Genomic DNA, 72089 nt, shown 5'->3' with positions numbered 1-72089 from the left:
CACGGGGAGAGAATGGGGGGAAGAAGGGGAAAAATTGGAACAAAAGGTTTGGCAATTGTCAATGCTGTAAAATTACCATGCATATAACTTGTAAATAAAAAGGTATAATTAAAAAAAAGTTTTATTTAAAGCAATAATATCACAAGACTGTGTATCAAAGAGAGAGAGAGGAATTTTTTGGAGCCATAATCCTACTATATTTGAGCCTGGTCTCTCCATATTATGTTCAACAGAAAGCAACCAAGAAACACTTATTAAGCATATATAATATGTCAGGATACTATACTAAGTGCTCAACAACAAAGTTGAATTTGAAATATTTCCTGTTCTCTAAGACCTCATAATATAGTTCACAAGTATCAGCAAAGAAGCAGGCAGAAGAATGAAGGGCCTTGGATTTATGTCATGTGAAAATATATTGAAATTGAAATTTGGAATGTTTTGCCTGAAGAAGAGAAAACTGGTAGTTCCAAATGATGTGTCTTCAAATATTTGGAGAGCTGTCATATGAAAGAGAAATTTGAATTGTTTCTCTTAGTTCAAGTATGGTACTGGAAGTAATAGGTGCAAGTTATAAAGGCAGATTTTGGCTCAAAAAATAAATATTTTAGTGCTATCCACTTATTTGCTGCAGCAAAGAGCTGAAAGAAAAGTGGATGTCTATTGATTAAGGAATGATGAAAACAAAAAGATAGTATATAATAAGATATTACCCTACTCACTACCCAAGTGTTATTTTCCACATCTCAAAGTCCTTCAGCTCTTCCTGCCATATCAATATGTGGCAGCAGCTCTCAAATATGCCCTCTATTCTTCTCTAACACTTCTACCACTCTGGTGCATGCTCTTATTACCTCACGCTTAGACTGCTACAATAGTTTACTTATGGGTCATTCTGCCTCAAATACCTCCACACTAAAATCTATTCTCCATTTAATCACAGATGATTTTCCTAAAGAATAGGTCTCTAATCCTGTTACTCCCCCTATTTAATTAACTCCATTGGCTGTGTGTATGTGTGTGTGTTTGTGTGTTTATCCCCAAAACATGAATATAGTTCATGGCATAGACAGTTAGTAAAGAGGGACTAAGTGATAGGAAATGATGACCATGAAAAATACAGAGAAGCATGAGAAGACATGTCAACCAATGCAGATTGAATTAAGTAGACTCAGAAAATAACATACAGTAATGACTACAAAATGTAAATGGGAATAATGACAATGACAACACAATAGTGCAAAATGAATATGTTGGCCCCAGGGGATTGGTATGTGAATCACCTTTTTTTTTTTTTTTTTTTTCTTGTAGAGGTGGAAGGACTGTGGATATGGAATATAATGTTATATAGGATTATAATTCAATCTCTCAGGTAAGTTCAACAAATTTAAAATAACACCAAAGAAGTTCCTATTTATTGCCTAATTCATATCAGTAATTGAGAAATTTTGAGTCATTGAATTATCGACTCTTATGGCAGAGAGACAGGTGTGATCAATATAAAACTGTTATTAGAGCTAGGAATATCTGGTTTCAAGAAACATCCCTGAGATGTATTGACTATTTGACCATTTAAGCTGCCAACTATCTAAATATGAAGTTAAAGATGAGTTGCTGAGGTTGTATAACATGAATTCCATTATAGCAATGCAATTATAGTCTAAACAAATTTAAAAAAAAAACAACAACCCCTCTAATCCAAAACATAAACAATGGAAAATTAAATAGATATGCCATATCTATTTAATCTATTTAGACCATCTATTTAGACCTGGATGTGAATTCATGTCATATAGTCCACTTCCTTCATTTTGTAAATGAAGGAATAGAAGATAGATAGATAGATGACATTTATTTAGTGCTGTTTAAGTCATCTTATACTTTCTTCCCATTGTTTCATCATATTCTCATAAAAACCTGGAAAATAGGTCATTTATTTTAGAAATGAAAAAACTAAACCATGGAAAATTTGAGTAATAATGCTCAAGGTCATACACCTACTAAATAGTAAATAAATTGCTCCAATACTTCTGATTCTGATTCTGAGATCAGGGATCTTGACACTATTCCATGGTGACCTCCGCAAAATATCACACGTTGATTAACAAGTAACAATATAGTGAATATCTTAAGAGACCAAGAATAAAGAATCACAGTACTTCAAATTCTAGAGACAAATTGTTACACATTTCAGGACAGATGTTAAAAGATATAAGGAACACTAGTAGGTAAGGAATCTCAAGTAAGTCTCATCTGTCTTTTGTGTAATTTTTTTCTGAGAACATGACAACATGCTTGCAATTATCCAGTGGAATACCAGAAAAGCACAAAGAAGTTATAAGGCCATCCTTTCTTGGGTCTTAACTAATGATTATCTTTTATGTCAGGTCTTTGTTTACCTCAGGAACCTGGGCAGTTCCTTGAGTAAACACAATCCTACTAAAGGAATGAATAAATATTCTTCTTGGTGGGCCTTTCATGAAGGAGTATTTTATATATAGGAGGCTGCTATATCTTGAGTCATGTTTCAAATGAGAATTTGCGTGGTACCTTCTTTGTTCTTAGCCTATAAAAACCCCTTAGTAGAAAGAAACTTTGAAGATTTGGGCTAGGAAGTCCTTGATAGCTTGCCTAGCAATGGATCCCATTCAAAACTCTGAATAGCTGTGACCATGTGTTCTCCCACTGAAGGAATACAGATGTTGGTGCTTCTTCAGGGTGGTGATGATATATGTTTTATTTTGTTTGTTTGTTTGTTAATGTGGCCACTGTGTTTGTTAATTGTGTTTTAGTTTTGTGCTTTAAGTTTCCTCTTCCCTTATATCTTATTTAAATCAAAGGTCTGAACAGTAATAAACTTGTATCAGTCCTGTTTAAAATGATGCCTTTTGAAATGCACATTCTTCACCTTGATTAATTTTATACAAGCTGACAAGGGGAAAGAAGAATAAGCCAAAGCAATGGAAGATTTTGTTGAGAGTAGATTACAGCAGCAGAATTTGGTAGGCAAGAGGAAATATGACTTAGGGAATGAACAATTGAAATACATTGAAAGCAGAAAATGTAGTCTGTTGGAAAGAGATGAAGAAAATTATGGGATATTTTATTTTAGTCTAATATTTGTGGCTTTTAAAGGTTTTTGAAATATTTTTATATATTATATAGTTTGATTCCCATAATGACCTTAGATGATAAATACTACAGTTATTTTTCCATTTTACAAATGAAGAAACTAAGAGTTAAGGAAATTAAATGGTGAAATAGTATTGTATATTATAAATACAGTGTCAGAGGATTTAGATTTCAATACCAGCTTTGCTGCTTACTATTCATTTGATTTTGGAAAATTAATATCTGTTTCTTTATTTTTTAAATGAAGGAGTTGAAGACAATCTCCAAACTCTTCTAGCTCTCACATTATGACTTGCTGTGGTCTTTTATATACTGGATTTAAGATTTTCCTCTAATTACAAAATCAAATAAAAACAAAATCACTCTTCTATCTACACTATTTTGATTACAGACAGTAGGGGTGTTTTTTGATTTTTATTATTATATTTTTGTGTATCTCTTCCAATGACTGCTATGTATCAAAATCATGCTATCCATCCTACCCTATATATCAGTCTATCTATTGGTCCTCATAGCAAGAAGACATTTAGATCTACTATCCTAATTCATGATATGTTACATTGATCCAGGAAAACCTGGAGTGGTAACTTAAAAAACAACAACAACAACAACAACAACATATCTACTCATCAGGCATATTTGGATCTGGGCTAATCTCATCCTTTAGAAGTAATAATGCATTGTCCAAGTAATAACAAGTAATAACTAACTGTGATAGTTGAAAAAAAAAGTTTTTCATATAGAATAAAAGGATTTGATTATGAATGTAATTTAGGTTATTTTGTGTTGATATTTATTACCTTTTTAGCTAAGCCTTAGTTTTCTTATCTGTAAAAGTTGGAGATTGGACAAGATGACTTCTAAGATTTCTTTTTTGTTTGTTTTTAGCTCCTACATGCTAAATATTATATGCTTTCACTTTGTTTTTCAGTTTACAAAATGATGCCTGAGGATTCAGAGAAGAGGAATGTTAGAAAAATAAAAATAATGCCAAGTGTTTTTGCCTTTAAATTGCTCTCAGACTCCTCATCTCCACTGGATGGCTGCTTTTTAAGCCCTGAGCTCTGCTGTTCTTTTTGATATGCAGAGTAACCCAGCCTGGAGAGACAGTGTAGACCTGCTATGCTCTGCTAGTTTCCTGGATGCTTATTAAAGTCACAGCTAGAAAAGGGAGTACTCAAGCTGGTACCTGTTTGCAGGAAATTGTATGATGAAAAAGACCAGAGAAACCAACTCCAGTGATCCCCTATGCAATAAGCTATTGATCACAGTCATCAGTAGGAGGCATTCTGAGTCTGTTGCCCAGCTTATAATATTGATTAAAAATTAATCTTGTCAGATGCTATAAAGCACTCACTTCTAATCAGTGTTCTCATTTTGATAAAGGCAAAATTTGCAATCTAATTTGCATGAATAGATTTATGAATCAAGTGAGTGAGAGGATATAGTGTGCATCTTCACATGATAAATCTTGAAAGAAAAAAAAAACTGTGCTTTCTTGTTTAAAAGGAAGGAATTACTGCAAAGACAGTAGTGGTAAAATGGACAATATAAATATAAACTTTTTGTTTTCTTATCTAGTATTACAGATATATGAAAATAGGAAAGATTCATTTGCTTATAAGTAAAAAAGAAAAGAAAAGATGTGTGATCACATACAGATATTTTGAGATGCTGTCCTCGTTTTTTATGAGGTCTTCCTCCTGCATAAAATTACATAGAATATTTGACTTAAAAATATTACCGTATCTAATAGATAATTTGGAATCCATTTTAGATTCTCCAAACATGGGCTTCTAATGGTGTAAAATTACTGATTGAACAGCGAATATGATTATTCTTTAATTCCATTTGATTTAATTTAACAAGAATTTATTAAGTAAATAGAGTTCATAATTATTTTGAACAAATAATGTACAAAATACACTTCTAGGGCCAGAGAATCAATCATATCTACAATAGGGGCAGCTAGGTGGTGCAGTGAACAGAACACCAGCCCTGAACTCAGGAATATCTGAATTCAAATCTTGTATCAGGCATTTAACACTTCCTAGCTGTGTAACTCTGGGCAAGTCACTTAACCCCAATTGCCTCAGCACACACGAAAAAATCATATCTATATTGATATTGTTCTCTAAGAAATAATAGGGGTTGTTGGGAGATATATTCCACACAAGTATGATCCACAGAGAATTTGATAAGACTAAAAGTTCTAGATATGAGAAATTTGGAAAATGAGAATTAAGAAGGGAAGGAACAATGACATCTTGATTTATGACAGTTGCAGTGAGAATGGAATAGAGGATATGCCTTTTTATTTGAGGGAAATTACATAGGCATAATTGATCTGATTTGGAAATCCAGGTTGATTTTTTTCCCCTTTTTTTCCCTCAATCATTTTTTAGTCATGCCCGAACTCTTTCTAATTGCATTTGGAGTTAGCAAAGGTACTGAAGGGGTTTGTCATTTCCTTCTTCATCTCACTTTATAGATGAAAAAACTGAGACAAACAGAGTTAAATGATTTACCTGAAATCTCATAGATGGAAAATGTATGAGAACAGCTTTGAACTCAGGAAGAAGAGTCTGTCTGATTGCAGGGCTAGCATACTATTCACTACGCCACCTAGTTGCCTCTTATCCAAATTGTACATCTATATCATTATAAAGACAATTATAAAAAGAAATAGCAAAATTATTGAGTAAAGAGAATAACTGAGCAAATGAGATGAATTCATTTTTGGACATGTTAAATTTGAAGAGTCTGACAAAGAGTTCCTGACAAAGGAACATTAAAGTAATGATATGCTTTTGATAGTTGTAAATGTTCTCTGTGCAGAGGTTGAGGATAAAGAAATATATGTGAGAATTCACTTCATTGGCATAATAATTAAAGTCATGAAACTATGAGATTTTGAAGGATAGGGATGAAAAAAACAAAAGGACAAAGACAAAGTTCCTTTCTATAATGATGATGTGAAGTGGGTAAAGATTTAGCAAATGATATATCCAAGAAATTATTAAAGAACTAAGAGATGAAATTGAGTGCAGTGTTTACAATCCAAAATTCTAGTATTAAATTGAATTTCCTTTATAATTCCTAACATAATTAGTATCTTAGCAGTTATTCATTATATAATAATAATTAGAGATATAAATCTGTTCCATTCTACCTGGCTCAGCTTACAAATGAGAAAATTAGAATAGAGAGAGACAGACACATACAGAGAGAGACAGAGACAGAGTAATTTTTAAATGATCCTGTAAGTAACAAATAATAAGACTTGAGAATGTCAGCCCAGATCTTATGATTAGAGTCTAATATGACATTCTACCATATTGGACAGCTCCATTATTCTACAGAGGAAGAATCTGGGGTCTGAGAAATTATAATTGTCCCAGGTCACACAATTAATAGCAGACTCTGAAATGTAGTCAATTCTTTTTGCATAAAAATTGATTTAAAGATAAAGAGCTAAAATACCACACTTGTTGAAAGAATTCTCCTTAAAATAGTTTGTCAGAATCAGTCAGTCCAGACACAATGTCACATAATGAAGGGCTGCAATAAAATATACTGAACTAAGGGGGGCAGCTAAGTGGTACAGTGGATAGAGCACCAACCCTGAATTCAGGAGAACTTGAGTTTAATTCTGGTCTTAGGCACTTAAAAAACTTCCTAGCTGTGTGACTCTGGGCAAGTCACTTAACCCCAATTGCCTCAGATATATATATATATATATATATATATATATATATATATATATATATATATATATATGTATATATATGTATATATGTGTATATATGTATATATGTATGTATATATATATATATATATCCACTGAATTAAAAACTATCACTTTAGTAAGGGTACGTTCCCATCCACAGTCGTTCAAAAGTGTTTTGCTTCTGATCAGCCCCTTCCTTAATGTGCCCTCTCTTCTATCAGCTTTCTCCCTTCCCATATCCCTTTTTCTTTTTACTTTTCTGCATGTTAAGGTAGATTTCTATGCTTATATTAAGTATGCATATTATTTTCTCTTTGAGACAATTCTGATAAAAATAAGATTCACTCACTCTCCCTTCACTCCCTCTATTCTCTCCAGCATAAAAGCTTTTTTCTTGCCCCCTTTATGACAGATAATTTATGCCATTACACCTCTCCCTTTTTCTTTCTTCCAGTACAATTCTTTCTCACCCTTAATTTCTTTAAAACATTGTCCCTTCATATTCAACTCACACCTATGCCCTCTGTCTATATATATTCCTAACTGCTATTAGAGTGAAAAAGTTCTTATGAGTTACAAGTATCATCTATCCATATAAGAATGTAAACAGATAAACCTTTAAAAAAAATTCTATGATTTCCCTTTCCTGATTACCATCTTCTTCTTCTCTCTAGTTCTGTATTTGAAGATAAAATTTTCTGTTCAGCTCCCATGTTTTCATCATGAATGCTTGAAAAACAATCTATTTCACTCAATATTATTTAATCTTTTCCCCTGGAGGATTATACTTACTTTTCTGGGTAGGTGATTCTTGGTTGTAATCCTACCTCCCTTGCTCTTCAGAATATCATATTCTAAACTGTCCAATACTTTAATATAAAATCTGCTAAACCTTCAGTTATCCTGACCATGGCTCCACTATATTGACTTGTTTGTTTCTGGATGTTTGCAATTTATTCTCCTTGACTTTGCAGTTCCAGAATTTAGCTATAATATTCCTGGGAGTTTTCATCTTTAGATATCTTTCAGAAGTGATCAGTGGATTCTTTTTTTTTTTTTTTTACCCTCTGGTTCTTGAATATCAGGACAGTTTTCCTTGATAATTTCTTGAAAGATGATATCTAAGGTCTTTTTTTGCTCATGGTTTCAGGTAGATCAATACTTTTAAAATTATCTCTCTTGACTATTCACAAAGGTATATGAAACTTCATATCCTTTGATCTAGCAGTGACTCTACTGAGCATATATTCCAAAGAGAAAAGATTCATATATGCAAAATGTGTATAGCATGCCTTTTTGTAGTGGCAAGAAACTGGAAATTGAATGGAGGCATATCAGTTGGAGAATGGCTGAATAAATTATGATATATGAATGTTATGGAATATTATTGTTTTACAAGAAATGATCAGCAGGATGATATGTGTTAAGCATGTGCAATTCTTCTTAAATATTTCCACAGTTAAGATGCTGCACAAGAAAAATCAGAACAAAAAGGGAAAAAAATGAGAAAGGAAACAAAAAAAGCAAACAATAATACTAAATTGAAAATATTATATTCTGCTTCACGTTCAGTTCCCACAGTTCTTTTTCTGGATGCAAATGACTCCTTCCACCACAAGTCTATTGAAATTGTCCTATTTAACATATATTTTAACATATAGAACATATATTGGATTGCTTGTCCTCTAGGGGAGGGGGTGGGAGGAAGGAGGAATAAATTTGGAATACAAGGCTATGCAAGGGTCAATGTTGAAAAATTTTCCATGCATAAGTTTTGAAAATAAAAAGCTTTAATAAAAAAGAAACTGTCCTGAATCGCCTTATTGTTGAAGAGCCACATGTATCAGAATTGATCATCACATAATCTTGTTGTTGCAATGATCAGTGTTCTCTTGGTTCTTCATTTCACTTAGCATCAATTCATGTAAATCTCTCCAAGCCTCTCTGTATTCATCCTGCTGGTCATTTGTTACCAAACAATAATATTCCATAATAGTCATATACCACAATTTATTTAGCCATTCTCCAATTGACGGGCATCTATTCAGTTTCCAGTTTCTGGCCACTACAAAGAGGGCTGCCACAACATTCTTGCACATACAGGTCCCTTTCTCTTCTTTAAAATCTCTTTGGGATATAAGCCCAGTAGTAACACTGCTGGATCAAAGGATATGCACAGTTAGATAACTTTTTGAGCATAGTTCCAAATTGCTCTCCAGAATGGCTGTATGTATTCACAATTCCACCAACAATGTATTAATGTCCCTGTTTTCCCACATCCCCTCAAACATTCTGCATTATCTTTCCCTGTCATTCTAGCCAATCTGATAGATATGTAGTAGTATCTCAGAGTTGGCTTAATTTGCATTTCTCTGTTCAATAATGACTTGGAACATCTTTTCATATGGCTAGAAATAGTTTCAATTTCTTCATCTGAGAATTGTCTGTTCATATCATTTGACCATTTATCAATTGGAGAATAGCTCGATTTCTTTTAAATTAGAGTCAATTCTCTATATATTTTGGAAATGAGGCCTTTATCAGAACCTTTGACTGTAAAAATATTTTCCCAGTTTATTGCTTCCCTTCTAATCTTGTCTGCATTAATTTTGTTTGTACAAAAACTTTTCAATTTGATATAATCAAAATTTTCTATTTTGTGATCAGTAATAATCTCTAGTTCTTCTTTGGTCATAAATTTAAGGCATGCTTTTCATTAGCTTTTTGTATTTCCTTTTGAATAACTCTCTTATCTGATATTCAAAATATATTTTGAGGTCTTCCGTGGCCTGAGCCCAATTCTTATTTTTCTTGGAGGATTTGGATGTAGAACCTTTGACTTTGCTAACATCATCTGAGAGTATATTTTGATTCTTTGTGGTCCTAGTGGCCCTAGTGGCTTTCTATAGTCAAAACTTTTTTCTCTTCTTTGCTCATTTTGTAGTCTTTTACTTAGTTTTTAAATCTTGGTTAAAGTAGGACTCTGTTTCCAAGGTGGAGGGTGTAATATTCTAAGGCTTCAGGGTTTTTGTATAGCTCTTTTTCAGAGATTCTTCTGGGGACCTGAAATATGAGCCAACATTGCTACCCATATTTGAGTATAGACAGAGCAACAGAATCCCATGTTAGTGCCAACAAAGAGGCCTTCTGCAATCTCCCTTGATCAGATGTTCTATGTTCCTTCCTGTGTGCTGAAATCTCTGGAAGCCCCCATTGTTGCTGCTATGGTTGCAGTTGCTATTATGATCACTGCTGCTACTGCAACACTGCCTCCATCACTCTTGATTCAGTGTTTCTCAAAGTCTGATTATAGCATGTCAAAACCTTTTCTGCTCAGTTGTCCTTGGTCTCAAGACCAGGATCATCAGGATTCATACTCTAAATTTTGTTTAGTGTCATTATTTAAAGGTCTTTGGGGGAATTCTGGAGGGAACTCAGTGGAGGCTCTACCTTTACTCTGCCGTCTTGGCTCAATTTCTTCACAATGAAATCTTTAAAAATGTACAGGTGAAAGAACAAGTCATAGAAACAACAGTTAAGTATGTAAAAAAAAAAAAACTTATATCAGTGAAACAATCTTCCAAAATTTTTATGAGGCAGCTAAAGCATTTCTCAGAGGGGAAACAATATCTTTAAAAATATAGTTACCACATAGAAAAAAAAAAAAGAGGATTAATGAGATAAATATGAATGAAATGGAAAGCAAACCTAAAATAAATATAAAAGAGGAGATATTAAATTAAAAGGGATATATAAATTATAGGCAAAAACAAAGAAATTATAGAAATAAAAGCTGTATTTTGAAAAGTAATAAAATTAATAAATTGTTATTTAATCTAATTAAATGATGAGAACAGAATATCAAATCAATAAAATAGCCAATGGACAAGGTGAATCACAGCAAAATCACAAGAAATGATGACTTAAAATATATTATTTACAATTAATGTTAATAAAACTGAAAACACAAAATAAATAGAAGAATAATTTCAAAAATGCAAAATAGTGAAAGTATCAGAAAACCATAATGTGATCTAAAATATACCAATCTAAGAAAAGGATACTTCCTTTTCCTAGCTATAAACTACAAAAATATATATACAATATGCGGAGTGAAATGAGCAGGACCAAAAGATCATTATATATTTCAACAACAATACTATATGATGATCAATTCTGATGGATGTGGCCATCTTCAGTAATGAGATGAATCAAATCAGTTCCAATAGAACAGTAATGAACTAAACCAGCTATACCCAATGAAAGAACTCTGGGAGATGATTATGAACCATTACTTAGAATTCTCAATCCCTCTATTTTTGTCTGCTTGCATTTTTAATTTCCTTCACAGGCTAATAGTACCTTATTTCAAACTCTGGTTCTTTGTGTACAGCAAATAACTGTTAGGACATATATGCTTTAACATACTTAACATGTATTGGTCAACCTGCCATCGGGGGGGGGGGGGGAAGGAGGGGAAAAATTGGAAAAAAAAGGTTTGGTAATTGTCAGTGCTGTAAAATTACCTATGCATATTACATGTAAATAAAAAGCTATAATAAAAATTATATATATATATATATGTATATATATATGTGTGTGTGTATACACACACACACACACACACACACACACAAAATAATCTCCTGGTTCTGAAATATTGACAAGAGGATTCTATAAAACTTTTAAAGAACACTTAGTTAATATAATAAAAATGACAATTGTGCCTAGAATGTTCTACTCATTCAGTACCATACCAATCAAACTGATAAAAAAAAAACATTATTTTATAGAACTAGAAAAAATAATAACAATATTCGTCTGGAAGAATAACGGGTCAAGCAAATGAAGGGAATTAATGAAAAAAAATCCAAAGGATTTTTAGCAGTATGAAAAAGTAGTATGAAATCTAAAACTGTATTATAAAGTAGCAATAATCAAAACCATTTGGTACTGGCTAAGAAATAGAGTGGTGGATCAGTGGAATAGATTAGATACATACAACACAATAATCAAGACCTATAGCAATCTAGTATTTGATAAACAAGCAAACTTGAGTATTTGACAAAATTTGCTGGGAAAGTTGGAAAATAATATATCAGAAACTTGGCATAGGCCTACATCAGGTTTCACCCCTTATCAAAATAAAGTCAAAATGGATGCATGATTTGGGCATAAAGGATGATATCGAAATCAAAATAGGATAATTTACCTATCAGATCTTTGGAGAAGGGAGAAATTAATGACCAAAGAAGAACTAGAAAATAGTATGCATGGCAAAATGCACAACTTTGATTACATCAAATCAAAAAAAGGTTTGCACAAAGCCAACAAAAATAAGATTAAAAGGAAAGTACAAAGCTGGGAAAAAATCTTTACATCCAGTATTTCTGACAAAGGTCTCATTTCTAAAATATATAAAGAATTGTGTCAAATTTAACAGAATACAAGTTATTCCCTAATTAATGGTAAAAGATATGAATAGACAATTTTCAGAAGATGAAATTAAAGCCATTTTAGTTATATGAAAAAGTATTCTAAATAACTTTTGATTAAAAATGCAAATTAAAACAAGTCTGAGGTACCACTTCATACCGCTCAGATTGGCTAAAATGACAGGAAATTATTTTTTTATTATAACTTTTTATTGACAGAACATATGCCTGGGTAATTTTTTTATAACATTATCCCTTGCACTCATTTCTGTTCTGACTTTCCCCTTCCCTCCTTCCACCCCCTTCCCTAGATGGCAAACAGTCTTATACATGTTAAATATGTTATAGTATGGGAAGAAAAACAAAAATGCAAACAGTTTACACTCATTTCCCAGTGTTTCTTTTCTGGGTGTAATTGCTTCTGTCCATCATTGATCAACTGGAACTGAGTTAGATCTTCTCTTTGTTGAAGATATCCACTTCCATCAGAATACATCCTCATACAGTATTGTTGTTGAAGCGTATAATGATCTCCTGGTTCTGCTCATTTCACTCAGCATCAGTTCATGTAAGCCTCTCCAAGCCTTTCTGTATTTTCCTGCTGGTCATTTCTTACAGAACAATAATATTCCACAATATTCATTTGCCACAATTTACCTGACCATTCTCCAATTGATGGGCATCCCTTCATTTTTCAGTTTCTAGCTACCACAAAAAAGGGTGCCATAAACATTTTGGCACATAAAAGTCCCTTTCCCTTCTTTAATATTTCTTTGGGATATAAGCCCAATAGTAGCACTGCTGAATCAAAGGCTATGCAAAGTTTGATAACTTTTTGGGCATAGTTCCAGATTGCTTGACAGGAAAAAGTATTGATAAATGTTGGAGGGAATGTGGGAAAACTAGGTCACTAATGCATTGTTGGTGGAGTTGTGAAATGATCCAATAATTCTGGGGAGCAATCTGGAACTATGCTTAAAGGTCCACAAAATTGTGCCTACACTTTATGTAGCAGTGTCATTACTGGATCTGCATCCCAAGGAAATCATAAAGGAGGGAAAAAACACTCACATGTGCAAAAATGTTGGTAGTAACTCTTTGTGGTAGCAAAGAATTGGAAAATGCATAGATGCTTATCATTGGGGAATGGCTGAATAAGTTTTTGGTACATGAAAGTAATGGAATATTATTGTTCTATAAAAATGATGAACAAGCTGATTAAAGCCTGGGAAGATTTACCTGACCTGATATTGAGTGAAACCATCAGAACTAGGAATACATTGTACACATTAACATTAAGAATGTGTGATGATCAATTATGAAAGTCTTGGTTCTCAGTAGTTCAGCGACACAAAGCAATTGCAATAGACTTTGGACGGAAAAATGCCATATTCATCCAGAAAAAGAACTAAGGAGACTAAATATAAACCAGTACATATTATTCAAAAAATCATGATTTTCTGCATATTAACAAAACATAAGAAGTAGCAATGAAAAGAGTAATCACAGTATTAAATAATAAACAAATCCCTAAAACTTCTAATGGTCAATATTCCAATGGGGGAAAAAAAAAGACTTGTATAGATTCAGTTCCAAAGGAGTCCTTCAATTACTTTACCACATGTCTTTTCACCAAGTACTTAACCATTTATCTAGACTTACTTTTTCACCTTTTAATCTTTAATTCCCTAACTCTTGAAGCTTAAATTCCAATCCTGATTCCTGCCCATAATCACTCTTTTCATTCTTCTTTGTATGCTACTGAAGCTACAAAACTGTGACAACTGGTCCTTGAAAAAATTGGAGTATCTTACCTCATTGGGCCTTCACTACTTTATGGATGACTTTATATTTTTTCCTAACTGAGGCTTTACTATACTTCACATAATGATTGTTCCAAAACATCTATTGTCCTTATAAGCTTCCTGTATCCCTCTCTTCTTGCACAAGTGCAGCAGAGGACCTTAAACTTTGTTTTATATACACAATAACTTGACCCTTTGCTAATTGTCTTTTTTTTTTTTTAGCTCCGACCTCTGGCAAAGAAATAGCTTAACAAACTCCAAGTTTAACTTTTTTACTTGTATCTTTTTTTTTCCATTTAATAGTACTTTATTTTTCCAATTACATCTAAAGATAGTTTTCAACATTAATTAATTGGTTGATTGATTGATTATTTTAAAAAAATGCATGGGCAATTTTTCAACAATGACCCTTGCAAAACCTTCTGTTCCAACTTTCCCCTCCTTCCCCCATCCCTTTCCCTAGATGGCAGATAGTCCAATACATGTTAAATTTGTTAAAATATATGTTAAATCCAATACATGTATACATATTGATATAGTTATCTTGCTGAACAAGAAAAATATGATCAAAAAGAAAAAAACTGAGAAAATAAAATGAAAGCAAACAGTAACAGAAAGAATGGAAATGCTATGTTGTGGTCCACACTCATTTCCATAATTCTCTTTCTGGGTGTAGGTGATTCTCATCATTACTGAAAAATTGGAACTGGTTTGAATCATTTCATTGTTGAAGAGAGCCACATTCATCAAAATGGATCATTATATAATCTTGCTGTTGCCATATATAATAATCTCCTGGTTCTGCTCATTTCACTTAGCATCAATTCATATAAGTCTCTCCAAGCCTCTCTGAAATCATCCTGCTGGTCATTTCTTAGAGAACAATAATATTCCATAACATTCATATACCACAATTTATTCAGCCATTCTCCAATTGTTAGACATTCATTCAATTTCCAGTTTCTAGCTGCTATAAAACTTTTGCACATGTGGATTCATTTCCCTTCTTTAAGATCTCTTTGGAATATAGGCCCAGTGGAAACACTGTTGGATCAAAGATAGGTACAGTTTAATAACTTTTTGAGGAGAGTTCCAAATTCGTCTCCAGAATGGTTAGATGCATTCACAAGATGTACCAACAATGTACCAGTGTCCCAGTTTGCCCACATCCCCTCCAACATTCATCATTATCTTTTCCTGTAATTTTAGCCATTCTGAGAGGTGTGTAGTTGTATCTCAGGGTTGTCTTAATTTGCATTTCTCTGATCAATAATGATTTGGAGCACCTTTTCATGTGACTAGAAATAGTTTCAATTTCTTCACCTGAAAATTGTCTGTTCGTATCCTTTGAACATTTATCAATCAGAGAATGGCTTGATATTTTTAATATAAATTTTAGTCAGTTCTCCATATATTTTGGAAATGAGGCCTTTATCAGAACCTCTGAATGTAAAACGTTTTCCCAATTTATTGCTTTCCTTCTAATATTGTCCACATTAGTTTTGTTTGTACAAAACTTTTTAACTTAATATAATCAAAATTTTCTATTTTGTGATCAATAATGATCACTAGTTCTTCTTTGGTCACAAATTCCTTCCTCCTCCACAGGTCTGAGAGGTAATATATCCTATTTTCTTCTACTTTTTTTTTTTGTAATCTCATTTTTTATGTCTATATCATGAACACATTTTGATCTTATCTTGGTATACAGCATCAAGTGTGGGTCAATGCCTAGTTTCTGCCATACTAGTTTCCAATTTTCCCAGCAGTTAATGTCAAATAGTGAATTCTCATCCCAAAATTTGGGGTCTTTGGGTTTGTCAAACACTAAATTGCTACAGTTATTGACTATTTTGCCCTGTGAACCTAACCAATTCCACTTATCAACTAGTCTATTTCTTAGCCAGTATCAAATGGTTTTGATGACCACTGCTTTATAATATAGTTTGAAATCTGTTACAGCTAGGCCACCTTCATTTGATTTTTTTTCCCATTAGTTTCCTTGAATTTCTTGACCTTTTGTTCTTCCTGATTAATTTTGTTATTTTTTCTAGGTCAGTAAAATAGTTTCTTGGGAGTTTGATTGGTATAGCACTAAATAAATAGATTAGTTTAGGTAATATTGTCATTTTTATTATATACACTCAACCTGAGAGCACTTAATATTTTTCCAGTTGTTTAGATATGATTTTATTTGTGTGAAAAGTGTTTTGTACTTTTGCTCATACAGTTCCTGGCTTTCTCCTTGGCTGATAGATTCCCAAGTATTTTATACTATTGACAGTTATTTTAAATGGAATTTCTATTTGTATCTCTTGCTGTTGGATTTTGTTAGTGATGCATAAAAATGTTGATGATTTATGTAGATTTATTTTATATCCTGCAACTTTGCTAAAGTTGTGGATTATTTCTAACAGCTTTTTAGTAGATGCTCTGGGGTTCTCTAAGTATACTATCATATCATCAGCAAAGAGTGATAATTTGGTTTCCTCATTACCTACTGTAATTCCTTTAGTCTCTTTTTCTTCTCATTGCAAAGCTAGTGTTTCTAATACAACATTGAACAATAATGCTGATAGTGGGCAACCTTTTTTCACTACTGATCTTATTAGGAATGTTTCCAGGTTATCCCCATTACATATGATGCTTATTGATGGTTTTAAATAGATGCTACTGACTATTTTAAGGAAAAGTCCATTTCTTGTTATACTTTACTGTTTTTAATAGGAATGGGTGTTAGATTTTATCAAATGCTTTTTCTGCACCTATTAAGATGATCATATGTTTTTTGTTAATTTGCTTATTGATATAGTCAATTATGATAATAGTTTTTCTAATATTGAACCAGTCTTGCATTCCTGGTATAAGTGCTACTTGATCATGGTGTGTTGGAATCCTTACTAACTGCTAAGTAATTAGAGTTGATCTAATCTTACAAGAAGTTGTTTTGGCCAGAACCTGAAACAAGGTACTAAGTAGAACTAATTAAGACAAGTCTTGTGTTCACACCTTTACTCACTGGAGTCCACAAGTATGCTAGCTTCACAAAGTACACTTTCTACACCTCCCTTAAAGCTCATTGGGCCAGAGAGCACTATGGGAGAAAACCCATAATCCCATTCTCTCAGAAGAGGCATATAAAAGGCCAGCGATGAGGGATCTATGGCAGAATACATTTTTTCCTCTTGGCTGGCTGATCGCGCTGGACTCGAGAGGAACGACTCTGGTGCAGAGAACACTTTTGACGGATTTCAGTGGAGCTACGCCAGAAGCCCTCTCTCCGCGGCAAGTTGGTGGCTGGGCTCCCCAGAAGGAGATAAGAGAGACCTTCCATCTCTGTCTTGGTTGGAGGCAGAAGAAAGCAGAGTCAGAGGCTGAAGGACAGAACCTTTGGATTTGGAGACATCCGAAGGGCTCCAAGCCTCTAAACCGGCTGTGCTTTGAGAAGAACAAACTCCAACATTTGAACTCTAACATTTGGCGCCCAACGTGGGGCACGAACCCACGACCCTGAGATTAAGAGTCTCATGCTCTACCGACTGAGCTATCCCCACAGGGCAGGGAGACTTAAGTAAGGCTCAAGGGTGGGGTGAATCTGAGGCAGCCTCAGCCCCACCTGAGGAGCAGGTAATTGACTCTTCTTCATCAACTCCACCCTCCGGGATGGAGGGAGGAGGGGTAGTGGGGGGGCAGTGACAGCACCAGCACCTCCCCCCCAGCATCTAGCACCTCCTCCTATGAGTAGATTGCAAAAGGGACTAATTAAGGCCAGAGAAGAAAAGAAAAATGTATCAGAATTTCAACACCACATTTTTCCTGTAATTCAACAGTTTAATTCTTCAGGTCAAGAAAGTAGAAGATACTCCCCTTTTGATATAGAAATCCTCAAAGACCTGAAAATAGCTTGCACTCTTTATGGGGCTACATCAGCTTATGTTAAGATGCTATTACAAAATTTGTCTTTTGAAATCTTGACCCCTAATGACTGGAAATCGATAGCAAAAATATGCCTAGAACCTGGACAGAACTACTTGTGGCTTTCTGAATATAGTGAACTCTGTAGGATACAAGCCCAACAAAATATTCAAAATGGAGTTCATACTGCAATCACCTGTGACCTACTAACAGGTACAGGTCCTTATGCAGATGTCACAGCACAAATTAGTTATTCTGTAGCATATCAGCAAATTGCTGATAATGCTATCAAAGCGTGGGCTTCTCTTCACAATAAAGATGACAAGGGGGGGGCCTTCACAAAAATAACACAAGGGCCAAATGAACCCTTCGCTGACTTTGTGGGACGTTTGCAGACAGCTATCATAAGAACAAATGGAGAAAATGCAATAACAGACATTTTGATAAGGCAACTTGCTAAGGAAAATGCTAATGAGGTTTGCAGAAGAATTATACTAGGACTGCGCAAGGATGCTCCTTTAGAGGAACTCATAAGACGCTGTGCCACAGTGGGCACAGGTGCCTTTTATAGCCAGGCTATGATGCAGACTTCCCAAAATCCAAACATGAGAAGACAGAATCCCTCTTGGCAAGGGACTTCCAGAGAGACTCGTAGATGCTTTCAGTGTGGAAAAGTAGGACATCTGAAAGCTCAATGTTGGTATAGAGATAGAATGGGAAGACAAGGTGGGAGAACAAGACCCCAAACCCCATGTCCAAAATGCAACAGAAGCTTCCATTGGGCCTCAGAATGCAGACAGATTCAGGGAAACGGGATGAGGGGCCCAGCCCCAGGGCCCAAGGCAAAAAACACTTGGGGCATGATGGCAGCCAATGGTGCACCCAGAGAGTGCCTAGAAGTCCAGTACCCAGACATGACCAATCAGCCAGAAATCCATATGATGGGAGAAGGGGATTACACAGTCAACCAGCCAGGAAGCAACCTGATGGCAGAAGGGAATTACAATTGGGGAGAATAGAGCTGTATGCAGCTGGGACAACTGAGATACCCCCTGGAGAGGTGAAATCTGTTCCTCTCCAGCCTATGAATCCCCTACCTCCAGGCACAGTAGGCTTGACCATTTCACCTTCTTGTATGTACAAAACAGTGTCCATCCACACACTGATGTGGGAAACTGGGGAATGTGTAGATAATATCCCAGTCACTAATACAGGTAGTCAATGTGTGACTTATCACGCAGGAGACGTAGTAGCATCAGGTTTACTCATACAGAATCCTAATAAGCAGCCTCGTGATAGTCACCCAGGTTCTGACTCCAGACCACAAAAACCAGAAATATACTGGACAGCAGCAGTAACGGCTGACCGACCTATGCTCACTATCTATATAAATGGCCTACCATTGGAAGGATTGGTAGACACAGGTGCGGATCATACAGTTATTAGAGGTGCCAGTTGGCCCAGTCACTGGCCAAAGATTAAAGCAGATACCTATATGTCTGGAGTAGGAGGATCAATAGCAGCTGAAGTTAGTGCTGCCCCTATGAGATGGACTTTTGAAGGCAAAACAGGAGTTTTTACTCCTTTTATAGTTGAAAAAATCCCCATCAATCTGTGGGGAAGAGACGTTTTACAACAATTGGGGTTATGAGTACTTCGGTTTTTTAAGCAGGGCTGCTGTTGAAGGCCTGCCAACACTTTCACCTATTCCTATCCAATGGAAAACTGATACACCAGTGTGGATAGAACAGTGGCCCTTATGTAGCGATAAAATTCAGGCCTTATTAGATATAGTACAGGAGCAGCTTGAACAAGGGCATTTACAACCTTCTCTAAGTCCTTGGAATTCACCAGTGTTCGTTGTAAAAAAGAAATCGGGAAAATGGAGGATGCTCACTGATTTAAGAAAAGTGAACGAACAGATGGAAACTATGGGAACTCTTCAGCCTGGACTTCCATCTCCTACTCAGCTTCCTAGAGAATGGCCTCTTTGGGTTATAGACATCAAGGATTGTTTCTATTCCATTCCTCTGGATAAGGAGGATATGAAGAGATTTGCCTTTTCGGTGCCTAGTGTCAATTTAGCTGAGCCTTATAAAAGATATGAATGGACGGTTTTGCCACAGGGTATGAAGAACAGCCCCACTATGTGTCAAATGTATGTTGCTGCTGCTCTTGCTCCAATAAGAAAATCATTTCCAAAAGTTATGCTATTACATTATATGGATGATATATTGGGTTGTGCACCTGAGGAACAAATTCTAGAAGCATGTCTACAAAAAACCATAGAAACACTAAGATACTACAAACTTCATATCGCTACAGAAAAAATTCAAAGACATGGTCCTTTTCAATATTTAGGATATGAAATATATCCTAAGGCACTTACACTACAAAAACTGTCTTTAAGAACAGAGAGGTTGAACACCTTAAATGATTTCCAAAAATTAATAGGAGATATCCAATGGATGCGTCCAGTATTAGGTTTAACTACCAATCAATTGCAACCCCTATATAACATTTTAAGGGGAGACACTGCTTTAAATTCACCACGCCGGCTTACAAAAGAAGCTCAAGAGACCTTGAGAGAAGTTGAACTGGCTTTATCCAATGTAGTTGAGAGAGTAACTCAAAAACCCTTGGAAATATCAGTTTTTGCTATGAAAGGAGCACCCACAGCAGTCCTTCATCAAGGAGACAGTGTGATAGAGTGGGTGAACCTCCCAGCACAACCAGAACAAAGCCTTACGCCTTACTCAGTACTTGTGGCTAGAATTCTATTAAAGGCCATTAAGCGAGCAGTACAATTATCTGGAACAAGACCTGACAAGATATATACCTTCTATACAAATGCACAAATTAATGTATGCTGTGAAACCATCCCAGAGTGGCAGATTTTATTGGTCATGGCTCCAAATTTTGCACATGGATCTCCATTAAAGATAACCAGACTACTGCATAATTGGCAATGGATTTTTGAAGAGAAGGTTTCTAAGGTTCCTCTTGAAGGACCAACCATCTTTACAGACACAGCCAAACAAAATATTTGTGCTGTATACTCTCATGATCTAACCGTAAAAAGAGTAGTCAGAACTCCTTTTCAGTCCACTCAGCAGAACGAATTATATGCGATCATGCTAGCTCTCACTTATTACCCAGGCGACATAAATATAATATCTGATTCAGCCTATTCAGTAGGTGTGGTACAAAGAATTGCCACAGCCCAAATAAAATTTGCAGCTTCTAATATATATCAGCTCTTTAAGGAACTTCAAGAGCAAGTGAGAAAGCATCCAGGAAAGATTTATATCCTGCATGTCTATTCACATAGTGGACTTCCAGGTCCTATTTTTGATGGAAATTCAAAGGCAGATAGCCTTTTAACTATGTTGGCCAGTACGCCTTTATTTCAGGAGGCCCAGGAATCCCATTCTAAATACCATCAGGCTGCTCGAGCTTTGCATTTACAGTTTGGGATTACAAAAGAAGAAGCTAGGAGCATAGTGAAAAGCTGTACAGCTTGCCTTCCCTTCCACGCTCCTACACTGCCTCCAGGGAAGAACCCTCGTGGTTTGAGACCCAATGAAATCTGGCAAATGGATGTGACTCATTATAAATCTTTTGGTCGTCTGTCTTTTATCCACATTGTGGTAGACACCTTTTCAGGATTCACTTTTGCCATACCAGCAGCAAAAGAGACAGCCCGAGTGGTCACTGAATTCCTCATTCAAGCATTCGCAATTATGGGTGTGCCACAAGAAATAAAAACAGATAATGGACCGGCATATACCTCCAAACATTTTGAACACTTTTGTGCACAATATAAGATTCTACACACTACTGGCATACCCTTCAATCCTCAAGGTCAAGCAATAGTAGAAAGAAGAAACAGAGACATTAAGACACTCCTCCAAAAACAAAAGAAAGGAGGAGCCACGGGTAACCCTAGAGAACTTCTAAATTTAGTTCTCTATACCATTAATTTTTTAATCTTTGATAAAGATGCACTGGCTCCAGCAGACAGGTTTTATAACCCACCAGAAGAGCAGTGTCCAGTGCGAGCAGCTCCACTATCTTTAGATAATCGCCAGGTGATGTGGAGAGACCCAGAAAGTGGTGAATGGAAGGGACCAGATAGGCTAACTGCTTGGGGGAGAGGATTTGCTTGCATCTCTACAGGTGGAGAAGGAATCAGATGGGTGCCTACGAGCCGCATTCGCCTTGTCCATCGCAGAAAGATGGAGCAGACCCTTGAAACAAAGGAGAAGACCCAAGAAATATCGGGTGGTTCTGTTGCTGATTGTGCTCATAAGAATTATTAGATTCCTGGCACATGAACTAATGGACAATGGAATCCTATTGGACTGTTTCTAGGACTTATGGACATGTGTAAATTTTCAGATTGATTCTTGTTATTTGTTACATTACTACTAGCCTGTGTTATATTGCTATGTGCTCATGTAAATTATGTATAATGCCTCCCATATTGATGGATTTATGTATACCATGTATATCTGTTACAAAGTTCTGGCCCATATTGATGGATTTATGTGTACCCCCTCAGAAACTCCCTATGTTTTAAAACAAAAGAAAGGGGGAGATGTTGGAATCCTTACTAACTGCTAAGTAATTAGAGTTGATCTAATCTTACAAGAAGTTGTTTTGGCCAGAACCTGAAACAAGGTACTAAGTAGAACTAATCAAGACAAGGCTTGTGTTCCCACCTTTACTCAAAGTCCACACCTTAAAGCTCTTTGGGCCAGAGAGCACTATGGGAGAAAACCCATAATCCCATTCTCTCAGAAGGTTCAGATATAAGGCGAGACAGCCATTCCAGAATACATTTTTTCCTCTTGGCTGGCTGATCGCGCTAGACTCGAGAGAAACGACTCTGCTGCAGAGAACACTTTTGACGGACTTCAGTGGAGCTACGCCAGAAGCCCTCTCTCCGCGGCAAATTGGTGGCTGGGCCCCCCAGAAGGAGATAAGAGAGATCTTCCATCTCTGTTGGAGTCAGAAGAAGGCAGAGGCAGAGGCTGAAGGACAGAACCTTTGGATTTGGAGACATCCGAAGGGCTCTAAGCCTCTAAACCGGCTGTCCTCTGAGAACAAACTCCAACATTTGAACTCTAACAAGATATGCCACTCATTTTCTTCTATTTTTTTCATCCTGTTTTTTTTTTTCCAATTTCAAGATGTTTCCTTGGTAATTAATTTCCATTTACCCAGTTCTGATTTTTTAAAATTATTTTCTTTAGTGATTTTTGTGCCCTTTTCCCATTTGACCAAGTTTGCTTTTTAGGGAGTTTACCCCACCCCCTTCTTTGAATTTTTGTGCCTCTTTAATCATTACACCAATTCTGGTTTTTTAAGGTTATTTTCTTCAGTATTTTTTGGTATTTCTTATCAAGTTGTTATTATCTTTTCATACTTTTTTAGGTTATTCATTTATTTTTTTCTAATATTTCCTCTATGGTTCTTATTTCCCCCCTGTTCTAGGAATTCTTGTTTGCCTTGGATTACTTTTCTGCTCTCCCCACACTATGTGAGATAACTTATATTTTCTTTAAAAGTTATTGAGAACTTCATATCTGGGTGACTCAATGGACTAAAATCTCATAATGTTGAAGTCTTTGCTCATGATGTCAGTACAAAAGCAATGATGATGTGTTATAGAAAGATATCAAAATGAGTAGGTGAAGCAAGAAATCTTCATTCAGATGAACCAGTCAACTTGAAGTGTTTCCTTGTTAAACATCTTTCTTCTACTCTAAACTGTATTATGCAAATTGTTGAAAAATCTACAGATATTCTTTTTTCCAGTATGATAAAAAATAATCTATCATGGGTCTGACTTTAATTAACTTCAGCCCACAATAAAAAGTATTTTAGGCATAAAGGACAGACTTAGCAAAAACATGGAAATAAGACAATGAGGAGATTGGAAGCAATGCATTTTGGTGGGAGAATACATTACTATAGATTCTATAAGATAAGGCTAGAAAGTTTTTAGATGTTATCAGATCCTAGAATCCCTCAAAATCAAGTGAGTTTAAACATAGGAAAAAATGATGATTTTCATTCTATGGCATAAGAGTGACATAATCAGTTCCATACATATAAAAAGATAAATGTAATAGCTGTTCAATGATGGATAGAATGGAAGGAGAAAGACCTCTTAGAAGACCATTAAAATATCTGGAAAGGTGATAATAATTTATATTTAGGTATTAGCAGAGGAATAAAGATGAAACGATTATGCAAGATATATCACGGAGGTCAATTTGACAGGAATTGATTATATTTTACTTTAGATAAAAGATAAAAAAATAGAAGCAACAACAATAGCATTTATATTAATCTTGGAGGCACAAAGAGAAAAAGCAGAAGCTGAGATAATATAACCTAGAGGGAGAAATTTAAGAAGATTGTTTTTTTTAACAAATTAAGAAATTGAGGTTGAAGTGCCATTGGAGTATTTAAATAAGGAATTCCTTTAGGCATTTGAAGATATTTGAACTATGATAGTATATAGATGGGAACGAGAAGACTGGCAAGGAAGAGAATGGATACAGGGGAAGAAAGCTATGGACCAAACTTTTTCACCATTTAAAGAATTTAGGAAGAAGAAATAAATGAAATAAATTGGTTAGTGAGGACCAAGTGAGTGTGATTTCTTAGAAGTCTAAGATGAAGAGATAATATTAAAGAAATTTTGACAATCTCATTTCTGCAGAGATTTCAAGAAGTATAAGAGATAGTTACAGCAGAATGAAAGACATGCAAGTTTTATATGTATATATGGATTACAAAAGATCAGGCAATATATTAGGACATAAAGATCTCAAAATTAAATGGAGGAAGGCAGAAATAGTAAATGCTTTCTTTTCAGATAATCATGCAATAAAAACTACAATCAACAAAAAGTTAGGTGTAAATAGATCAAAAAGTAATTGGAAACTAAATAATCTCATCTTAAAGAATGATTGGGTGAAACAGCAAATTATAGACACAATTAATAATTTTATTCAAGATAATGACAATGGTGAAACATCATACGAAAAATTTATGGGATGCAGCCAAAGCGGTAATAACGGGAAATTTTATATCCTTAGAAGCTTACTTGAATAAAATAGAGAAAGAGAAGATTAATGAATTGGGCCTGCAACTGAAAAAGCTAGAAAAAACTAAACTTGAAATTCTAAAATTAAAAGGAGACATTAATAATATAGAAAGTAAAAAAAAAAAAAAACTATTGAACTAATAAATAAAACTAAGAGTTGGTTTTGTGAAAAAAAAACAATAAAATTGATAAACCTTTGGTAAATCTGATCAGAAAAAGGAGAGAGGGAAATCAAATTAGTAGTCTTAAAAACAAAAAGGGAGAACTTTCCACAGATGAAGAGGAAATTAAAGAAATAATAAGGGCTTACTTTGTCCAACTTTATGCCAATAAATTTGATAACCTAAGCGAAATGGATGACTACCTCCAAAAATACAGGCTTCCCAGATTATCAGAGTACGAAATAAATTGCTTAAATAGTTCCATTTCAGAAAAAGAAATAGAACAAGCTATTAATCAACTCCTTAAAAAAAATCCCCGGGACCAGATGGATTCACATGAGAATTCTACCAAACATTCAAAGAACAATTAGCCCCAATGCTTTATAAACTATTTGAAAAAATAGGGAATGAAGGAGTCCTACCAAATTCCTTTTATGACACAGACATGGTACTGATACCTAAATCAGGTAGGTTGAAAACAGAGAAAGAAAATTATAGACCTATCTCCCTAATGAATATTGATGCCAAAATCTTAAATAAGATATTAGCAAAAAGACTACAGAAAATCATCCCCAGGATAATACACCATGATCAAGTAGGATTTATACCAAGAATGCAGGGCTGGTTCAATATTAGGAAAACTATCAATATAATTGGCCATATTAATAGTCAAATTAACAAAAAACATATGATCATCTCAATAGATGCAGAAAAAGCATTTGATAAAATCCAATATCCATTCCTATTAAAAACTCTTGAGAGTATAGGAATAAATGGACTTCTCCTTAAAATAATCAGTAGCATCTATTTAAAACCAACAGTAAGCATCATATGTAACGGGGACAAACTACAACCATTCCCAATAATATCAGGAGTGAAACAAGGTTGCCCACTATCACCGTTACTATTTAATATTGTATTAGAAATGCTAGCTTCGGCAATAAGAGTTGAGAAAGAGATTAAAGGAATAAGAATAGGCAATGAGGAAACCAAATTATCACTCTTTGCTGATGATATGATGGTATACTTAGAGAACCCCAGAGACTCTACTAAAAAGTTATTAGAAACAATCCACACCTTCAGCAAAGTTGCAGGGTATAAAATAAACCCACATAAGTCATCAGCATTCTTATATATCACTAACAAAACCCAACAGTTAGAGTTACAAAAAGAAATTCCATTTAAAGTAACTACTGATTGTATAAAATATTTAGGAATCTATGTGCCAAGGGAAAATCAGAAACTTTATGAGCAAAACTACAAAACACTTCCCACACAAATTAAGTCTGATCTAACCAACTGGAAAAATATTAAATGGTCTTGGATTGGGCAAGCAAATATAATAAAGATGACAATACTACCTAAATTAATCTATTTATTTAGCGCTATACCAATCAGACTCCCAAAAAACTACTTTGATGAACTAGAAAAAATAACAACAAAGTTCATATGGAAAAACAAAAGGTCAAGAATTTCAAGGGAATTAATGAAAAAAAAATCAAATGAAGGTGGCCTAGCTGTACCAGATCTAAAATTATATTATAAAGCAGCAGTTACTAAAACCATCTGGTATTGGCTAAGAAATAGACTAGTTGATCAATGGAATAAGTTAGATTCAAAGGACAAAACAGCCAATAACTTTAACAATCTAGTGTTTGACAAACCCAAAGACCCCAGTTTCTGGGATAAGAATGCACTATTTGACAAAAATTGTTGAGAAAATTGGAAATTAGTATGGCAGAAACTAGGCGTTGACCCACACTTAACACCGTACACCAAGATAAGGTCAAAATGGGTTCATGACCTAGGCATAAAGAATGAGATTATAAATAAATTGGAAGAGCATAGGATAGTTTACCTTGCAGACCTGTGGAAGAGGGAGGAATTTATGACCAAAGAAGAACTAGAGATCACTATTGACCACAAAATAGAAAATTTTGACTATATCAAATTGAAAAGTTTTTGTACAAACAAAACAAATGCAGACAAGATTAGAAGGGAAACAATAAACTGGGAAAACATTTTTACAATCAAAGGTTCTGATAAAGGCCTCATTTCCAAAATATATGTAGAATCGACTCTAATTTATAAGAAATCAAGCCATTCTCCAATTGATAAATGGACAAAGGATATGAACAGACAATTCTCAGATGAAGAAATTGAAACTATTTATAGACATATGAAAATATGCTCCAAATCATTATTAATCAGAGAAATGCAAATTAAGACAACTCTGAGATACCACTACACACCTGTCATATTGGCTAAAGTGACAGGGAAAGATAATGGGGAATGTTGGAGGGGATGTGGGAAAACAGGGACACTGATACATTGTTGGTGGAATTATGAACACATCCAGTCATTCTGGAGAGCAATTTGGAACTATGCTCAAAAAGTTATCAAACTGTGCATAGCCTTTGATCCAGCAGTGTTTCTACTAGGCTTATACCCCAAAGACATACTAAAGAAGGGAAAGGGACCTATTTGTTTGTGGCAGCCCTGTTTGTAGTGGCTAGAAGCTGGAAAATGAATGGATGCCCATCAATTGGAGAATGGTTGAGTAAATTGTGGTATATGAACATAATGAAATATTATAGTTCTGTAAGGAATGAGCAGCAGGATGAATACAGAGAGGACTGACGAGACTTACATGAACTGATGCTAAGAAATGAGCAGAACCAGGAGATCATTATACACCTCAACAATGATACTGTTTGAGGATGTATTCTGATGGAAGTGGATCTCTTTGATAAAGAGAGCTGATTCAGTTTCAAATGATCAAAGATGGGCAGAAGCAGCTACACCCAAAGAAAAAACACTGGGAGATGAATATAAACTGCTTGCATTTTTGTTTTTCTTCCCAGACTATTTATACCTTCTGAATTCAATTCTCCCTGTGCAACAAGAAAACTGTTTGGTTCTGCACATGTATATTGTATCCATGATATACTGTAACCTATTCAACATGTAAAGGATTGCTTGCCATCTGGGGGAGGGGATGGAGGGAGGGAGGGGAAAAATTGGAACAGAAGTGAATGCAAGGGATAATGTTGTAAAAAAATTACCCTGGCATGAGTTCTATCAATAAAAAGTTATTTAAAAAAAAAAAAACTTTCCCACTCCATAGACAAAAAATAAACATATCTTGGACATAAAAAAAAAAAAGAATGAGATTATAAATAAATTGGAAGAGCATAAGATAGTTTACCTCTCAGACCTATGGAAGTGGGAGGAATTTATGACCAAAGAAGAACTAGAGATCACTATTGACCACAAAATAGAAAAGTTTGATTATATCAAATTGAAAAGTTTTTGTAGAAACAAAACAAATGAAGACAAGATTAGAAGGGAAACAATAAACTGGGAAAACATTTTTAAAGTCAAAGGTTCTGATAAAGGCCTCATTTCCAAAATATAGAGAGAATTGACTCTAATTTATAAGAAATCAAACCATTCTCCAAAATGAACTGATGCTAAGTAAAATGAGCAGAACCAGGAGATCATTATACACCTCAACAATGATACTGTTTGAGGATGTATTCTGATAGAAGTGGATCTCTTTGATAAAGAGAGCTAATTCAGTTTCAATTGATCAAGGATGGACAGAAGCAGCTGCACCCAAAGAAAGAAGACTGGGAAATGAATATAAACTGCTTGCATTTTTGTTTTTCTTCCCGGGTTATTTATACCTTCTGAATCCAATTCTCCCTGTGCAACAAGAAAACTGTTCGGTTCTGCACACATATATTGTATCTAGGTTATACTGTAACCTATTCAACATGTAAAGGACTGCTTGACATCTGAGGGAGGGGGTGTAGGGAGGGAGAGGGAAAATTGGAACAGAAATGAGTGCAAGGGATAATTACCCTGGCATGGGTTCTGTCAATAAAAAAAGTATTTTAAAGAATAAAAAATTAAATTAAATTAAATAAAAAAAAAAGATTAGGTAAGGAAAAGATTAGGTAAGCATTTGGTGTAGATTATGTTTCTGAGTTCAGTCATGAAGGAGAGAGATACAGGGAGTAATAGATGAATGGGATAGAATACATAGTGTTATTGATATTTTTGGGAATGGAGGTGCATGTTTGTGCCAACTGAAACTGTGTGTGTGAGTGTATGTTTGTGTGTCAATTAGAGTTTAACAAAAAGTAAATAGATTTGATCTAAGATAAGTGAGAAGGAAATGTCAAAGAGAATCTGATGAATTCATCCAGGATAAAATGAGTAATGGTGGTTCACTGAAAGAAAAAACACAAAGGTCAAAAAAGGAGCAATTTTTAGTAGAAACAACTTTTTTGTTTTGTTTTATTTTGTTTTTAATGGAAGTGTCCAGAGTTTGTTTGAAGTGACAATAAGATAATTCTTCAAAAATGTTTTAAATAGTATCTGTAAGAAATAAGGCTAAATCAAAAGTAATTGAAAAAAGAGTATTGACATACAGTGATGTTGCAGAAAGGTGATAACTTATAATATTTTTAGCCTTTCTTTTACACAAATGTTGTAGAATAGAAATCAATATGAAATGAATACATCTGTAAAATCTATCATATGGTTTAACTTTTTAAAACTTCAGTATAATGTGCTCTAATTGAAAAGGCAGCCTCAATGCATGGTTATAGTTGGAAGAGGAGGTAAGCTGGGTGATAGCTGACAATGTCAATGTGTTGAATCAACTTGACCTTTTCATGCTGGTCACATGGAGAGTCTGCTTGCTGAATAACAACAACCAGGTCCTGAAATGTTTTGAAACTTTACTTATTTACTATTATACCCAATATATGATAATTTATTTTGATAGCATCAAAAGTTGTAAGGTTGGCATTTATATCTCCTCATCTGTAAAAGTTCCCAGGAAAATTGGAATTAAGATGGAAATTTTAAATTCTTTTTCATTCCACTAAATGCTTATAGAGCCAACTTTGAAATATAATATTTACAAGTTGTATATTCATGTAATTCTTTAATATATATTATATCTGTGAGAGGATTGCATATCAATGAAAAAATGAGAAAATATTCTTGATTTCTCCAAATCACACTTAAGTAGATCACCTCTTAAGTAGGTGATCAGATTAGATTGCATGATTGGAGAAAAACTGAGATCTGAGAATTTCTTTTCGTGAGAAAATATTTACTCAAATTATATTTTTACCTAACTGGGAACCATGAGTGTAATGAAATAACAGTTTCAATTCAAACAGATAGTTACAATTAATGACAGACATGTAAATAATACTCTACTATATTTTCAAATAGCACCTTTCTGAATTAATCTAACTATTGCTAAACATCTCTTCTCTGGGTCAAATTTAGTTAATTCAGATTTTGAACTTAGTCTTGGTTTTGACATTTTATAAAATTGTACAAAATAAAAGAGTTCCTATTACTTATGTCGCTATTTCTTATACCTTGCTTTTTATTCCCTACATTTTGCTCAAAAATCTAGTAATTAATGGAAAATTTAATGCTACTTTAAAAAAAATTCAGAAATGACTCTACAGTAATCAAGAATTATGAAGGTTTAATCTTTTTTTTTTCTTTTTTTTTTTTAATTTTTTATTTAATAATTACATTATATTGACACTCGTTTCTGTTCCGATTTTTTCCCCCTCCCTCCCTCCACCCCCTCCCCTAGATGGCAAGCAGTCCTTTATATGTTGGATATGTTGCAGTATATCCTAGATACAATATATGTTTGCAGAACCGAACAGTTCTCTTGTTGCGTAGGGAGAATTGGATTCAGAAGGTATAAATAATCCGGGAAGAAAAACAAAAATGCAGATAGTTTACATTCGTTTCCCAGTGTTCTTTCTTTGGGTGTAGCTGCTTTTGTCCGTCATTTATCAATTGAAACTCAGGTCTCTTTGTCAAAGAAATCCACTTCCATCAAAATATGTCCTCATACAATATCGTTGTCGAAGTGTATAATGATCTCCTGGTTCTGCTCATTTCACTTAGCATCAGTTCATGTAAGTCTCGCCAGTCCTCTCTGTATTCATCCTGCTGGTCATTTCTTACAGAACAATAATATTCCATAACATTCATATACCACAATTTACCCAGCCATTCTCCAATTGATGGGCATCCATTCATTTTCCAGTTTCTAGCCACTACAAACAGGGCTGCTACAAACATTTTGGCACATACAGGTCCCTTTCCCTTCTTTAGTATTTCTTTGGGATATAAGCCCAATAGAAACACTGCTGGATCAAAGGGTATGCACAATTTGATAATTTTTTGGGCATAATTCCAGATTGCTCTCCAGAATGGTTGGATTCGTTCACAACTCCACCAACAATGCATTAGTGTCCCAGTTTTCCCGCATCCCCTCCAACATTCATCATTATTTTTTCCTGTCATCTTAGCCAATCTGACAGGTGTGTAGTGGTATCTCAGAGTTGTCTTAATTTGCATTTCTCTGATCAATAATGATTTGGAACACTCTTTCATATGAGTGGTAATAGTTTCAATCTCATCCTCTGAAAATTGTCTGTTCATATCCTTTGACCATTTATCAATTGGAGAATGGCTTGATTTCTTATAAATTTGAGTCAGTTCTCTATATATTTTGGAAATGAGGCCTTTATCAGAACCTTTAACTGTGAAAATGCTTTCCCAGTTTGTTGCTTCCCTTCTAATCTTGTTTGCATTAGTTTTATTTGTACACAGGCTTTTTAATTTGATGTAATCGAAATTTTCTATTCTGTGATCAGTAATGGTCTCTAGTTCATCTTTGGTCACAAATTTCTTTCTCCTCCACAAGTCTGAGAGATAAACTATTCTATGTTCCTCTAATTTATTTATAGTCTCGTTCTTTATCCCTAGGTCATAGACCCATTTTGATCTTATCTTGGTATATGGTGTTAAGTGTGGGTCCATGCCTAATTTCTGCCATACTAATTTCCAATTATCCCAGCAGTTTTTATCAAATAATGAATTCTTTTCCCAGAAGTTAGGGGCTTTGGGTTTGTCAAACACTAGATTGCTATAATTGACTATTCTGTCTTGTGAGCCTAGCCTTTTCCACTGATCCACTAATCTATTTCTTAGCCAATACCAAATGGTTTTGGTGACTGCTGCTTTATAATATAATTTTAGATCAGGTACAGCTAGGCCACCTTCATTTGATTTTTTTTTCATTAATTCCCTTGAGATTCTCGACTTTTTATTGTTCCATATGAATTTTGTTGTTATTTTTTCTAGATCAATAAAATATTTTCTTGGAAGTCTGATTGGTATAGCACTAAATAAATAGATTAGTTTAGGGAGTATTGTCATCTTTATTATGTTCGCTCGGCCGATCCAAGAGCACTTAATATTTTTCCAATTATTTAAGTCTGACTTTATTTGTGTGGAGACTTTTTTATAATTTTGCTCATATAATTCCTGACTTTCCTTTGGTAGATAGATTCCCAAATATTTTATGGTATCAACAGTTATTCTGAATGGAATTTCTCTTTGTATCTCTTGCTGTTGGGTTTTGTTGGTGATGTATAAAAATGCTGAGGATTTATGGGGATTTATTTTGTAGCCAGCTACTTTGCTAAAATTATGAATTATTTCCAATAGCTTTTTGGTAGAATCTCTGGGGTTCTCTAGGTATACCATCATATCATCTGCAAAGAGTGATAGTTTGGTTTCCTCATTGCCTACTCTAATTCCTTTTATATCTTTCTCGACTCTTATTGCCGAGGCTAGTGTTTCTAATACGATATTAAATAATAATGGTGATAGTGGGCAACCTTGCTTCACTCCAGATCTTACTGGGAAAGGTTCCAGTTTTTCCCCATTGAATATGATGCTTACTGATGGTTTTAAATATATGCTCCTGACTATTTTAAGGAAAAGTCCATTTATTCCTATGCTCTCAAGTGTTTTTATTAGGAATGGATGTTGGATTTTATCAAATGCTTTTTCTGCATCTATTGAGATGATCATGTGGTTTTTGTTTGTTTGGTTATTGATATAGTCAATTATGCTAATAGTTTTCCTAATATTGAACCAGCCCTGCATTCCTGGTATAAATCCTACTTGGTCATAGTGTATTATCCTGGTGACAATTTTCTGTAATCTTTTTGCTAATATTTTATTTAAGATTTTAGCATCAATATTCATTAGGGAGATTGGTCTATAATTTTCTTTCTCTGTTTTCAGCCTACCTGGTTTAGGTATCAGTACCATATCTGTGTCATAAAAGGAGTTTGGTAGGACTCCTTCAATCCCTATTTTTTCAAATAGTTTATATAACATTGGAGTTAATTGTTCTTTAAATGTTTGGTAGAATTCACATGTAAATCCATCTGGTCCTGGGGATTTTTTCTTAGGGAGTTGATTGATAGTTTGTTCTATTTCTTTTTCTGAGATGGGACTGTTTAGGATATTTACTTCTTCCTCTGTTAGTTTGGACAAGCTGTATTTTTGGAGGTATTTTTTTATTTCATTTAAGTTGTCGAATTTATTGGCATAAAGTTGGGCAAAGTAACTCCTAATTATTGCTCTAATTTCCTCTTCGTTAGTGGTGAGTTCTCCCTTTTCATTTTTAAGACTATCAATTTGATTTTCCTCTTTCCTTTTTTTAATCAGATTTACTAAGGGTTTGTCTATTTTGTTGGTTTTTTCATAGAACCAACTCTTAGTTTTATTAATCAATTCAATAGTTTTTTTACTTTCAATTTTATTGATCTCACCTTTTACTTTTAGAATTTCAAGTTTAGTGTTTGACTGGGGGTTTTTAATTTGTTCCTTTTCTAGCATTTTTAATTGCAAACCCAATTCATTGACCTTCTCTTTCTCTATTTTATACAAATAGGCCTCTAGAGATATGAAATTTCCCCTTATTACCGCTTTGGCTGCATCCCATACATTTTGGTATGATGTCTCATTATTTTCGTTTTCTTGGGTGAAGTTATTAATTATGTCTATGATTTGCTGTTTCACCCAATCATTCTTTAGTATGAGATTATTTAGTTTCCACTTATTTTTTGGTCTACTTCCCCCTGCTTTTTTGTTGAATGTAATTTTCATTGCATCGTGGTCTGAAAAGGATGCATTTACTATTTCTGCCTTACTGCATTTGAGTTTGAGGTTTTTATGTCCTAATATATGGTCAATTTTTGTATAGGTGCCATGAACTGCTGAAAAGAAAGTGTATTCCTTTCTGTCTCCATTACATTTTCTCCAGCGATCTATCATATCTAACTTTTCTAGTATTTTATTTACCTCTTTGACTTCTTTCTTATTTATTTTGTGGTTTGATTTATCTAATTCTGAGAGTGCAAGGTTAAGATCTCCCACTATTATAGTTTTACTGTCTATTTCTTCTTGCAGCTCTCTTAGTTTCTCTTTTAAGAATTTAGATGCTACCCCACTTGGTGCATATATGTTTAATATAGATAGTGCTTCATTATCCATGCTACCCTTTAGCAAGATATAGTGTCCTTCCTTATCTCTTTTAATTAGGTCAATTTTTGCTTTAGCTTGATCTGAGATCAGGATGGCTACCCCTGCTTTTTTGACTTCACCTGAAGCATAGTAGATTTTGCTCCAACCTTTTACCTTTAACCTGCATGTATCTCCCCACTTCAGGTGTGTTTCCTGTAAACAACATATTGTAGGATTCTGGCTTTTAATCCATTCTGCTAACCGCTTCCTCTTTATGGGGGAGTTTACCCCGTTCACGTTTATGGTTAGAATGACCAATTCTGTATTACTTGCCATCTTGTTAACCCCGGTTTATGCTTTCCTCCCTTCTTTCCCCTTTCCCCCCCTTCCAAGTATTAAGCTTGTGAGCACCCCTTGCTTCTCACAGCCCTCCCTTTTTAGTGTCCCTCCCCCCGCCTTTGAGTTCCTCCCCCTATCTTACCCCTTTCCCTCCCAGTTCCCGTATTCCCTTCCGCTTAGCTTATTCCTTCCCTTTCCACTTTTCCCTTCTCACTTTTCAATGAGATGGGAGAAGTTTCACCATAGATTGAATATGTCTTAAGATTTTTCACTTAAAGCCAATTCTGAAGGCAGTAAGATACCCACTATATTCATCCCCCTCCATTCTTTCTCTCAGATATAATAGGTTTCCTATGCCTCTTCATGAGATGTACTACCCCCACTTTACCCTTTTTCTGGTACAATGTCCTTTCCACATCAATTTCTAGAACAAGGTATACATGTATTCTTTATACATCTATATAGTCAAAATATAGTTCCCAAGATTAATCTCTACCTTTTTAGATTTCTCTTGAGTTCTATATTTGTAGATCAAACTTTTTGTTAAGTTCTGGTTTTTTCATCAGAAATAGATGAAATTCGCTTACTTCGTTGAATGTCCATCTTCTTCCCTGGAAAAAGATGCTCATTCTCGCTGGGTAAGTTATTTTTGGTTGCATACCAAGTTCCTTAGCCTTTCGGAATATCATATTCCAGGCCCTTCGATCTTTTAATGTGGATGCTGCCAGATCCTGGGTGATCCTTATTGTGGCTCCTTGATACTTGAATTGGGTTTTTCTAGCCGCTTGCAATATTTTTTCTTTCATCTGAGGGTTCTGGCATTTGGCCACTATATTCCTTGGTGTTTTGATTTTAGGATCCCTTTCAGTGGGTGATCGATGAATCCTTTCAATGTTTATTTTTTCCTCTGTTCCTATGACTTCTGGGCAGTTCTCTTTGGTAATTTCCTGGAAGATAGTGTCCAGGCTCTTTTTTTCATCATGTTTTTCTGGGAGTCCAATGATTCTCAGATTGTCTCTCCTGGATCTGTTTTCCAGGTCTGTTGTCTTCCCCAGAAGGTATTTCACATTTTTCTCCATTGTTTGATTTTTTTGGATTTGCTTGACTGATTCTTCTTGTCTCCTCGAGTCATTCAATTCCACTTGTTCAATTCTGATTTTCAGTGAAGTATTCTCTTCACTCACTTTTTAAAAATCTTTCTCTAATTGTCCAATTGAGTTCTTTTGTTCTGTGGAATTTTTTTCCATTTCGCCAATTTTGTTTTTTAGAGAGCTGTTTTCTGTTTCCAGTTCACTAATCCTATTTTTCAAGGATTTTACTTCTTTATCCACTCTCTCTTTAACTGACTTCTTCAGGCTCTTTTGCCAAGCCTCCCTCTCCTTTTCCCATTTTTCTTCTAGCTCCCTTGTGAGAGCCTTTTTAATCACTTCTATGAGGTTCATCTGTGCTGAGGAACAGACGATCTCCTCCTTTGGGGAATCACCTGGGGACTGCCTGTTTTTAGTCTCCTCAGGATTTAAAGTCTGCTCTCTATCTGTGTAGAAGCTGTCAAGGGTTAAAGTCCTCTTCAGCTTCTTGCTCATTCTGTCTATTAATCAGAGACAAACTACCAAAGAAAAACAGAAAAAACTGGAGTCTTTCTTTGGGGGGGGGCTGGGTGTGTTATCGAGCTTCCTCTACAGACTGCAGGGGGCAGCAGTGAGGCACTAGCAGGACTGTGCTGCGCCTGCGCTCTGAGATCCCAAAGCGTGCTGAGTCACTGAGGGGGGGGAAGGGGGGGCGGCCAGGTCCTGAGAGACTCCAGCTGTTTGGGGTTGTATTCTTCAGCCCCGGTGTTTTTAGCTTCTCTGCTGGGCTGCTGATTTGCTGCAGGTTCCAAACCTGTAGCGAAGCTCTCCCCGCAGAGATGGCTGCGATTACTCTTCACCCCCTCTCCAGTCTGCTCCCGTGCTCTCACTGCCGCTGCCCGCCGCCTGCGCCCGATCTAAAACTGCCCCAGCCCTCCAGTAAAGACAGACCTTTCGTGGCGGATCTCAAGGATGGCTTCTCTTGGTAACTATTTGTGGGGTTTTTTTTCAGTCAAGCATTGATTCAGAGGCTTGTAATGAAATGGATAGTGAGAGAAAGCGTGGAGCTTATGCAGCTGTGAGCCTCCTCTCCGCCATCTTAACCGGAAGTCTGGAGGTTTAATCTTTTAGAAGATCAAGAAATTCCTTAAGTGATCTTTCAATGTTTCTTCCTATTCAATTATAGGAATATATTTGCAATACTAATGATTCTCATTTGACTATCATTGACTATTTTGAAACATAGTTTAGTGCATCTTGAATTTGCTATTTGATGATGTAATCATTTATGAAATTGCTAGCTAAAAAAATCCCAGTTATTTGCAAAGCATTTAGTATGTAATAATTTGCTTATTAAAATGACTATGTAAAACTTAATTATATTCCAGCTTTTCATGTATTATCTAATATAATACCTTCCTGACAGATGTGAATCCCTTGTAATAACTTTAGTTATTTGTAGCCATTCTAATATTTGGAGATTTGGAGACTACTTGAATCATTACTTGAGGCCAGACCAAAACAAATTTGATTTTTATTTAAATAAAAAATGAGAAGTTGTGGGGATTGTAGAAAATTATTCTAATCATGAATCTGGAAGATTATTTATAAAACATTCACTAATTTGACTTTACTCTTTATTATTTTATCATCCATTTAATGGACACTATAACCGGGTTTATCCAGAATTATTTCAATATTTGAAAAACTATAAACATGCTAGTTCACCAGAATAGCGAAATAAAAACACATCTTTACATGTACAATTTGGGGGGGGGGGGAAAGCTTTTGACAATACAAAACATTTCTGTTGGGAAAAACAAAAATACTAGAAGGAGGCAGAAAAAAGATGGTGGATTAGAGGCAGCTATTAAGCTGAACTCCCCTAAAATTTCTCTTCAAATAACTTCAAAATAACTTTTGAAATCAAGTTTTGGAGCAGCAAAAACAACAATACGCCAAAGTGACACTTTTCTAGCAAGTTAGGTTGGCAGGAGATGTCTTTAGGAACAGGTGAGATTCTGCTGGGGCATGCAGGAGTAGCAACACCAGGAGTGGACCTTGGAGGCAGTAGAAACAGTAGAGCGCTTTCAGACCAGAGATGTTAATGGTGCCAGACAACTGGTCAGAAACATATTACTGCGGATCTTTTGCTGACATTGGGTGCAACTGTTACTAATTAGCAACTCAAATATCTGTATGCAGGTCTAGTTTGCAATTCCAGGGTGAAGAGTGAACTTAACAATAAAAAAGAGCAAAACAAAGACTAGAGTGTAGACTTGGGAGAGCAGTGACCACACCTCTCTCTTAATTGCACATATGAAGGCACTGAATCCCCAGAACTAGCCCTGAAAAGGGCAGTATAAAAGAAGACCCCAAAATTAACTAACTAATAATAAAAGATAAAACAACAACAACAACAACAACAACAAAAACAAAACAAAACAAAACAAAAAAAAAAACACTGGAGTTTGGGATAGTGACTTCCTCACACCTAAGTGAGCAGAGCTTAACATCAACATAATATTCAAAGTCAAGGAATAGGCATCAAACATGAGCAAACAACAATGACAACAACAAAAAGAACTTGATTACTGTGATAGGGAAGGCCAAGACATAAACTTAGAAGATAACAATAGATAACTACAATCAAAACTTCATTATCCCAACAATAATTTTTGAAAACATTAAAAATAGAAATAAAAATAGCAGAGGAAAATTTAGGGAAAAAATAAGGAATGCAAAAAATATGTAAAGTTTGATAAACAATTTGGTAAAAGAGGCATTAAAAATATCCAAGAAAATTGTACCTCAAAAGAGAGGATTGGCCTAATGGACAAAAACAAAACAAAACAAAATAAAAAACTCCAGGAATTGTGAACTGATGTATCCATTCTGAGAATAACTTGGAATTATGACCAAAAAGCTCTAAAATTGTGCATACCCTTTTGACCCAACAATGTAGTTACTATGTATCTATCCTAGTGAGATCAAACGGGAGGGGAAGGGATTATTACAATGATCCAAAATAGTATTCATGAAGAAAAAATGCTCTCTACTTCCAGAAAAAAACAAACAAACAAAAAACAAAACTAATGAACTCTTGGTGAAAATTTAATTATAACTTCCTCACTTTCTTTTTCTCTCTCTCTCTCTCTTTTTTTTTTTTTTTTGGTGCTGTTCCATATAGAAACATATTTAATGTGATTTCACATGTATAATTTATTATTTTTTCTTTCCTTTTCAGTGGGAGAGGGAGAATTTAAAAGGAGAAAGGGATGGAGATAATTGAGAATTCGGAAATCTAAAAAAGGAAAATAAATAAATAATAACATTTTATAGTAGTTAAAACATACTAGAAAATGTAGGAATATGTGGAACTTTCCTAATTCATAAAAAAACAAGTATATAAAACTGAGAGCCAGAATTGTATGTAATGGTCACACATAAAAATAATTTTCATTAAGATCACAAGCAAAAACAATTATTTTATTATTATTATTACTTTTGAAAATATTAGATACATATTTATTTTAATTAAATTGAAAAATTATTTTCAGTGAATGTAGACTTGTGAATGTAGCAAAGATAAATTGCTTTTCAGCAAGAATAAGAACTATTCTCTAATTGAATAATAAAAACAGGATATGAACAATTTTTAATGGAAAAAAATTCATGCCATCAATAATTATGTAGATGTTTCAAATAACTAATAAATTAGTGAAATTCAGGCTTTGCAAAGGTTCCAGCTCATACCCAGTAAGTTAACAAAGTTGGTGAAATTTAGAAAAATAATTAACATTGAAAAAGAAGTTTTGGAAAAATAGAAATATTAATGGACCCTAATCAAAGTCCAGAATTTGTTCAGATCTTCTGGAGAGCAACTTGGAAACTTCCATATACATCTTATAATTCATGAATGCCTTTTTTCCAGTGTTATTACTAATAGACTTATGCCCAAAGGAAATCAAATGAATAAGAAAGATGACTATATGCATAAAGATTTCTGATAACTCTTTTCTGTAGTTTTTACAAACTGGAAACTGGGGGACAACGATCAGGGTTTCAATGACAGATTAATTCATGATATATGAATGTAATGGAAGATAATTGTGAGTGGAAAAATGATAAAGTGAAAAATTTTGGAGAAATTTGGGGTGATATATATGAACTGATTTACAGCACAATGATTTCTATAATAACAGCAACATTGAAACGACAGATAATTTTGAGATCTAAGAATTTTGATCAATGCAGTGACCAATGATGATTCCAGAGGACTCATGATGAACTGTTTTCTGTTTTCTGATATAGAAGAAAAAATATAGAAATAAAGACATGCAATTTTAATATAAGTAATGCAGGAATTTGTTTTGCTTAACTATTCATATTTATTACCAGGGATTCCTCCTCCCATTTCCTTCCCAATGTAAGGGTTGAGAGAACAATGAAAAATATATTATCATTAATTAAATAGAGAAACAATTTTTTACATGAGATACCTTCTAATATATAGTGAAATTTTATGTCTAAATACAGAATGACAGATGGAATCTGTTTAATTAAACTCAACATATACTATAAACATTTTCATATACAAATATTGTTCCAGGCACTGGTAATAGAAAAACTGAAATAATCTCTTCCTTCAAAAAACTTAAAGGCTAAAATTCTATATTCATTAAAACTCTGAGATTTTGTTACCCTGTAACTGATCTGTCCTTCCATTTAAACATAACTGTATCGATAAAGACTATATTTCTATTCCCTCAAGTTAAAAGTCTGCACATATTGGCTGCTTATTTACTATGAATTAAAATATATGTATCTAGGACCATCTCAAGTCATCCTGCTCTATCTTGCCACTAACCCCAGATGGGTCCAAAGGAAAAAGTGAGATTGGTGATTTTTGCATAGTCTACCCTCATTTAAATCCAACTTGCTTGCAAATCATGACATCACCTTCTGTATGTAATGGTCCTCTTCAAGAGTGAGGCACACTTCTATCATAATTTACCATCCAAATATTTTGTTTTCCGTGGTCCAGCTTTATTTACAGGCATATAAAATGAAATTGTGAGATGTTTTACAAGCTTCTTTTTACCTTGAGTAGCTTTTGATTTGTATGTTTTTGTTTATATGGATGAAGAGCATGACTTCTGCTTCTGAAGTGCAATAGGTTCAAATGTGCATTTATTAGACCTATGTTGAAATGGCAATGTAGCATCTACTCACTGCTGAACTGAAAGGTAATTAATTGTAGGTGTGACTTTAAAAGTTTGTACATCCAGCTACTTGGATTTTTTTCCCACATTTTATTTCTTTTCTAATTGTAAGAATGACCTTTTGAGATTAAAATTGTGTGTATGTTGTGTGCACGTGTGTGTGCTTGTGTGCACACACACACGCATGTGTGAAAGAACTACCTGTCAGCAATATTTAAAAAATAAATGATTGGGCAAGAAAAAAAAAAAAAGAGTGAGGCACAAACTACAAGCAACATGAATTAAAATGCATAATTTGAAGATTTTTCTAGTTGCTTTCTATTTTATTAAAGTACAAATACCAAAAAAGTAAAAGAAAATTCAGGATGAGAGTTTAGGTTAGATTATATTTGCAACAAGAGATTAGTGAAAATAATGCCTTTATGAATGGTTGATGGATAGGACTTTAAAAATCTTCCAATAGGACATCATGTTTATGTTTTGCTTATTGATCAAACTGTTTGGGGTCAAAGTTAATCTAAAAAATAAATCCAGATAACATTTTGCTTATATAGGGTGCTTATCTATTTATTTCTTTTATGTATAAATTTGAATTTCTTTGTTAGTTCTCTAAACCACAATTTTTTTTCCTTTTTTTTTTTTTTTTTTTTGCTCTTCTTGAATCAATCACTGTAATTTATTTCTATTTTCATTTGATTGAGTCTACTGAATCTTTGTCAAGAAAGCCTATCCCCAAACTGGGACACTGATGCATTGTTGGTGGAGTTGTGAACAAATCCAACCATTCTGGAAAGCAATCTGGAATTATGTCCCAAAAGTTATCGTACTATGCATACCCTTTGATCCAGCAGTGCTACTACTGGTTTTATACCCCAAAGAGATACTCAAGAAGGGAAAGGGACCTGTATATGCCAAAATGTTTGTGGCAGTCCTGTTTGTAGTGGCTAGAAACTGGAAAACAAACGGATGCTCATCATTTGGAGAATGATTGGGTATATTGTGGTATATGAATGTTATGGAATATTATTGTTCTGTAAGAAATGACCAACAAGATGAATACAGAGAGGCTTGGAGAGACTTACATGAATTGATGCTAAGTGAAATGAGCAGAAACAGTACATCATTATATACTTCAATAACAATACTATATGAGCATTTATTCTGATGGAAGTGGATTTCTTCAACAAAGAGATCTAATTCAGTTCCAATTGATCAATGATGGACAGAAGCAGCTACATCCAAAGAAAGAACACTGGGAAATGAGCGTAAACTGTTTGCATTTTTGTTTTTCTTCCCAGGTTATTTTTACCTTCTGAATCCAATTCTTCCTGTGCAACAAGAGAACTAGTTTGGTTCTGCACACATATATTGTATCTAGGATATACTGTGACCTATTTAACATGTATAGGACTGCTTGCCATCTGGGGAAGGAGGTGGAGGGAGGGAGGGGAAAAATCGGAACAGAAGTGAGTGCAAGGGATAATGTTGTAAAAAAAATATCCAGGCATGGGTTCTATCAATAAAAAGTTATAATTATTAAAAAAAGGCCTATCCACAAAAACTTTTTGGAGACATTTCTTCTCTTTACCAAAAGAAGTTTCTGAATATGATTTTTTTCTGTATTATCTTTAAATCTTTAAATACAGACTACAAAGAAAAAAGGAGAGAGAAAGACAAGAGAGAGAGAGAGAGAGAGAGAGAGAGAGAGAGAGAGAGAGAGAGAGACAGACAGAGACAGACAGAGAGAGAGAGAGACAGAGACAGAGGCAGACAGAGACAGAAACACAGAGACACAGAGGGAAAAAGACATGAATTTTGTAAAAAAAAACAAAATAAAAAAGCAATTCCTCACTTTATTTTGAAATATGCCAATTAAAATCTAAAATTTTAGAGGTCAGAGGAATGGTAACCTATATAACAATCATAACCTCTTCCAGGGAGCAAGGGCAATTCTATTAAACCATCCTTGGTGCAGTAATATGCCACTTTGACCTGAGTTTTAATATCAGCATATTAAATTAGGAGAAACAAATTGAATTGCATAAATTTCCTCATATGTTTATTTTTCACTTTCACACCAAAGCTAAAAGGATTCAGACTTGACTCAGCAGAGAAAATCGCTGAGACAGGCTTGTATTTCAGTAGAATGCCATGTGACCTTTGTTTCTTTTTAGGCATGTGATTATTATGGAGGAGGGGATAGAAGTGGGTATTACTTTGATGCAGTATCAGTGTTTTATTTTTTTTTTAATTCCTTTTGGCATTTTGCTCATTTAAACTCTTATTGTTATAAAATGAGAGGCAGCAGGATATTATGGATAGAGAAGTGGCTTCAGAATTAGGAAAATCTAAATTATAGTCTTTCTAACTGAAGGTGTCTTTCTAACCCTTGGCAAGGTATTTAACTTCTCAGTACCTTCAATCAATACTTAGTACTAAATAGCAAAGATACCAAACTGTATTGAGTTTCCTCGTCCTTTAGTTCTCTATACCATTGAAATTATGCTTATTCTCTATATCTAATCTACTTGTAGTATTCATGGAAGATTTGAGGAGAAGGGGAAAAGAGAAAGGGGGATCAGTTAGATGCCATTGCAATGATGCAAATGTGAAAACAAGGATGGCAGCAGTCAAAATGAAAAACACATCCTTCTAGCAAATAATGTGAAATATGCTGCAGATGTCATTAAATCATAAATACACACACTTTGACCCATCCATATTGTACTTTTTCTATTTAGAGTTCTATGTACCAATAATAATAAAGTTTGTAAAAAATAGCAAAATCAATTATAGTAATAAAAAGAGTTTTGGATGTAAGGTGAGAACATCTTTGCTCATATCACTGCTCTGACTTATAATTAGCATGACATTTGGCAAATGAGTTCTCATTTCTGAGCCTCAGGTGTTTGTTTGTGTGTGTGTGTGGTTTTGTTTTTTGTTTTGCTTGTTTCTTTTGTTTGTGTCTAAATTTATTTTTAATCCATAAAATGAGGAAATCTCTGTCAAATATCAGGGACATAAATTTGGAGCCTTTATGCTATATAATCTGAATTTACAGGTGAGGAACTTGAAGGTCACGAGAACCTAAGTAATTTGCCAAAATCTAATAATTATAAGAAATGGGGTTTCAACTATTGATTCTGAGTCCATTATTCTATCCATTATGTGCTTATTCTCAATTACATGATATCTCTTCTAGGGACCCTTACAGTCAATCCTATATTATAGCAAATATATTACGGCATACTCTGTAGTAGGCTCACAAGTACACAATTCTATTGTTTGTCATGATTTCCCTTAATCTGTTTACTTTTAATTAACCAAATGACATGATCAGAAGATTTCATTATATATTTTGATTTTGTTTTAAAAATATGAAAGGACTCAAATGAATTAAATATATTTAGAAGACATTGTGAACAAGTCAAATTTTTTATTCTCATAACTTCAACTTGAATTTTTAGGAGCAAGATGATTGATGCATTTAATGAAAACTAGTAGGGAATTTTTTTTTAAAAAATCAATGATCCAAATTATCTACAAATTCAAGTACACACACATTATACATATATGATATGTACACATAATCATGTTATATATGTGTTTATAATTTCTCTTGTTAGGTCTCTAAATAAGTATTTTAAAAGATATTACCTAACTTTTTGGTCTGAGTGATTATATGTCTTCTATTTTCATTGATCTAATTCTAAACTGATTTAATTCTTGTGGAGTTCTTGTTCTTCTTTATAATAATAATATAGGATGATGGTTCTCTCTGGGTGAGAGCAGGTAGGTTTCTCAGGGGAGGTTTTCTTGGAGTCAGCTTTAGTATCAGTTCAGATCAATAATTACCCCAAATGCAGCCAGCTAGTAAAAATACAAACGTTTATTTTCTCCTTCCAAAGTAGCCTGGTTAGTCGAGGCCTCTCTCTCTGCTTGGTTCCAAGAGCTCCCTCTGAATGTCTCCAAATCCAAAAGTTTTGTCCTTCAGCCTCTGCCTCTGCTTTCTTCAGCTTCCAGAGCCAGCACCAAGTTGAATCTGTCTTGCCTCTGAGAGAGCCTTCTCAATCTTCACTGAACTCTCGACTCATAGCTTCTTCCTCTGAAAACTCTTCTTCTGCCGCCAGCCAGCCAAGTGGAAAATATTCCAATGAATCACACTTCACTGGCTTATATATGACTCTTCAGAGAGAATGGGATTGTGGGTTTTCTCCCATAGTGCTCTCTGGCCCTAAGAGCTTCAAGGGAGGTGTGAATTCAGATATCTCATACTAAACCCTGAAATTTCCCAAACGTGTGAACTCCAACGAGTAAAAGTGCAAACACAAGCATTGTATCAATTAATTCTACTTAGTACCTTGTTTCAGGTTCTGGCCCAAAACATCTCCTTGTAAGATCAGATCAATAATCTATCAACTCTAATGAGTTAGCAGTTTGTAAAGATTCCAACAAATTCTAATTCCAATTTTCATGGAATTTTTAGAGGAGACAAATATTGATTCAAATCCTGGGAAAAATCGTGGGGTTGAAGAATTGAAGAGTATCAAAAGGTACATAATATTAATCTAAACCTCATGCAAAGGTCCTATGCAATAGTCAGTAATTATAGTCTAATCTCAGATTAACTGATTCTGTTGAACAAATATGGTCAGTGTGCAGTGTGAAGAGTAGTTCTTTCATCACTAAGATCTACACTAAATATCATTGGTAGTCTATTCAGCTTTTGTTATCTCTTAAATATGTCATTCTGAATGAAATGTACAAAACACACAAAATGATCTTGACAGAAGATAAAGAGATTCTTGACAGCATTTTAAATATTGCTTAGCAGCTACCTGATTTATAACCTAGAGTAACAAAGTCTCCTAAAATGTCAATTCCCTATTTTCCAACTTTGTATATTGTCCTAGTAAGGACAAATTAAATAGCACTGAAATTGATATGCCAAAAATGTGATATGTATCAGAATTGTAGAGATCACTTTTGCATCTTTCCTTTTATTGTTTTATTGGTTTTCTTTCTTTCTTTGAGTCAGAAGGCTCTTCTTGAATGCAACGTAAAGAAGAGCTTCATGTTAGCTTTTAAAAGAAGAAGCAGAAGAAGAAGGAGGAGGAGGAGGAGGAGGAGGAGGAGGAGGAGGAGTGGGAGGAGGAGAAGAAGAAGAAGGAGAAGAAGGAGAAGAAGGAGAAGAAGGAGAAGAAGAAGAAAAGTTCTAGCTTCATTTATATCTGATTGCATAAAAGAATTTCCTTTCATTTTCAGGCTTTCACATTCTGTCAGAGTAATTTCTGGGGAATAACTTGCATTCCAAACATAGCTCTTCCTTTTACTCTTGACAATAGTATAGAAGCTATTTTATAAGTCTGAAATTTTTCTTACAGATGCATAATATGTTTTTATTTTTTTGTACCTTAAATCCTGAGGCCTATTTCAAGGCATTAATTCCAAATAAATAAGTTGTAATAGTAGATATTGCTGGGAGGAGAGTATAAAGGGGAAAGAATGTTGATAAGGTGGTGATTGGGTGTTAGGTTCAGTTTGGTATATCATTAACTAGGGAATGAGCAAAAATGTTACAATTAAGATCTCTATGAATATTTCTTCAGCTCAAAAGCCTCAAAACTATGTAGAAAAGAAATAGAACTCTTCAATTATGACATTCAAAGATGTGTTATGCTATCATACATCCTTGAATATACTTAGGGAATAAAAAATCGGCTGACTTGTAAATGATCCTTCAAATGCACTTTGTAGCTATTTATTTTATTCATGTTGTATTTTAATAATATTATTACTATTCAACTTATGAATACAAATCTTGTAACCAGTTCATCATGGAACATAAACCTGAACACACACAAATCTAACATCCTATATGAGAATATGTTTCAAAATTATCCACTAAACTACCTTCATGATTAATGGATATAAGATATAATGAATATTTAATAATAGCTAGCATAACAATATTTTAAAACTAAGCCACTTCTAAGTAAATCATGTATAAAATCTTAAATTATTAAATTTCTTGAAATTACCATGACTATCTTATTTCTGAAAGGGAAAGGGAAGGAGAGGGTCTCCTAGTGACCTTTAATAGAATGTGCTGCTTCAGTATATATATATATAACATCATAGTAACTATGGATATTTATACAAAATGTAAATTATAAATTGAAGGGAACATGAGAGGGAATGCAGTAAAAGAAAGGAGTGGGTAGGATCAAGAAAGGCCCAACAAAGATAGGATTTGAGTTTATCCTCAAAAATAGACAGGGAAGTCTAGAAGAAGAGGTAAGTATGTTCTGTTCATAACACCTTAAAAATAAAATTGGTAAGATGTGAAATAATTCCTTAGAATAAAAAACACATTTATAAACTCAATTGGACAATTACAAAAAGAAATTTTTAAAAATGAAGAAACTAATTCATTAAAAATAAGAATTGAACAAATGGAAATGAATGACTCAAGGAGACATCAAGAATCAGTCAAGTAACCCCCCCCCAAAAAAAAAATTGAAAAAGAATAGAAAAAAAATTTAAATACCAACTTGGGAAAACAACAGACCAGGAAAACAGAACCAGCAGAGATAATCTAAGGATTATTGGACTCCCTGAAAATCATGATTTTAAAAAAAGAGCCTAGACACTATTTTTCAGAAAATCATCAAGGAGAACCATGCAGATGTTATAGAAACAGACGGTAAAGATAGACATTGAAATAATTCATCAATCACCTACTAAAAGAGATCCCAAAATTAAAACTCAAAGGAATATTGTGGCTAAATTCCAGAACTATCAGACCAAGGAAAAAATACTATAAGCAATCAGGAAAAAATTCAAATACAGAGGAGCCACAATAAGGATTAGTCAATCTAGCAACATCCACATTAAAGCATTGAAGGCCTTGCAATCTGATATCCCAAAAGGCAAAGGAACTTGCTATGCAGCCAAGAATAACTTACCCAGCCAAACTGAGCATTTTCTTCCAGGGAAGAAGATGGACATTCAATGAAATAGCTGAATTCCATTTATTTCTGACAAAAAACCAGAGCCAAACAAAAAGTTTGATCTCCAAATAAAGGACTCAAGAGAAGCAGAAAAAGGTAAAAGAACTCTTGAGAACTACATTTCCATTATGAGTTTGCATAAAGATAATAATATAATATAACCATTTCAATGCACAACTGCTAATCTCAGCACAGTCACTGCTGTCCCACTGCCATTTCACTGCTACTTTCTATTGTCTGTTGAGGAAGCTTGGTAATCCCACATTGCCCCAAAAGGAGACTGCAGCTTTTTTTTTCTTTTTTTGTTAAAATGAGTAAAAAGGCAAAGAGGGTCCTAACAATAGATAGCTTCTATACTAAAAGAGAGAAGATTTCAAACTCTGAGGAAACTAAAAACAGTTTGTCCTTAGATGAAACTAGAACAGGGAATTAGTATGGCAGAAACTAGACATTGATCCACACTTAATACCATACACCACAATAAGATCAAACTGGATGCATGATCTAGGGAAAAGGAATGAGATTATAATTAAATTAGAAAAACATAGGATAGTTTACTTCTCAGACCTGTGGAGGAGGAAGGAATTTGTGACCAAAGAAGAACTAGAGATCATTACTGATCACAAAATAGAAAATTTCTATTATATTAAGTTTAAAAGCTTTTGTACAAACAAAAGTAATACAGACAAGATTAGAAGGGAATCAATAAACTGGGAAAATATTTTTATAGGTAACGGTTCTGATAAAGGGCTCATTTCCAAAATATATAGAGAATTGACTCTAATTTATAAGAAATCAAGCCATTCTCTGATTGATAAGTGGCCAAAGGATATGAATAGACAATTTCCAGAGGAGAAATTGTAACTATTTCTACTCATAAAAAGATATTCCAAATCATTATTGATTACAGAAATGCAAATTAAGATAACTCTTGAGTTACCACTACACAACTCTCAGATTGGCTACAATGACAGGAAAAGATAATGACAAATTTGGAGGGGATGTGGGAAAACTTGGACACAGATGCATTGTTGATTGAGTTGTAAATGTATTCAACCATTCTGGAGAGCAATTTGGAACTGTATTCAAAAAGTTTTCAAACTGTGCATACCCTTTGATCCAGCAGTGTTGCTACTGGGCTTATATCACAAAGAAATATTAAAGAAGGGAAAGGAACCTGTATGTGCAAAAATGTTTGTGGCAGCCCTTTTTGTAGTGGCTCAAACTGGAAAATGAATGGATGCCCATCAATTGGAGAATGGTTGGGTAAATTGTGGTATATAAATGTTATGGAATATTATTGTTCTCTAAGAAATGATCATCAGGATGAATACAAGAGGCTTCAAGAGACTTACATGAACTGATGTTAAGTGAAATAAGCAGAACAAGATCATATATACTTCAACACCAATACTATATGAGGATCAGTTCTGATGGAAGTGACTATCTGGCAATGAGAGAATCCAAATCAGTTCCTATTGATCAGTGATGAACAGAATCAGCTATACCCAGTGAAAGAACACTGGAAAATGAGTGTGGACTACAACATAGCATTTGCACTCCTTCTATTGTTTGCTTGTAATTTTGTTTTTCTTCCCAAGTTATTTTTTCCTTCTTTCTAAATCTGACTTTTTTTTTGCAACAAAATAACTGAATAAATATGTATAAATGTGTATAAATAAATATGTAAATAAATAAATATATTGTATTTAACATATACTTTAACATGTTTAACATGTATGGGACTGCCTGCCATCTAGGGGAAGTGGTGAAGAGAAGGAGTGGACAAATTGGAACAGAAATTTTTATAAAGGTCAATATTGAAAAATTACTCATGTATATGTTTTGTCAATAAAAAACTGTAATAATAATAATAACTGAATTAAATTTAAAAAAAAAAAGATTGCCTTGGATCATTGAACTATGGAGAAGAACCAAGCCCTACATAGTTGATTATTGCACATTCTTGCTGTTATTGTGTACAATGCGTTCATGGTTCTACTTATTTTACTCAGCATCAGTTTGTGTAAATCTTTCTAGGTCTTTCTAAAATCACCTTGTTCAACAATTTTTTATAGAATAATAATATCCTATCATCTTCAATATAGTACAAGTTATTCAGCCATTCCCCAATTCATGGGCATCTGCTCATTTTCCAATTATTTTTAAATTCTGTTTTTCTTGTTTCTTTTTTATGTTAATTTTTTGTTTGTTTTGCATTTTTTCTTTATTTATTTTTGTAAAATTTATGTATTTGAAAAAACAGAGTAAGAAAAAATAAAAACAGAAATATAAAACAAAATAAAGCAAAACAAAAGGAGAATACCAGGGAGGATTAAAAATATATAGCAGCATATTACTATATAAAGAAAGTGTGTATATATATATACACACACACACACATATATATACATATATATATGTATATATATATATATATACATATATATGGAATATAAATTATATTCAAGAATGTCCATTTTTTCTTTACTTCCTTGTAAATTATTCTTTTATCTTCTGCACACCTTATTTACTTTATCTCCCCCCTCCTTGTTATCCATCTATCCTCCAAGCAAACTATAGTTAAGAAAAAATATATTTATATATACATACATACACACACTCACATGTACAAATACCCCACATATATACATGTCTTTCTTATCCCTGCTGTCTCTTTAATTATACTCTGCTCCACAACTTGCCTTGCTATTATTTACCCTTGTCCCACCCAAGAATTCCTCTCTTGTCTTCTTCCCTCACCCTTTCCTTTCAAATCTGCCGATTCCTCCCTTCTATTATTTCTTTATAGATTTTGGAGGATGCTATACCCTTTATGGTATATATGTAATGTTACCTATTGAACACATTTCTGATGTAAGTAGGTTTACAGAACTACATGCTTGCCACAGCACACCCCCAAAGTATCTATGTCTATTATTCCTCTGCATTTGTATAACATGATTACTATTTTTATCTTAACCCTAACATTTTTTTTTCTTTTGAACTACTCTATTGTTTTTTTTTTTTTTACTTTTTATTTCAAATCATATGCATGCATAATTTTCCAACATTATTCCATGTAAAACCTAGTAAAAATTGTAAAACCCAATTTTCCCATTTTCCTTCTACTCCTCCTCTAAATGTCAAGTAATCCAATATGTGTTAAGCATGTTAAAATATATGTTAAATCAAATATATACATACATATTTATACAATTATCTTGTTGCACAAGAACAATCAGTTCAAAAAGGGGTAAAAAGAAAAAAAAGGAAATAGAATGCAAATTAAAACAACTATGAGGGTGTTTTCATAACTCTCAGATTGGCTATGATAATAGGAAAAATATTGATAAATGTTGGAGGAAATGTGGGAAAATTGGGTCAACTAATTCATTTTTAGTGGTTATGACAGTATTTGGGTATATGCCCAAAGGGACATCAAACTGAGCACACCATTTGGCCTAGCAGTTCCACTGCTGGGTCTATATCCCAAGAAAATAATAAGAAGGGTAAAGAACTCATCTGTGTAATAAAGCTTGTAGCTCTTTTTGCATTAAAAAAGAATTGAAAAATGAGTAGATGCCCATCAATTGGGGAATGGCTATAAAAGTTGTAGCATATGAAAATATGGGAATATTATTATTCTATTAAAAAAAATGAAACGTTGATTTTGAGAAAGGCCTAGAAAGATTCCCATTAACTGATCGTCAGTGAAACAAGAAGAACAAAGATGGAAATTTTGGGTATAAATTCTCCTACTCCTCCAGTTTTCTGCTTCCCTTCCAATCATGACTGCATTGGTTTGGTCTATATATATAATATATATTTAAATTTAATATAACCAAAATTATCCACTTTGCATTTCATAATGTTCTCTAATTCTTCTTTGGCCATAAATTACTTCCCTTTCCATAGATCTGAGAATTAGACAATTCCATGTTCTCCTAATTTTCTTGTAGTACCTTTTAATATCTTTATGTTTAAATCATAAATACATTTTGACCTTATCTTGGTATATGGTATTAGTCAATGCCTAGCTTCTGCCATACTATTTTCCAGTTGTGAAACTACTAGGTTGTGACCCATACTTAGGTCCCACAGTACTCTCTTTGGGTTTAGATGGCTCTCTTCATCACTGGAAGTGCTTTGAATCATTTCATTGTTGAAAAGAGCCACGTCCATCAGAATTGATCAATGTATAATCTTGTTGTTGCCATGTACAGTGACCTCCTGGTTCTGCCCATTTCACTTAGCACCAGTTAATGGAAATCAGTCCAGGCCTCTCTGAAAGCATCCTCCTGATAATTTCTTACAGAACAATAACATTCCATTCAAATACCATAATTTATTCAGCCATTCCCTAGCTGATGGCCATGTACTATTTCCAGTTTCTTGCCACTAGAAAAAGGACTGTATTTTTGCAAATGTGAGTCCCTTCCCTTCCTTTAAAACCTCTTTGGAATATAAGCCCAATAGAAACACTGCTGGATCAAAGAATATGCACAGTTTGATAATTCTTTGGGCACAATTCCAAATTGCTCTCCAGAATGGTTGGATCCATTCATAAATTCACGAACAACATATTAGTGTCTCAGTTTTCCCACCTTTTCCAACAGTTGTTATTATCTTTTCCTGTCATCTTACCCAATTTGAGAAGTGTGTAGTGGTATCTCAGAGTTGTCTTAATTTGCATTTCTCTGCTCAATAATTATTTAGAGAATTTTTTCATACAAATAGAAACGGTTTCAATTTCTTCATCTAAATATTGTCTGTCCATATCCTTTAACCATTTCTCAGTTTAAAAATGGTTTGAATTCTTATAAATTTGAGTCGATTCTCTATATATTTTAGAACCACAGCCTTTATTAGAACCCATAAATATAAAAATGTTTTTCCTGTTTATTACTTCCCTTCTAATCTTGTCTGTATTAGTTTTGTTTGTACAAAAACTTTTTAATGTTAAATAATAAAAATTATCTATTTTGTGATTAGTAATGATTTCCACTTCTTCTTTAATAACAAATCCCTTCCTCCTCCACAGATCTGAGAGGTAAATGATCCTATATTCTACTAATTTGTTTATAATATCACTCCTTATGTCTAAATCGAGAACCCATTTCAACTTTATATTGGCATATAATGTTATGTGTGGTATAATGCCTAGTTTCTGCCATATTAGTTTACAATTTTCCCAGCAATTTTTACTGAATAGTGAATTCTTTTTCCAAAAGTTGGAGACTTTGGGCTTCTCAAACACTAGATATCTATAGTCATTAATTATTTTGTCCTGTAAATCTAATCTATTCCACTCATCATCTACTCTATTTCTTAGCCAGTATCAAATGGTTTTGATGATGTATAACTTTACAATATATATTTAACATCTGGTATAGCTAGCCCACATTTATTTGCATTTTTTCATTAATTCCCTTATGAGAGCTGTGAGAAGCAAGTGGTGCTCACATGTTTAATACTGGGGAGAGGGTAAGGGTGAAGGAAGGGAGAAAAGCATCAACAGGGTTTAACAAGATGGCGAGTAATACAGAATTGGTAATTTTAACCAAAAATGTGAATGGGGTAAACTCCCCATAAAGAGGAAGTGGTTAGCAGAATGAATTAAAAGCCAGAATCCTACAATATGTTGTTTACAGGAAACACACCTGAAGCAGGGAGATACATACAGAGTAAAGGTAAAAGGTTGGAGCAGAATCTACTATGCTTCAGGTGAAGTCAAAAAAGCAGGGATAGCCATCCTGATCTCAGATCAAGCAAAAGCAAAAATTGATCTAATTAAAAGAGATAAGGAAGGGCACTATATCTTGCTAAAGGGTAGCATGGATAATGAAGCACTATCTATATTAACATATATGCACTAAGTGGTGTAGCATCTAAATTCTTAAAAGAGAAATTAAGAGAGCTGCAAGAAGAAATAGACAGCAAAACTATAATAGTGGGAGATCTCAACCTTGCACTCTCAGAATTAAATAAATCAAACCACAAAATAAATAAGAAAGAAGTCAAAGAGGTAAACAGAATACTAGAAAAGTTAGATATGATAGATCTCTGGAAAAAACTAAATGGAAACAGAAAGGAGTACACTTTCTTTTCAGCAGTTCATGGAACCTATACAAAAATTGACCGTATTTTAAGACATTAAAACCTCAAACTCAAATGCAGTAAGGCAGAAATAGTAAAGGCATCCTTTTCAGACCATGATGCAATGAAAATTACATTCATTAATTCTCTTAATTTATTAATTCTTGACCTTTCAGTTTTCCAGATGGATTTTATTATTTTTTTCCCCTAGATTTGTAAAATAATTTCTTGGGAGTTTGATTAGTATGGCACTAAATAAATAGATTAATTTAGGTACTATTGTCAAACTACTTACTACTCAAACTACCCAAGAGAACTTGATATTTTTCCAGTTGTTTACATCTGATATTATTTATATAAAAATTATTTTATAATTGTGTTCACATATTTCCTGACTTTGCCTTTGCAGGTAGAATCCCAAATATTTTATATTATCCACAGTTATTTTCAATGGGATTTCTTTTTGTATCTCTTGCTGTTGGACTTTGTTGGTAATATATAAAAAAAGTTGATGATTTATGTGGATTTATTTTGTATCCTGCAACTTTGCTAAAGTTGTAGATTATTTCTAGTAGCTTTTTAGTTGATTCTGTAGGGTTCTTCAAGAATACCATCACATTATCTGCAAAGAATGATAATTTGGTTTCTTCATTGTCTAATCTAATTCATTTAATCTCTTTTTTCTTCTCTTATTGTCAAAGCTAACATTTCTAATACAATCCTGAATAATAATGATGATAGTGGGCTACCTTGTTTCATCCCTGATCTTATTGGGAATGGTTCTAGTTTGTCCCCATTGAATATGATGCTTGCTGATGATTTTATTTTTTCATTTTTTAAATTTAATTTATTTTTTAATAGATTTTTTAAAATAACTTTTTATTGACAGAACCCATGCCAGGGTAATTTTTTTTTACAACATTATCTCTTGCACTCACTTCTGTTCTGATTTTCCCCCTCCCTCCTTCCATCCCCTCCCCCAGATGGCAAGCAGTCCTATACATGTTAAATAGGTTACAGCATATCCTAGATACAATATATGTGTGCAAAACCAAACAGTTCTCTTGTTGCACAGGTAGAATTGGATTCAGAAGTTATAAATAGGCCAGGAAGAAAAACAAAAATGCAAGCAATTTATATTCATTTCACATTGTTCTTTCTTTGGGTGTAGCTGCTTCTGTCCATCCGTAGATCAATTGAAACTGAATTAGATCTTTTTATCGAAGAGATCCACTTCCAGTAGAATACATCCTCCTACAGTATCATTGTTGAGGTATATAATGATTTCCTGGTTCTGCTCATTTCACTTTTGCTGATGGTTTTAAAAAGATGCTACTGATTATTTTAAGGAAAAATCCATTTATTCCTGTACTCTCTAGGGTTTTAATAGGAGTGGATGTTGGATTTTTTCAAATGCTTTTTCTACATCTATTGAGATAATAATATAGTTTTTGTTTGTTTGGTTATTGATATAGTCAGATATGCTAATACTTTCCCTAATATCAAACCTTCGTGGTATAAATCCTACTGGGTCAGGGTGTATTATCCTGAGGTTATATAACTTTCTGTAATCTCTTTGCTTATATTTTACTTAAGATTTTTGCACCAATAATCATTAGGGAATTTGATCTATATTTTTTTTTTCTTCATTTCCATCCTACCTGGGTTAGTTATTAGATTCATTTCTTCTTCTGTTAATCTGAGCAATCTATATTTTTGTAGGTATTCCTCCATTTTACTTAGGTTATCAAATTTATTGATATGAAGTTGAGCAATAATTATTGCTTAGACAAATATTGTTACAGACCAATTTTTCTAATGTATATTGATGCAAAAATTTTAAACAAACTATCAGCAAAGAGATAACAGTAAGTTATCCCCAGGCTAATATACCAAGTAAGATTTATATCAGGAATGCAGGATTGGTTCAATATTAGGAAAACTATTAGCAGAAATGACTATATCAATAACCAAACTAGCAAAAACTATATTATTATCTCAATAGATGCAGAAAAAGCATTTGACAAAATCCAACACCTATTCCTATTAAAACACTAGAGAATATAGGAATAAATGAATTTTTCTTAAAATGATCAGTTACATCTATTTAAAACTATAAGCAAGCATCATATGTAATGGGAATAAATTAGAACTATTCCCAATAAGATCCGGGTGAAACAAGGTTGCCCACTCTCACCATTACTATTCAATATTGTATTAGAAATGTTAAGCTTTGGCAATAAGAGAAAATAAGAAGATTGAAGAAGTTAGAGTAGGTAATGAGGAAACCAATACAGAATCAACTAAAAACAACTAGAAATAATTCACAAAGTTGCAGGATACAAAACAAATCCACATAAATCATCAACATTTTCATATATTACCAACAAAGTCTTTAAAGTTCTTTTGACAGTCTCATTGTTAGCCATCTGATTCCTTTTCCACCTGTGGAAATATAGGCAGATCCTCTTCCCCAAGCAGTTAACCTATCTAATTCTCTTCTATTTACCACTTTTGGGATTTCTCCTCATCATCTGGTAATTGCATTGGAGCTGTTTGCATTGGATATTGTCTTGTTGTCTTAAAAGGCCTGTATTCTTCCCAACTGTAATCCTGATTGCTTTTCTGTTGGTTGATGACATCAGAGTTCTGAATTTCTAAAGTCTCTCTGGGTGTAACCTCAGCTGCTATCATGTCCCACCTGTCCTTTGATTGATACTTTAGAGCTGGGCCCTGCCTCTCATTCCTCTGGGTCAAAATACATTTAGAGGCCCAGTGAAAGCCTCGGTTACATTTTGGACATGGGGTTTTGGGTTTTCTCTCACCCTGTCTTCTCACTCTATCTCCATATCTACAATGAGCTGCTTGGGGAAGAGGATCTGCTTATATTTCCACAGGTGGAAAAGGAATCAGATGGCTAACAATGAGACTGTCAAAAGAACTTTAAAATCTTCAGCCTCCAGCCAGCTCCAGTCTTCATGTCATTCCGGTGAAATCTCGACTTGTAGTGTCCTCCTCTCTGAAGAACTTCTTCGACTGGCCCATTGGCCTATTTATGCTCCTTCCAGAGAGAGGGATTATGGGTTTTCTCCCATAGTGCTCTCTGGCCCAAAGAGCTTCAAGGGAGGTATGAACTCATTGAACTCCAATGAGTAAAGGTGTGAACACAAGCCTTGTATTAATTAGTTCTACTTAGTACCTTGTTTCAGGTTCTGCCCAAAACATCTTCTTGTCAGATTAGATCAACTCTAATTAGTTAACAGTTAGTAAGGATTCCAACAAAAGTCCAACAGCAAGAGATACAAAGAGAAATCGCATTTAAAATAACTGTTGATTACATAAACTATTTGGGAGTGTATCTGTGAAGTCAAAGTCAGCCACCGTATAAACACAACTACAAAACACTTTCCACACAAATAAAGTCAGAACTAATCATTTGGAAAAAATATCAAATGCTCATGGGTAGACTAAACGAATATAATAAAAATGACAGTCCTACCTAAATTAATCTATTTATTCAATGCCATACAAATCAAACTCCCAATAAATTATTTTACAGATCCAGAAAAAAATAATAACAAAGTTCATCTGGAAGAACAAAAGATCAGGTATTTCATGGGAATTAATGAAATAATTCAAATGAGGGTGGCCTAGCTATTTCAGAACTAAAACTATATTATAAAGCAGTGGTCAACAAAACCATTTGGTACTGTCAGTGTCATAGGTTAGGTTCACAGAACAGAATAGTCAGTGTGTATAGTAATCTAATTTTTGAGAAATCCACAGACCACAACTTTTGGGATAAGAACTCACTATTTGACAAAAACTGCTGGGAAAATTGGAAACTAGTATGACACAAACTAGGCATTGACTCACACCTAATACCGTATACCAAGATAAGGTTAAAATGGGTTCCTGATTTAGATATAAAGTGTGATATTATAAGCAAATTAGAAGAACAAAGTCTAGTTTGCCTCTCAGATCTATGGAGAAAGAAGGAATTTGTGGTGAAAGAAGATATGGAGTTCATTATTAAACACAAATTGGAGAGCAATTTGGAACTATGCCCAAAGAGCTATCAAAATCTACATACCCTTTGATCCAGTAATGTTTCTATTGGGCTTATATATCAACGATATCTAAAATGAGGAAAAGGGACCCAAATGTGCAAAAATATTTGTGGCATCTCTTTTTGTAATGACAAGAAACTGGAAACTGAGTGGATGTACAACAGTTAAAGAATGGCTGAATAAGTTTTCTTATATGAATGTTTTGGAATATTATTATTCTTTTTTTTTTTTTTTTTTTAATTTTTTATTTAATAATTACATTATATTGACACTCATTTCTGTTCCGATTTTTTTCCCCTCCCTCCCTCCACCCCCTCCCCTAGATGGCAAGCAGTCCTTTATATGTTGGATATGTTGCAGTATATCCTAGATACAATATATGTTTGCAGAACCGAACAGTTCTCTTGTTGCGTAGGGAGAATTGGATTCAGAAGGTATAAATAATCCGGGAAGAAAAACAAAAATGCAGATAGTTCACATTCGTTTCCCAGTGTTCTTTCTTTGGGTGTAGCTGCTTTTGTCCGTCATTTATCAATTGAAACTCAGGTCTCTTTGTCAAAGAAATCCACTTCCATCAAAATATGTCCTCATACAATATCGTTGTCGAAGTGTATAATGATCTCCTGGTTCTGCTCATTTCACTTAGCATCAGTTCATGTAGGTCTCTCCAAGCCTCTCTGTATTCATCCTGCTGGTCATTTCTTACAGAACAATAATATTCCATAACATTCATATACCACAATTTACCCAGCCATTCTCCAATTGATGGGCATCCATTCATTTTCCAGTTTCTAGCCACTACAAACAGGGCTGCTACAAACATTTTGGCACATACAGGTCCCTTTCCCTTCTTTAGTATTTCTTTGGGATATAAGCCCAATAGAAACACTGCTGGATCAAAGGATATGCACATTTTGATAATTTTTTGGGCATAATTCCAGATTGCTCTCCAGAATGGTTGGATTCGTTCACAACTCCACCAACAATGCATTAGTGTCCCAGTTTTCCCGCATCCCCTCCAACATTCATCATTATTTTTTCCTGTCATCTTAGCCAATCTGACAGGTGTGTAGTGGTATCTCAGAGTTGTCTTAATTTGCATTTCTCTGATCAATAATGATTTGGAACACTCTTTCATATGAGTGGTAATAGTTTCAATCTCATCCTCTGAAAATTGTCTGTTCATATCCTTTGACCATTTATCAATTGGAGAATGGCTTGATTTCTTATAAATTTGAGTCAGTTCTCTATATATTTTGGAAATGAGGCCTTTATCAGAACCTTTAACTGTGAAAATGTTTTCCCAGTTTGTTGCTTCCCTTCTAATCTTGTTTGCATTAGTTTTATTTGTACAAAGGCTTTTTAATTTGATGTAATCGAAATTTTCTATTCTGTGATCAGTAATGGTCTCTAGTTCATCTTTGGTCACAAATTTCTTTCTCCTCCACAAGTCTGAGAGATAAACTATTCTATGTTCCTCTAATTTATTTATAATCTCGTTCTTTATGCCTAGGTCATAGACCCATTTTGATCTTATCTTGGTATATGGTGTTAAGTGTGGGTCCATGCCTAATTTCTGCCATACTAATTTCCAATTATCCCAGCAGTTTTTATCAAATAATGAATTCTTTTCCAGAAGTTAGGGGCTTTGGGTTTGTCAAACACTAGATTGCTATAATTGACTATTCTGTCTTGTGAGCCTAGCCTTTTCCACTGATCCACTAATCTATTTCTTAGCCAATACCAAATGGTTTTGGTGACTGCTGCTTTATAATATAATTTTAGATCAGGTACAGCTAGGCCACCTTCATTTGATTTTTTTTTCATTAATTCCCTTGAGATTCTCGACTTTTTATTGTTCCATATGAATTTTGTTGTTATTTTTTCTAGATCAATAAAATATTTTCTTGGAAGTCTGATTGGTATAGCACTAAATAAATAGATTAGTTTAGGGAGTATTGTCATCTTTATTATGTTCGCTCGGCCGATCCAAGAGCACTTAATATTTTTCCAATTATTTAAGTCTGACTTTATTTGTGTGGAGACTTTTTTATAATTTTGCTCATATAATTCCTGACTTTCCTTTGGTAGATAGATTCCCAAATATTTTATGGTATCAACAGTTATTCTGAATGGAATTTCTCTTTGTATCTCTTGCTGTTGGGTTTTGTTGGTGATGTATAAAAATGCTGAGGATTTATGGGGATTTATTTTGTAGCCAGCTACTTTGCTAAAATTATGAATTATTTCCAATAGCTTTTTGGTAGAATCTCTGGGGTTCTCTAGGTATACCATCATATCATCTGCAAAGAGTGATAGTTTGGTTTCCTCATTGCCTACTCTAATTCCTTTTATATCTTTCTCGACTCTTATTGCCGAGGCTAGTGTTTCTAATACGATATTAAATAATAATGGTGATAGTGGGCAACCTTGCTTCACTCCAGATCTTACTGGGAAAGGTTCCAGTTTTTCCCCATTGCATATGATGCTTACTGATGGTTTTAAATATATGCTCCTGACTATTTTAAGGAAAAGTCCATTTATTCCTATGCTCTCAAGTGTTTTTATTAGGAATGGATGTTGGATTTTATCAAATGCTTTTTCTGCATCTATTGAGATGATCATGTGGTTTTTGTTTGTTTGGTTATTGATATAGTCAATTATGCTAATAGTTTTCCTAATATTGAACCAGCCCTGCATTCCTGGTATAAATCCTACTTGGTCATAGTGTATTATCCTGGTGACAATTTTCTGTAATCTTTTTGCTAATATTTTATTTAAGATTTTAGCATCAATATTCATTAGGGAGATTGGTCTATAATTTTCTTTCTCTGTTTTCAGCCTACCTGGTTTAGGTATCAGTACCATATCTGTGTCATAAAAGGAGTTTGGTAGGACTCCTTCAATCCCTATTTTTTCAAATAGTTTATATAACATTGGAGTTAATTGTTCTTTAAATGTTTGGTAGAATTCACATGTAAATCCATCTGGTCCTGGGGATTTTTTCTTAGGGAGTTGATTGATAGTTTGTTCTATTTCTTTTTCTGAGATGGGACTGTTTAGGATATTTACTTCTTCCTCTGTTAGTTTGGGCAAGCTGTATTTTTGGAGGTATTTTTCTATTTCATTTAAGTTGTCGAATTTATTGGCATAAAGTTGGGCAAAGTAACTCCTAATTATTGCTCTAATTTCCTCTTCGTTAGTGGTGAGTTCTCCCTTTTCATTTTTAAGACTAACAATTTGATTTTCCTCTTTCCTTTTTTTAATCAGATTTACTAAGGGTTTGTCTATTTTGTTGGTTTTTTCATAGAACCAACTCTTAGTTTTATTAATCAATTCAATAGTTTTTTTACTTTCAATTTTATTGATCTCACCTTTTACTTTTAGAATTTCAAGTTTAGTGTTTGACTGGGGGTTTTTAATTTGTTCCTTTTCTAGCATTTTTAATTGCAAACCCAATTCATTGACCTTCTCTTTCTCTATTTTATACAAATAGGCCTCTAGAGATATGAAATTTCCCCTTATTACCGCTTTGGCTGCATCCCATACATTTTGGTATGATGTCTCATTATTATCGTTTTCTTGGGTGAAGTTATTAATTATGTCTATGATTTGCTGTTTTACCCAATCATTCTTTAGTATGAGATTATTTAGTTTCCAATTATTTTTTGGTCTACTTCCCCCTGCTTTTTTGTTGAATGTAATTTTCATTGCATCGTGGTCTGAAAAGGATGCATTTACTATTTCTGCCTTACTACATTTGAGTTTGAGGTTTTTATGTCCTAATATATGGTCAATTTTTGTATAGGTTCCATGAACTGCTGAAAAGAAAGTGTATTCCTTTCTGTCTCCATTACATTTTCTCCAGAGATCTATCATATCTAGCTTTTCTAGTATTCTGTTTACCTCTTTGACTTCTTTCTTATTTATTTTCTGGTTTGATTTATCTAATTCTGAGAGTGCAAGGTTAAGATCTCCCACTATTATAGTTTTACTGTCTATTTCTTCTTGCAGCTCTCTTAGTTTCTCTTTTAAGAATTTAGATGCTACCCCACTTGGTGCATATATGTTTAATATAGATAGTGCTTCATTATCCATGCTACCCTTTAGCAAGATATAGTGTCCTTCCTTATCTCTTTTAATTAGGTCAATTTTTGCTTTAGCTTGATCTGAGATCAGGATGGCTACCCCTGCTTTTTTGACTTCACCTGAAGCATAGTAGATTTTGCTCCAACCTTTTACCTTTAACCTGCATGTATCTCCCCGCTTCAGGTGTGTTTCCTGTAAACAACATATTGTAGGATTCTGGCTTTTAATCCATTCTGCTAACCGCTTCCTCTTTATGGGGGAGTTTACCCCGTTCACATTTATGGTTAGAATGACCAATTCTGTATTACTTGCCATCTTGTTAACCCCGGTTTATGCTTTCCTCCCTTCTTTCCCCTTTCCCCCCCTTCCAAGTATTAAGCTTGTGAGCACCCCTTGCTTCTCACAGCCCTCCCTTTTTAGTGTCCCTCCCCCCGCCTTAGAGTTCCTCCCCCTATCTTACCCCTTTCCCTCCCAGTTCCCGTATTCCCTTCCGCTTAGCTTATTCCTTCCCTTTCCACTTTTCCCTTCTCACTTTTCAATGAGATGGGAGAAGTTTCACCATAGATTGAATATGTCTTAAGATTTTTCACTTAAAGCCAATTCTGAAGGCAGTAAGATACCCACTATATTCATCCCCCTCCATTCTTTCTCTCAGATATAATAGGTTTCCTATGCCTCTTCATGAGATGTACTACCCCCACTTTACCCTTTTTCTGGTACAATGTCCTTTCCACATCAATTTCTAGAACAAGGTATACATGTATTCTTTATACATCTATATAGTCAAAATATAGTTCCCAAGATTAATCTTTACCTTTTTAGATTTCTCTTGAGTTCTATATTTGTAGATCAAACTTTTTGTTAAGTTCTGGTTTTTTCATCAGAAATAGATGAAATTCGCTTACTTCGTTGAATGTCCATCTTCTTCCCTGGAAAAAGATGCTCATTCTCGCTGGGTAAGTTATTTTTGGTTGCATACCAAGTTCCTTAGCCTTTCGGAATATCATATTCCAGGCCCTTCGATCTTTTAATGTGGATGCTGCCAGATCCTGGGTGATCCTTATTGTGGCTCCTTGATACTTGAATTGGGTTTTTCTAGCCGCTTGCAATATTTTTTCTTTCATCTGAGGGTTCTGGCATTTGGCCACTATATTCCTTGGTGTTTTGATTTTAGGATCCTTTCAGTGGGTGATCGATGAATCCTTTCAATGTTTATTTTTTCCTCTGTTCCTATGACTTCTGGGCAGTTCTCTTTGATAATTTCCTGGAAGACAGTGTCCAGGCTCTTTTTTTCATCATGTTTTTCTGGGAGTCCAATGATTCTCAGATTGTCTCTCCTGGATCTGTTTTCCAGGTCTGTTGTCTTCCCAGAAGGTATTTCACATTTTTCTCCATTGTTTGATTTTTTTGGATTTGCTTGACTGATTCTTCTTGTCTCCTCGAGTCATTCAATTCCACTTGTTCAATTCTGATTTTCAGTGAAGTATTCTCTTCACTCACTTTTTTAAAATCTTTCTCTAATTGTCCAATTGAGTTCTTTTGTTCTGTGGAATTTTTTTCCATTTCGCCAATTTTGTTTTTTAGAGAGCTGTTTTCTGTTTCCAGTTCACTAATCCTATTTTTCAAGGATTTTACTTCTTTATCCACTCTCTCTTTAACTGACTTCTCCAGGCTCTTTTGCCAAGCCTCCCTCTCCTTTTGCAGAGCCTCCCTCTCCTTTTCCCATTTTTCTTCTAGCTCCCTTGTGAGAGCCTTTTTAATCACTTCTATGAGGTTCATCTGTGCTGAGGAACAGACGCTCTCCTCCTTTGGGGAATCACCTGGGGACTGCCTGTTTTTAGTCTCCTCAGGATTTAGAGTCTGCTCTCTATCTGTATAGAAGCTGTCAAGGGTTAAAGTCCTCTTCAGCTTCTTGCTCATTCTGTCTATTAATCAGAGACAAACTAGCAAAGAAAAACAGAAAAAACTGGAGTCTTTCTTTGGGGGGGGGGCTGGGTGTGTTATCGAGCTTCCTCTACAGACTGCAGGGGGCAGCAGTGAGGCACTAGCAGGACTGTGCTGCGCCTGCGCTCTGAGATCCCAAAGCGTGCTGAGTCACTGAGGGGGGGGAAAGGGGGGGGCGGCCAGGTCCTGAGAGACTCCAGCTGTTTGCGGTTGTGTTCTTCAGCCCCGGTGTTTTTAGCTTCTCTGCTGGGCTGTTGACTTGCTGCAGGTTCCAAACCTGTAGCGAAGCTCTCCCGCAGAGACGGCTACAATCACTCCCCACCCCCTCTCAGCTCTGCTCCCGTGCTCTCACTGCCGCTGCCCTCAGCCTGCGCCCGATCTAAAACGCCCCAGCCCTCCAGTAAAGACAGACCTTTCTTGGCGGATCTCAAGGATGGCTTCTCTTGGTAACTATTTGTGGGTTTTTTTCAGTCAAGCATTGATTCAGAGGCTTGTAATGAAGTGGATAGTGAGAGAAAGCGCGGAGCTTATGCAACTGTGAGCCTCCTCTCCGCCATCTTAACCGGAAGTCCTGAATATTATTATTCTATAAAAAATAATCAGCAGGTTGATTTCAGAGAGACATGTAGAGAATTGTTAACTTATGCTAAGTGAAATGAGCAGAACTAGTATATCACTGTACCCAGCAACAAGAAGATTATGCAATGATCAGTTCTGCTGGACATGACTCTTTTCAACAATGGCATGATTCAGATTACTTCCAATGGTCTTATGATGGTGAGAGCCATTTACTCCCAGAGACAGGCCTGTGGGAATTAAGTATGCATCACAACATAGCATTTTCATGTTTTTGTTGTTGTTTGCTTGCATTTTTTCTCATTTTTAATCTGTTTTTTCTTGTGCAACAATTTAAAAAATATGCGTTTATATAATGCATTTAACATTTTTTTTACCATGTTTAACATATATTTGATTACTTACTATATGGAGGTGATATGGGAAAGGTGGGAAAATTGGAACACAGGTTTTGCAATGGTTGATGTTATAAAATTATCTATGGATATGTTTTGAAAATAAAAAGCTTTAATTAAAAAAAAAGAATGCTAATTAAGCAGCCAATTATTTTTTAACTAGAGGAGGAGGTATACATAATAATGTCCTTATTTCTCTTTTTAAAATTATAGTGAAATATATCCTATTTAAAATAACTCAAAACAGTATAAAATATCTGGGGGCACATTTTCCAAAACAAACTCAGGAACTATATAAATGAAAATTTAAAAATATTTTTATACAAAGAAAATAAAATTTAAATAACTGGGGAAATATTAATTGTTTGTGAGTAGACAAGAATAATATAATAGAAACGACAATTTAATCTAAACTAAGTTATACATTTAATGTCATAATATGTCCTGCAGGTATAAATCTATTTATGTTCTTCACAGTATAAATTATTTATATAGAGGGGGATTCTGGGAAGATAATAGAGTAAATCAGAAAATTGCAAGTTTTCCAGACTTCCCCCATAAAGAAAATAAAATTGGATAAACACAGACCAGTGAAAAGCAAATAATAATTGGACTCAAATAGGGGTCCTTCTGGGACAGCTTAAGAAGACCTAAAATAAAACCGCAGGATAGAGTTTAACTGTTGTAAAGTGCACACAACTATATTCTAGCTCCATTGAAATGTCAAGCAGGAGATCCTGGTGCTAACTCAGTTCACAGATAGCCTCAGCCAAAACACAGAAACTTTTATCTTTCAGACAGCATGGGGAGTCAGGTGTTATGAGTCTAGGAAGGCTGAGAGAGAATTTATTTTATTTTATTTTTTATTATAGCTTTTTATTGACAGAACATATGCATGGGTAATTTTTCAACATTGTCCCTTGCACTCACTTCTTTTCCAACTTTTCCTTTCCTTCCCTCCACCCCCTCTCCTAGATGGCAGGTAGTCTCATACATGTTAAACATGTTAAAGTATATCTTAGATATAATATATGTGTGCAGATCTGTACAGTTCTCTTGTTGCACAAGAAAAAATTGGATTCAGAAGGTCAAAATAACCTGGGAAGAAAAACAAAAATGCACGTAGTCCACATTCATTTCCCAGTGTTCTTTCTTTGAGTGTAGCTGATTCTGTCCATCATTGATCAATTGGAACTGAATTGGATCTTCTCTTTGTCCTACATATCTACTTCCAACAGAATATATCCTCATATAATATTATTAAAGTGTATAATTATCTCTTGGACCTGATCATTTCACTTAGCATCAGTTCACATAAGTCCTGAGAGAGAATTTGTGAGAGAAACTTGGCTGCATAGGAGTACCGGACTCACCTATGTTGCTGAGATATGGCCTGGGTGAGAAGGAACTAGACTATATGGTGAGAGCAAAAGCAGTGGAGTTGTGCAGAAGAGTGGGGTTTCAGGTCAGAGATGAAAGGTAAAGTGAAGCCAGAGAAAATATCGCCTACCCTAAGATGAGAGGAGTTTGAACTAATAATTTTCATTTTAAAAAATGAACAGGCAAAGAAGAAGGAACCCAACCATAGAAATTTACTATGGAGATAGGGGAAACCAAAGTTCATCTTCAGAAGAGAACACTGAAGTAAAAAAAATAAATAAATAAAGCCTATTCTGCACCAAAGAGTATTAATGCTAAATGATTCCTTGCCTATGAAAAATTTTTAGAGGAACTCAAAAAAGACTTAACAAATCAGAAGGAGGGAAACTGAGAGGGGAAAACAGTCACCCAAGATTATTATTTTTTTTTTTAAGTTAACCAACTAGTAAAGTAGATCCAGATTCTTAAAGAAGAAAATACTTCTTTGAAAATGAGAATTGAACTGGGTAAGGCCTATAAAGCAAAGAGGAACCAAGAGATAAAAGAAAATATAAAGAATGAAAAATAAGAAAAGAATGTGAAACACTACAGGAAAATAAAATATTTGAAGAACAGATCAAGAAGAGACAACACAAGAATAAATGGACAATCTGAAAGATGTGACCAAATAACCTTGACATAATTATACAATAAATAATCAAAGAAAATTTTCCTATATTTATTACACAAGAGGAGAAAGTAGAAAGAGAAAAAAAAATCCACAGATCACCACCTCAAAGAGATCTTATAAGGAAAACACATAGGAATGCTAAATTTCTAAAACCCCAGATCAAAGAGAATATTTTACAAGAAATGATAACAACAACAACAACAAAAAATTCAAATATGCTGGAAACCACAATTAAAATTGTAAAAGATTTATCACCAACTACAATAAAAATCCATGGGTACTGGAAATATCTATATCTATATCTTTACCAACAATTAAAATAATTAGGCCTGCAACAAAAATATCATATTCAGCAAAATTAGACATAATATTGAATAAAAAAATGAGATTCAATGAATTCACAGATATTTAGGACTTTATGTCAACCAAGCTTGAACAAATAGAAAATTTAATACATAAGAGCCAACATCAAAGATTAATTTCAAGGGATGCATCAAGCACATTTTTTTAACATAGAAATGTAAACCATATGTTTAAGATTGATAGCAGTAATTGGATAATTTAAAAGAAAGATTGAAGTAGAGCTGAGTATGATCTGACTGTCTAGGAAAACTATTTAGGAAACTATCTAGGAAAAAAAGTAAAAATAGTAATTATGCTATATGAATGAAGAGCAGAGGAAGAATTATTACAGAGACATTGGGGGGGAGGAAGGTTGGTAGTTCAGAAAATCTACTCACTTCAGAAATGAGTGAAATAGGGAACAATATGTATATGTACACCATGAATGGTAAATTACCCTCCAAAATCTATAAAGAAATCAGGAAGGAACCTGGTCCCAGAAGGGTGTTCAGAATAATGGGAGTAGAATAAGTACATTAATGGGAATGGGATAAAAAGTGAGGGAAAGGATGTTGAAGATAAGGGAGCAATCTAAGTCAAGTTAAGGAATGAAGTAAAATAATAATGAGGAACAAGAATAGAATTTGTTAGGAAAAAAAGTAGGGCTAGTAATCATTGATAAATGTCAAATATATTAATATTATTTTAGATGTATGTCTTTGTATTTGTAAGTGTATATAGTGTGTGTGTAAGTATGCATATAGGTATATATATATGTATATAGTTATTTGTGAGTGTGGGTGTGTGTGCATGGAAGCATATACACGCATATATGTGTAGAGACATATATGTGTGTACAATATATGCATATGTGTATATAAATAAATATAGTACAAAATGCAGAGGATAAACGAATAGCCTATAAGGAAGCAAAGAAAAGTTCTTGAATATAATGTCTATTATTATTATGCTTTCTGGAAATGTAAATCTATTGTTAAATATTTTGAATCTTCCCTGATGTTTTGCTGGGCATATGCCATTGTTTGGTTTTGTCTTTCCTTTTCTGTCTTTTCTTCTTTTGCTATTTCTTTTTTTTCCCCTTATTTTATGTTTAGTTCTAAATTTAAAAAGTAGACATATATGCTTTTTTTTTTTTTTTTTTTTTTTTTTTGCTGAAGCAATTGGGGTTAAATGACTTGCCCAGGATCACACAGCTAGGAAGTATGAAGTGTCTGAGGCCAGATTTGAACTCAGTTTCACCTGACCTCAGGGCTGGTACTCTATCCATTGTACCATCTAGCTACATATGTATGTATGTTTGTATGTATATGGGCATATATGTATATGTGTGTAAGTGTATATTTCAAAATATGAATTGAACAATTATTTGCTGAATCAAGCAAAAACACACTTATTATGCATTTATCACATACCCAGCACTCTTCTAAATATTAAGGATACAAATAAAAAAAAAAAACAAATTAAAACTAAATCTAAAAATGCATTCCTTGCAGAAAGTAACATATATTAATTAATTCAAGCAATATAAATATATAATCAATAGAAGGTAATGTCATAATAAATTGCACTAACACTGTGCAATATGGTCAAGGAAGATTACATTGATATTAGTTTAAAAGAAGCCAAGAGTCAAAAGTTCATAAGAGTCAGAGATTGGGAGAATGAGAATTACAGACATTCAATATACCCAATACAGCAGAAGAGATGAGATCTGGAACATCCTTTTTGAAGAAGAGAAAAGATGTTCATATTATTGGATCATTAAGATTAAAAAGGTGAATGAAATATGCTAATATTGGAAATGTAGCAAGGTATTAGGTTGTCACTGTATGTATGAAAACATAGACATAATTTTAACAAAAATATGATAAAATCTGAAAATATTCTACAAATAAAATAATACGAATAAAAATTCTCAAAATACTCAGATCTTTCCCTCTGTCTCTGTCTCTCTGCTTCTTTGTCTTTGAATGTTGCTTCCTCTGTCTCTGTCTCTCTTCTGTCTGTCTTTATCTCTATATCTCTCTCTGTCTCTGTCTCTGTCTCTCTCTTTTTTTTTGTGCTGTGTTTGTGTCCCTGTCTCTGTCTTTCTGTTTTTCTGATTGTCTCTTTTACTCTGTGTATATCTGTTTCTTTTCTTTTTGTCTCTCTATCTGTCTCTATCCTTCTATTCAGTTATATGTTTGGTTAAATGATTTAACCAGTAGCAACTAAGTAACTCAGTGGATAGGTGGAGGGACCTGGAGTAAGAAAGACAAGTTCAAAACCAAATTCAAATACTTCTTAGTTGCATGACCCTAGTTAAATCATTTAATTATGTTTGTCTCAGTTTCCACATCTATAAAAGGAACTAAAGGAAGAATAGCAAACCACATTTTCTTTAACAAGAAAATCCCTAATGGGGTCATGAAGAGTTGGAAATGACTGAAACAACTGAACCACTACAAAACATCTAATTATTCACTCCTTAGTGCAAAGAAAAAGACCAAAACCAAATTAGGATGACAGTGAGAAAACTGTATGTGAAATGTTAGCAACTTCAAGAAAATCTGATTAAACAAGATATTAATGTAAAAATAAGTTGTCTATATAAATGACATTGGCTGTTCAGGTTTAACCAGTGTAAAATAATCATCCCAATAAAGAAGCCAAAAGTGCACAAGGACTACTCTAGACAACAAGAACTTTCTAAGCAAAAATAGTAGTAGTCAAAGGCAATGCTTGTTTGGAGTAAAAAACTCATTTTCAAACTATCATAGAGGAGGATGGAAGAATTTTATGTGTACTATTCCCTCAAAAACATCAAAAAAAAAGTACACCTATGGAAAATGTGATGCAAGATTAATATTATTCAGATCGTGTTAAGAATATTTATAAACTAAGATATAAGAAAGATAGTATAAAATAGCTCATAGAAAATCTACATTAAGTGTACTGGCTGGGTGCTTTATGGAGAATATAAAGGAAAAAAATGGGCAATGGAAATATTAACGAGAAAGCATGAATGAGTTGCAATGAGCACTAGTTGAAAAAGTACTCACACAAATGAGATCTTGGATCTATTGTTATGCCAAGAGTAGAGAAGTAGACAAAACAGAGATTTTCATTTAGTTATTTCATGGTACAGGAGTGTTTGTGTAAAAGAAGTTTTTAAGAAATTGGGTGGCAGTCATGGAGGAGAAGATCATAGAAGTACTATGACTATTAACTAAATATTAATATCTTAAACACATTAAATACAATATATTTGCTCAACAAACATTTATGAAGTACATTATTTATGCAAGACATGACACCAAGTGCTAAACATAAAAAGAAAGGCAAAAGATAATCCCTGTCTACATAAAGCTCATAGTTTAATTGACACATATGTGTATTATTGAGAAGCATAAGAACATATGAATAGTTTAAGTCATAACACTTTCTTAAAATAAGGTAACTATGGAGCACAATTTAAGATATTATTCAACTGAACTATATCATTTACTGTATTGTCTTTAAAGAGTACATCCCTATTAACGAAAAAAAAAATCAAATGAAGGTGGCCTAGCTGTATCAGATCTAACCATCTGGTATTGGCTAAGAAATAGACTAGTTGATCAATGGAATAGGTTAGGTTCAAAGGACAAAACAGCCAATAACTTTAATAATATAGTGTTTGACAAACCCAAAGACACCAGTTTTTGGGATAAGAATGCATTGTTTGACAAAAATTGCTAGGAAAATTGGAAATCAGTATGGCAGAAACTAGGCATTGACCCACACTTAACACCGTACACCAAGATAAGGTCAAAATGGGTTCATGACCTAGGCATAAAGAATGAGATTCTAAATAAATTGGAAGAGCATAGGATAGTTTACCTCACAGACCTGTGGAAGAGGGAGGAATTTATGACCAAAGAAGAACTAGAGATCACTATTGACCACAAAATAGAAAATTTTGATTATATCAAATTGAAAAGTTTTTGTACAAACAAAACAAATGCAGACAAGATTAAAAGGGAAACAATAAACTGGGGAAACATTTTTACAATCAAAGGTTCTGATAAAGGCCTTATTTCCAAAATATATAGAGAATTGACTCTAATCTATAAGGAATCAAACCATTCTCCAATTGATAAATGGTCAAAGGATATGAACAGACAATTCTCAGACGAAGAAATTGAAACTATTTATA

This window comes from Antechinus flavipes, chromosome 2 (genome assembly GCF_016432865.1).
Source record: "Antechinus flavipes isolate AdamAnt ecotype Samford, QLD, Australia chromosome 2, AdamAnt_v2, whole genome shotgun sequence".
Lineage (NCBI taxonomy): Eukaryota > Metazoa > Chordata > Mammalia > Dasyuromorphia > Dasyuridae > Antechinus > Antechinus flavipes.
Note: the sequence above shows the minus strand (reverse complement) of the source record.